The sequence below is a fragment of the Orcinus orca genome, chromosome 8, assembly GCF_937001465.1.
Source record: "Orcinus orca chromosome 8, mOrcOrc1.1, whole genome shotgun sequence".
Lineage (NCBI taxonomy): Eukaryota > Metazoa > Chordata > Mammalia > Artiodactyla > Delphinidae > Orcinus > Orcinus orca.
This window is the reverse complement of record NC_064566.1, coordinates 90,711,025-90,783,113: the sequence shown is the minus strand read 5'-3', so window position 1 is coordinate 90,783,113 and position 72,089 is coordinate 90,711,025. Positions and strand designations below refer to the sequence as shown.

The 72,089-nt window shown below is 45.7% G+C and overlaps 1 protein-coding gene across 1 annotated transcript; it reads left to right on the top strand.

Annotated features, from left to right (window-relative positions):
* Positions 1 to 28,107: 28,107 nt before the first annotated feature.
* Positions 28,108 to 39,845, top strand: TMPRSS5 (transmembrane serine protease 5; the record flags this gene model as incomplete). Its single annotated transcript, XM_033434570.2, has 11 exons — positions 28,108 to 28,264; positions 28,740 to 28,838; positions 29,329 to 29,451; positions 30,567 to 30,702; positions 31,032 to 31,145; positions 32,635 to 32,678; positions 33,360 to 33,522; positions 34,474 to 34,652; positions 36,249 to 36,347; positions 36,812 to 36,954; positions 37,221 to 39,845. Coding segments are annotated over 11 exons (1,458 nt in total), but the record flags the coding sequence as incomplete, so codon positions are not given.
* Between the last annotated feature and the right edge of the window lie 32,244 nt (positions 39,846 to 72,089).

Sequence of the window (72,089 nt, the reverse complement as noted above, 5' to 3'; positions counted from 1 at the left end):
GTGACAACCTATCTGTCTATACTCAGCATATCCTACTATGAGAACACACAGAAAAAAGACTTGCCTGAACCAACTTCAGTTTTTTGAGAACAAAGTAGTTGTCTTTCTTGAGGGGGGAAGGGACCATTTGCACAGGTGAAGAAAATACCTGTTTTGGAAAATCCACACCATTTCAGCTAGCATTCTTTTTTCAGCAAGTGAGGGGATGGGGAACTAAGAACAGAACTGAACTAAATGCCTTGCAGGACTGTTACACACATAGCATATTTCTTTTGTTCATAGAAGCTATTCCTGTTGCTTGATGGGTAGAGCAATTGGGGGGTGGGATCTCTTGTAACTGGAAAGCACACTCCTCTCTCCTTCCCTTCCCCCATTAGCACAGAAAACTGCATCATAGTTCTTCTGAGGCCCTGTAGACTCCATCCCTCGGGACTCCTTCCTCTGATGAATAGTTTGTATGTCATGGCACACAGAGTGGGCAGACTCCATCCTTTTCCCTGGCCAAGGCAATTGACAGCTGGTGGTTAAGTGGATATTCGTTCTGGTTAGGGACGAGCCATCTGGCTTAGCAACATGGGAGTTGGGTCTGGCAGCTCTTACAGGGACCTTGAAGGTACCTATTCAGATAGGGAACTTGAGACGGAACGGGAGGGGAGCCTGCTTCCTCTAGAAAGAGCGTGCGGATTATGTGAGTAAGGGAAACTTATGAGGCTTGACTCATTCAGTGGATCTGTAGGCCAACGGAAAGAAACCTCTTCCCAAATTGCACCCAGAACTATACAAATGACTGGGAAATGAAATTCCAGAAAGGGTCCCCAAGATATTAGTAAAAAGGAAAGTTTTTGTTAAAAAGAACCTAAATCCATTAGGTGACTTGATAGTGGCTGCTGTTACATTGTGGATCCTGAATTGTTGGAGACCCATTCATGGTCAGCTTTGCACTGGATTTCTCTCTGAAATGGGGATCCTCCAGAGGGCATCTTTCCTCAGGCCTGGGAGCAGCACAAGGCATCTAGGCCTAGTTTGTGGAAATGGAAGCAGGGAGCCTGTCCATTTTACCCTGGGCTTACATTCTGGCCTTGATCAGCCCAGGAGGTTCCTCCAGGCTCTGCATGCATCTGTATTATAAACGGTGACATATCACTGAACAATCACTTGTGAATAGATCAAACAGTATTTTCTTTGATTAATAACATTGTTAAAAAGGATACGGATAATCCTCTTCCCATGCCTGCAAATACTCATGCTATCACTTAAGGCAACGCCTCCCAGCCTTTTGTGGGGTTTCATTCTGTTGTTTATTTGATTTCCGAAGATTATGCCTATCTTCTGAAAGTTCTGAGAGGTACACACACATCCTCTGTGGGTGTTTTTGTTATCAGAAAACTGGCCCAAAGGAGTAGTTTGCCCTAGCTCCACAGCTAGTTTGTGCCACGGAGAAATGAAGGCATGTATAGGAGTGACTTCTTAGTGAAGGAGGTAGCTGTAAATTCAGGAAGGAATAAGGCTTTTGGAAATTGCCTCCCATATAAAAAGTCTTGGCACAAAGTAGCCTTTTTAAATTGGGTTTTGATGCCCACATTCTTCCTAATCATGGAACTGATTTTGAACATTGGTTTTGTGATAACTTCCTCCTAAAAATAGGCATTTAGCTAAAGCCTAAAGTTTCCTGAAAGTTACAAAGCCCCAATTTTGAGAAGTTTTTCAATTATACGGTTTAGACAGAAATTCCTCTCCTTGTCATGAGGAGTTTGGTTGAGAAGTTTGTGATGTCACGTGACATAACTGGAGCTAGGCTTAGATGTCTCAAAACCATGTTATGAAATCTCTGCCTCAAGTTTGGGGAGGAGGGCAATGATTCTGAGGAGCTATGTATAAGTTCTGCACTCCTCAGCAATCGGGTGCCCCAGATTTCTTGCGTAGTGCGAGAGAGCGAGGCGCGAGTGGATGGGTCTTAGCTACTCCTGCTGTTGAAGTAGGCACTAGTACCAGGGCCGAAGACACCTTCTCCCTCCCTTGTCTCAGCTTTGTAAGTGGTTCTAAAACTTCCTACGTTTATTCTACTTACATTTACTGGGTGCCAGGCATTGTTCCAGTCACTCAACAACCCCCCCGCAAAAAAAACCCACAAAAATTATTTTTCTCTGGTGATTTAAATTCTGGTGCTAAAGACAGATAATAAACATGAAGTAAGTAAATTAGATAGTATGTCTGAAGATTTTAAGTGTATGGAAAAATAAACATAGGGTGATAAATCTGAACTCCTCTGGAATTCCAGGGCTGGAGGAAAGGGGAGTGAGCTGACATTCTGAATGGGATGGTCAGAGGACACCTCCTCGAGACAGTGGGTAAGCCATGTGGATGTCTGGGTGCAGACAACTCTGAGCAGAGAGACCAGCCCTTGCAAAGCGCTAAGGTGGGAGGAGTGTGTCTGGTGAAGGAATAGCAGAGAATGAGGGAGAGAGGAGGAGGAAAGGTGGTGAGAGATATAACAGGAGAGGAGGGGGCAAGATTGTGTAGGCCATTAGAAGGATTTGGGTTTTTTTTTACTCTGAGTCAGATGGGAAACTAGTAGCTTAGAAAAAAAAAAAAGGAAATGTATAAAAGAAGAGAAAATAGCGTGGTGAACCCCTAGGTACCCACCACCCATCTTCAGCAATTGTGGTCATACAGCCAATCTTGTTTCATCTGTGCCCCCCGGTCACCCCCACCCCATTGCTCCTGAAAACACACACTGAATTGTTGAAGCAAATGCCAGACAGCATATCATTTTAAACCCAGGGCTCATTCCTCTGAAAAGTGTGAATGTTGTTTCTTGCGAAGCTTTCTCTTTTTCCATCTCTCTTTCAGCCCCTGTCATCCCCCCTCTCCTCTGCCGGCAGGAGTTGTCCTCTAGCTGCCCGCCTCCCTCCCTTTTCCCCCAACCTCAGTTCCCCACTCAGGCTCAGCCTGTATCCACTCCACTCGCATCCCCTGAACACTGGGTATCAAATAACAAACATCTTAAATGCAGTTGACAGCTGACTCACTACCACTTTCCCTTTGCATCCTCCTTCCCTCTGCTCAGCCACTTGCTCCAGCTAACCCAATCCCATGGTTTCTGGGTGTTCATAAGTTGCCCAGGGGGCTTCCCCGGTGGCGCAGTGGTTGAGAATCTGCCTGCCAATGCAGGGGACATGGGTTCGAGCCCTGGTCTGGTGGGATCCCACATGCCGCAGAGCAACTAGGCCCGTGAGCCACAACTACTGAGCCTGTGCGTCTGGAGCCTGTGCTCCGCAACAAGAGAGGCTGCGATAGTCAGAGGCCCGCGCACCGCGATGAAGAGTGGCCCCCGCTCACCGCAACTAGAGAAAGCCCTCACACAGAAACGAAGACCCAACACAGCAAAAATAAATAAATTACTAAACTACTACCCCCAACATCTTCTTTAAAAAAAAAAAAAAAAGTTGCCCAGGAAAGGATTCCTCTTACTGATTATTTCATCAGAAAGGATATCTCCTGCCCCCTTAGAATCAGATTCTCCTGGGTTCCTCTCACAGAGAATCCCAGTAGACATGGCGACCCAGCTCCAGCTATTGGGTGTTGGCTGGAGTCCGGGACTGCCTTGGTTTAAGGCAGAGCAACTGCCTTCCCTAAGGGGTGTCTGGGTGGAGTGGCGTCGGGAGTGGAGCAGCTGCTGGCTGGCTTCTGTCTCCCAACCCCACTCTCTGACTTTAGAAATGCTGCCTCAAAAGAATATTAATTATTTTAATGTGCATGAAGGGCTCCATTTATGCTTGATTACCATGCAGCATGATAAAAATTATGCATAGCATTAAGTATGTCAGGTTAACTTTGTTATAAATTTCACTTAATTTCCGTACTAAGTTCTGTCCCTAAATGCATACTCTAGTTTGTTTGCCATATCCATATCTACATTATTATTATTCAAAACTAAAAAATTAGGACTTCTTGTTCACCCTCTATCTATTTAGTAATCTTTTCTTTTGTAATATTAACTTTAATCGCATTGGTCTGAAGTAGTGGTAGGTCTTTTGCCCCCTTTTTGAAAACTGGGACACTTGCTCATCTCAAGGACTATGTAACTTGGATTTGTGATTACATCTGAAGTTTCTAAGTCCCATGAGATATAATTCCCCTGAGTGTAGAACTGTGAACTCATTTAAAATCCAGGTTTTCTTTTTCTATCTTTTCACCTATCTTAGCTTTCATTTTCCTCTCAAATGTTTGTTCCAGCCTTTCCGGGTGGAAGATAATTCTCCTTGATAGGAACAGGGAAGCAAAATAGTGTTTGAGTTGTTCAGTTCTCTTTGTGTCATTTTTTTTAACATCACATTATCAACTTCGAGTATAGCCAAATCCTTTTTGTTCCTTTTCTTTCACTGACCATCCTCTTTCCCTGTGCCCCTAAATTCCTTGAGATAATGTTTTTCATAAACTTCATCATATTCTGGGCTTTGATCTTCCTGACACTTTTTTCATGTCCAGGCCATTCTTATATTTTTGCTTATGAAGGGCCTGTTTTTGTTGAACCCATCACTTGTTTTCATTTGCAGCCACACTCCTGTTTTTTTAATTGTGTTGTCATATTTATTATATAGTCAGATTTTCAGTTTTGAAATACACCCCTCCTCTTTCATGCATAGTATGATGTCTTTTTTTTTTTTTTTTTTTTTTGCGGTACGCGGGCCTCTCACTGTTGTGGCCTCTCCCGTTGCGGAGCACAGGCTCTGGACGTGCAGGCTCAGCGGCCATGGCTCACGGGTCCAGCCGCTCCGCGGCATGTGGGATCTTCCCGGACCAGGGCACGAACCCATGTCCCCTGCATCGGCAGGCGGACTGACAACCACTGCGCCACCAGGGAAGCCCGTATAGTATGATGTCTTTTTATTTTATTTATTAAGCTCTAGTTGATATACAATATTGTGTTTGTTTCAGGTGTACAGCTTCAGATTCTTTTCCATTATGGGTTATTATAAGATATTTAATTTAGTTCCCTGTGCTATACAGTAAATCCCTGTTGTTTATCTGTTTTACATATAGTGGTGTGTATCTATTAATCCCATACTCCTAATTTAATCCCTCCCCTTCCCTTTTCCTCTTTGGTAACCGTATGTTTGTTTTCTATGTCTGTGAGTTTGTTTCTGTTTTGTAAATAAGTTGATTTGTATTATAGTTTTAGATTCCACATATAAGTGCTAGATGATGTCTTTCTTTTAGAGTCTGTGGCCGTGAGATTATTTCTGGCATTTTTTTGGTGCTCTTTGAAATATGCTTTCCTAAAGCCAGGGCCTTTGCCTAGGCCAAATCATTTCTTCCTCGCCTGTTGTGAAATTTGCAGTCATTCTCTAACTGATGTTTTGGATAAAAAGTTCCCCTCTTTGCTTCTTTGGCTTTCTGAAAAGCGATTATTAACAAGGCAATTAAAAAACTCATGGGACATTCTGGTTTTTAGCAGAGTGGGACCTCTAGTAGACTTATGGAAAGCTGAAATCCCCTATATCCCTGTGTCATCTTCTTATTCATTAAAAAAAATTATCAGCCACCTCTTCCATCTGGATGGGTGGTGCCATGGTGCGTGCACGTGGAGTATTATTTCTAATTTTCTGTTTCTCTTTACTCCAAGTGCCTGGTTGTTTAGCATTCACTTTATTAACCTATGAGAATTGAACTTGGCATTCCCTGAGAACTCAATGAAATCTTTCTGGTTTTGTTTTTTGTTAATTTCTGCCCGCAAATCAGTAAGAAGCAAAGGGTAGCTCATTTAGAGGAGAAGCAGACCTATATGACAACTAATTTTTTTATAAAGTCACGGTCTCATTAAGAAAGTAATGTTATTCTTCCATGAAGCAAAAACAGTAAAAACCTTTTTTGATTTGCACTGAAGTATATTTCCCCTTGGAGTTTGCTTCAGAGTATAAGAAAGGGGCTCCTGAGAAGCCCCTAATCTTGGTTCTCTGCTTTTTTGTTTTGCTTTTCTGGGAAAAGAGTAGTAGGAGCTATGGGTGAGTATGTGGGGATGAAAAGGGAAGGGAAGGAAGAGCTCTGATCGTTTGGAGGATCTTTGTGGCAGCCAGCTGGTCGACCGAGACTTGGATAAGAGGAAGGGCAGAGGAGGCAGGGTTGGGGGGTGAAGAGCCAGCGTGGGATGTGGAGTCACACAGACCTGGGATTCATATCCAAGTCCACATTTACTTAGTTCTGTGACATAATTTATGTAAAACACATAGCATAGGGCCTGGCACAGAGGAATGATCTGTGTTAACATGTTAACGCTAGTGTCTAGCGCTTCAAGCTCAGTGCACTCAATTTAGAGTTTAATTATGTATGTGGTTCTCTAACTAAATTGCAGCTTTTTGAGGGTAGGAATGGTGTCGAATGCTTTTCTTGGACAGAGTAAACTTAATCAATAATTATGGATTGGTTTGAATTCAGCCCTACACAATGTGTGACAATGTGGCCCAAATGAAGAGAGAAGTGGGGCATCTTTGTGGCGTGAGCTGGAGTGTCCTTGTAAGGAGCCCATGAGATCTCTAACATTGGAAATGTTTGATTTTGGTCCCAGGAGAGCTTCTTCCCTTGGCTGTGCGTGGATATTTGTATTTTTGTACATGTATAAAAGCCTGTTTGCTTAGAATTTATACCACCTGGAGATACAGTTCTTGTTATCAGGACTCTTCAGCACTAACTGAAGGCCTGACAGTGTCCCTGAAACACTGCCAAATTCTGCAAGGCTTCTGAAACAGGAAAGAGCCAACCATCCCAGTGCACTTGGAATTTAGCATATTTGATTTACATTCTAATTCTCTGGAAGTTGGTCTTCAGCTGTGACAGGATAACTTTTATTTTTTTATTATTTTTTAAATTTAATTTTATTTATTTTTTTATACAGCAGGTTCTTATTAGTCATCAATTTTATACACATCAGTGTATACATGTCAATCCCAATCACCCAATTCATCACACACACACCCACCCGCCGCCGCTTTCCCCGCTTGGTGTCCACACGTTTTTTCTCTACATCTGTGTCTCTATTTCTGCCCTGCAAACTGGTTAATGTGTACCATTTTTCTACGTTCCACATATATGCGTTAATATACGATATTTGTTTTTCTCTTTCTGACTTACTTCACTCTGTATGACAGACTCTAGATCCAACCACGTCTCAACAAATGACCCATTTTCTTTCCGTTTTATGGCTGGGTAATATTCCACTGTATATATGTACCACATCTCCTTTATCCATTCGTCTCTCTATGGGCATTTAGGTTGCTTCCATGACCTGGCTATTGCAAATAGTGCTGCAATGAACATTGGGGTGCATGTGTCTTTTTGAATCATGATTTTCTCTGGGTATAAGCCCAGTAGTGGAATTGCTGGGTCGTATGGTAGTTCTATTTTTAGTTTTTTAAGGAACCTCCATACTGTTCTCCATAGTGCCTGTATCAATTTACATTCCCACCAACAGTGCAAGAGGGTTCCCTTTTCTCTGCACGCTCTCCAGCATTTGCTGTTTGTAGATTTTCTGATGATGCCCATTCTAACTGGTATGAGCTGATACCTCATTGTAGTTTTGATTTGCATTTCTCTAATAATTAGTGATGTTGAGAAGCTTTTCATGTGCTTCTTGGTCATCTGTATGTCTTCTTTGGAGAAACATCTATTGAGGTCTTCTGCCCATGTTTTGGTTAGGTTGTTTGTTTTTTTAATATTGAGCTGCATGAGTTGCTTTTATATTTTGGAGATTAATCCTTTGTCCGTTAATTCGTTTGCAAATATTTTCTCCCATTCTGAGGGCTGTCTTTTTGTCTTGTTTATGGTTTCCTTTGCTGTGCAAAAGTTTTGAAGTTTCATTAAGTCCCATTTGTTTATTTTTGTTTGTATTTTCATTACTCTCGGAGGTGGATCAAAAAAGATCTTGCTGTGATTTATGTCAAAGAGTGATCTTCCTGTTTTCCTCTAAGAGTTTTTTAGTGTCTGGTCTTACATTTAGGTCTCGAATCCATTTTGAGTTTATTTTTGTGTATTGTGTTAGGGAGTGTTCTAATTTCATTCTTTTACATGTAGCTGTCCAGTTTTCCCAGCACCACTTATTGAAGAGACTGTCTTTTCTCCATTGTATATGCTTGCCTCCTTTGTCATTGATTAGTTGACCATAGGTGCGTGGGTTTATCTCTGGGCTTTCTATCTTGTTCCATTGATCTATGTTTCTGTTTTTGTGCCAGTACCATATTGTCTTGATTACTGTAGCTTTATAATACAGTCTGAAGTCAGGGAGTCTGATTCCTCCAGCTCCGTTTTTTTCCCTCAAGACTGCTTTGGCTATTCTGGGTCTTTTGTGTCTCCATACAAATTTTAAGATTTTTTTGTTCTAGCTCCACAAAAAATGCCATTGGTAATTTGATAGGGATTGCATTGAATCTGTAGATTGCTTTGGGTAGTATAGTCATTTTCACAATATTTATTCTTCCAATCCAAGTACATGGTATATCTCTCCATCTGTTGGTATCATCTTTAATTTCTTTCATCAGTGTCACAGTTTTCTGCATACAGGTCTTTTGTCTCCCTAGGTAGGTTTATTCCTAGGTATTTTATTCATTTTGTTGCAATGGTAAATGGGAGTGTTTCCGTAATTTCTCTTTCAGATTTTTCATCATTAGTGTATAGGAATGCAAGAGATTTCTGTGCATTAATTTTGTATCCTGCTACTTTACCAGATTCATTGATTAGCTCTCGTAGTTTTCTGGTAGCATCTTTAGGATTCTCTATGTAGAGTATCATGTCATCTGCAAACAGTGACAGTTTTACTTTTTCTTTTCCGATTTGTATTCCTTGTATTTCTTTTTCTTCTCTGATTGCTGTGGCTAAAACTTCCAAAACTATGTTGAATAATAGTGGTGAGAGTGGACATCCTGTCTTCTTCCTGTTCTTAGAGGAAATGCTTTCACTTTTTCACCATTGAGAATGATGTTTTCTGTGGGTTTGTTGTATATGGCCTTTATTATTTTGAGGTAGGTTCCCTCTATGCCCACTTTCTGGAGAGTTTTTATCATAAATGGGTGTTGAATGTTGTCAAAAGCTTTTTCTGCATCTATTGAGATGATCATATGGTTTTTATTCTTCAATTTGTTAATATGGTGTATCACATTTATTGATTTGTGTATATTGAAGAATCCTTGCATCCCTGGGATAAATCCCACTTGATCATGGTGTGTGATCCTTTTAATGTGTTGTTGGATTCTGTTTGCTAGTATTTTGTTGAGGATTTTTGCATTTATATTCATCAGTGATATTGGTCTGTAATTTTCTTTTTTTGTAGTATCTTTGTCTTATTTTGGTATCAGGGTGATGGTGGCCTCATAAATAAGTTTGGGAGTGTTCCTTCCTCCACAATTTTTTGGAAGAGTTTGAGAAGGATGGGTGTTAGCTCTTCTCTAAATGTTTGATTGAATTCACCTGTGAAGCCATCTGGTCCTGGACTTTTGTTTGTTGGAAGATTTTTAATCACAGTTTCAATTTCATTCCTTGTGATTGGTCTGTTCATATTTTCTATTTCTTCCTGGTTCAGTATTGGAAGGTTATACCTTTCTAAGAATTTGTCCATTTCTTCCAGCTTGTCCATTTTATTGGCATAGAGTTTCTTGTAGTAGTCTCTTAGGATGCTTTGTATTTCTGCGGTGTCTGTTGTAACTTCTCCTTTTTCACTTCTAATTTTATTGATTTGAGTCCTCTCCCTCTTTTTCTTGATGAGTCTGGCTAATGGTTTGTCAATTTTGTTTATTTTCTCAAAGAACCAGCTTTTAGTTTTATTAATCTTTGCTATTGTTTTCTTTGATTCTATTTCATTTATTTCTCCTCTGATCTTTATGATTTCTTTTCTTCTGCTAACTTTGGGTTTTGTTTGTTTTTCTTTCTCTAGTTCCTTCAGGTATAAGGTTGGATTGGTTATTTGAGATTTTCCTTGTTTCTTGAGGTAGGCTTGTATAGCTATAAACGTCCCTCTTAGAACTGCTTTTGCTGCATCCCATAGGTTTTGGATCATCATGTTTTCATTGTCATTTTTCTCTAGGTATTTTTTGATTTCCTCTTTGATTTCTTCAGTGATCTCTTGGTTATTTAGTAACGTATCGTTTAGCCTCCATGTGTTTGTGTTTTTTACGTTTTTTCCCCTGCAATTGATTTCTAATTCCATAGCATTGTGGTCAGAAAAGATGCTTGATATGATTTCAATTTTCTTGACTTTACTGAGGCTTGATTTGTGACCCAAGATGTGATCTATCCTGGAGAATGTTCCATGCGCACTTGAGAAGAAAGTGTAATCTGCTATTTTTGCATGGAATATCCTATAAATATCAATTAAATCTATCTGGTCTATTGTGTCATTTAAAGCTTCTGTTTCCTTATTTATTTTCATTTTGGATGATCTGTTCATTGGTGTAAGTGAGGTGTTAAATTCCCCACTATTATTGTGTTACTGTCGATTTCCTCTTTTATAGCTGTTAGCAGTTGCCTTATGTATTGAGGTGCTCCTATGTTGAGTGCATATATATTTGTAATTGTTATATTTTCTTCTTGGATTGATCCCCTGATCATTATGTACTGTCCTTCCTTGTCTCCTGTAACATTCTTTATTTTAAAGTCTATTTTATCTGATATGAGTATTGCTACTCCAGCTTTCTTTTGATTTCCCTTTGCATGGAATATCTTTCCATCCCCTCACTTTCAGTCTGAATGTGTCCCTAGGTCTGAAATGGGTCTGTAGACAGCATATATATGGGTCTTGTTTTTGTATACATTCAGCAAGCCTGTGTCTTTTGGTTGGAGCATTTAATCCATTTACATTTAAGGTAATTATCAATATGTATGTTCCTATGACTATTTTCTTAATTGTTTTGGGTTTGTTTTTGTTGGTCCTTTTCTCCTCTTGTGTTTCCCACTTAGAGAAGTTTCTTTAGCATTTGCTGTAGAGCTGGTTTGATGGTGCTGAATTCTCTTAGCTTTTGCTTGTCTGTAAAGCTTTTGATTTCTCCATCAAATCTGAATCAGATCCTTGGCGGGTAGAGTAATCTTGGTCGTAGGTTCTTCCCTTTCATCACTTTAAGAATATCATGCCACTCCCTTCTGGCTTGTAGAATTTCTGCTGAGCAATCAGCTGTTAACCTTATGGGAGTTCCCTTGTATGTTATTTGTTGTTTTTCCCTTGCTGTTTTTAATAATTTTTCTTTGTCTTTAATTTTTGCCAATTTGGTTACTATGCATCTTGGCATGTTTCTCCTTGGGTTTATCCTGTATGGGACTCTCTGTGCTTCCTGTACTTGGGTGGCTATTTCCTTTCCCATGTTAGGGAAGTTTCTGACTATAATCTCTTCAAATATTTTCTCTGGTCCTTTCTCTCTCTCTTCTCCTTCTGGGACCCCTATAATGCGAATGTTGTTGTGTTTAATGTTGTCCCAGAGGTCTCTTAGGCTGTCTACATTTCTTTTCATTCTTTTTTCTTTATTCTGTTCAGCAGCAGTGAATTCCACCATTCTGTCTTCAGGTCACTTATCCGTTCTTCTGCCTCAGTTATTCTGCTATTGATTCCGTCTAGTGTAATTTTCATTTCAGTTATTGTATTGTTCATCTCTGTTTGTTTGTTCTTTAATTCTTCTAGGTCTTTGTTAAACATTTCTTGCATCTTCTCGATCTTTGCCTCCATTCTTTTTCCGAGGTCCTGCATCATCTTCACTATCATTATTCTGAATTCTTCTTCTGGAAGGTTGCCTATCTCCACTTCATTTAGTTGTTTTTTGGGGGTTTATCTTGTCCCTTCATCTGGTACATAGCCCTCTGCCTTTTCATCTTGTCTATCTTTCTGTGAATGTGGTTTTTATTCCACAGGCTGCAGTATTGTAGTTCTTCTTGTTTCTGCTGTCTGCCCTCTCCAGGATAACTTTTAAATAGAATGGGCAGTTAACCAAAACAGCCAATCTCCCAAGAAATCTGGACAAATAGGGCTTTACTACTATATGACCTTATTGTTACTGGAAGTTGTTTTCCATTTGGTTTTGTTATGATGATTATTATTTTGGGGTGGAGGTGGAAGGGTTTAAGTAACAAGCTTTTTATTTTTTCTAAAACCAGGCAACCGAAAAGGCAAATCAAAATGCATTCTTTTTCTCAAAATCTATTGGCTGTCTGCAGGAGTGAGCTCAAGAGTGAAGTGGTGAGAGGCAGGCCCTGGGGGCTGCTGAATGAACTCTCTCCTCTGGCCCAAGTCTGGCAGGAGAAGAGAAGGAGAGGGACTTCTGAGCATAAATCTGAAGTCTCCAGTCAGAGAGAGAGGGAGAAAGAGCAAGTGTGTGATAAATATAGTGGGGCAGAAAAAACAGAGAAGGGAAGCATTCATCATAATGTTCACAGAATCGCATAGAGGGTGTGGTGATATCAGGCTCTTGTCCACTTTGTAGTTATCTTATACAAGTGACTCACATCCATTATCATCTTTGTTGTTAGCTGGTCAGAATTTATGCTGGTGACTGCACCTAGTTGCTGAGGGGCCATGTGTGACCTAGATCTGTAGAGGCCAAAGACTACGTTTTCACATTTAATCCTAAGAAGACTCCTTTGAGAAAGATACTACTGTCCTGATTTTACAGATGAGGAATCAAGGCACAGAGAGGTTAAGTGTCATGCCCAAGGACACACAGTGGGTAATACAAAGTCAGGGTTCCAACACGAGTTTGTTTGATTCCAGAGCTGATGCTCTTTTCATTGTTCTCATGCAACTTCCTTCTCACCCAGAGGTCTTTCTGGCTCTCATATGTCCCCAGATATATTAGTTGGTGAGGGCTGCTATAACAAAGCACCAGAAATTTGGTGGCTTAAATAACAGAAATGTATCATCTCATAGTTCTGGAGGCAAGAAATCTAAAATCAAGGTGTTGGCAGCATTGCTACCTTCTGAGGGCTTTGAGGGAAAGGTCTGTTCCAGGTCTCTCTCCTTGGCCATCTTCTCTCCATGTCTCTCATATTGTCGTCCCTCTGTCCAAGATTCCCCCAGTTTTACGGACACCAGTCATATTGGATCAGGGCCCATCCTAATGACCTTATTTTAACTTGGTTACCTGTATAAAGACACTGTCTCCAAATAAGGTCACGGTCTGAGGCACTGGGGTTAGGATTTCAACATTTGAAGTATTTTTATTTGCAGGTGGGGGGTGTACAATTCAACCCATAACATCAGATAAATCACCTCCAGGTCACACTATAGCTGCTGCATTTTAGATGCTTTGTTTACAGTGAGGTGACTTTTCCTATCACTCTTTATTGTCTGTGACCATTCTATTTAATCTGTTAACCAACAGCCATGAACATCGTCACCTTCCAAGTGGGTCTGCTCACTGGAGTGAGCTTGAGGTCAATAAAGCATTCAGCAGGCTCTAATTTAATTAGCCAAGTTAGTGGGACAGCTGCTTCATAACTCTGGCTCATGAACTGGCAGAAATCAGAGATGAGACTGGCAGAGCTCGTTGTTGATCCCAGGCATCCCTGATGCAGCTCCAAGCCCTAAGAACTTCGCTCCTAAGCCCTAAGAACTTCGCAGGAAAAGAGAGGGAAGATGAACTGGCATTTGGAATTTCCTACCCTGGATGTATCTTTTAAAAGTATACAGGAACCACAGTCAAAGTCAAGGCCCTGCATTTTCATCTGCCTCTTTCCTCATCTTGCCACATAGCAAGTCCGTTCTCTTCCATAATTTAAAAGGTTTCTGAAAATCCCCTTCAACTGGATTTGTCAGCTGCTTCCACCCTGCCTGTCCAAGCTGGCCAAGTTCTTCAAGCCTCTTCCTGTCTCCTCCACCTAAACCCCAGCCCTAGACCTGCCTCTTACTCCAAGGGCACTGATGTTGTCAGTCTCTCTGTGGTCTTTCCAGGTCTGTGGGAGGCAGCCCTGGAGAGGGGGGAGAGAGCTCTGGATCTAAAGTCATAAGATTCTGGCTTACCTGTTGCCCCCGTCACTTGGCCCACCAGCGTGACCTTGAAATGGTCAGAATGGCCATAATCAAAAAAATCTACAAACAATAAATGCTGGAGAGGGTGTGGAGAAAAGGGAACCTTCTTGCACTGTTGGTGGGAATGTAAATTGATGCAGATACTATGGAGAACAGTATGGAAGTTCCTTAAAAAACTGAAAATAGAATTACCATATGACCCAGCAATCCCACTACTGGGCATATACCCTGAGAAAATCATAATTCAAAAAGAGTCATGTACCACAATGTTCACTGCAACACTATTTACAATAGCCAGGACATGGAAGCAACCTAAGTGTCCATCGACAGATGAATGTCTAAAGAAGATGTGTCACATATATACAATGGAATATTACTCAGCCATAAAAAGGAACGAAATTGGGTCATTTGTAGAGACGTGGATGGACCTAGAGACTGTCATACAGAGTGAAGTAAGTCAGAAAAAGAAAAGCAAATATCGTATATTAACACATATATGAGGAATCTAGAAAAATGGTATAGATGATCTTATTAGCAAAGCAGAAATAGAGACACAGACATAGAGAACAAAGATATGGATAGCGAGGGGGAAAGTAGGGGGACATGAATTGGGAGATTGGGATTGACATATATACATTATTGACACTATGTATAAAATAGATAACTAATGAGAACATACTGTATAGTGCAGGGAACTCTACTCGATGCTCTGTGGTGACCTAAATGGGAAGGAAAACCAAAGAAGGGGGGGATATGTGTATACAGATAGCTGATTCACTTTGCTGTATAGTAGAAACTAACACAACGTTGTAAATCAACTATACTCCAATAAAAATTACTTAAAAATATAACAACAAAAAAAATGGAGATAGAAGTCCCTTCTTAGCTTACCTCCCAGGGTGGTCATGTAAACAAAATAAACTTCAAAGGAGCTGTCTCCACACACGATGATGTAAAAACAAAGAAAAATCTGATTTTGCAGATGTACAATATGACATATTACTGGGGCCATTTTGTTGACTCTGTTCTGCATGTGCGTGTCTGCGCTGGACTGTGAATTCCAAGAGAGCAGAGAACTTTGCTCAGCGCCCCACCCCCATTGCATGCAGTCAGCCATTGATGGACTTTGGATAATTGATGAAAGCCAGTCTTGGAGAAGAAAAGACCAGTGGGTGCCAAAGTGGGTATCAAAGAAAGTTGCACACGGAGAGAGTGACTTATTTTCTCTGCACGAGATTTTACAGTCATGTCAGTCATTAAACATTGATTTAAAGTGTTAGTTATTGCTGACCTGGAGCAGATGTTTAGGAAAGTACTTTTAATCAACCACATAATTGATATTTTTTGCTACTCCTTTGTGTCTTAATTAAAGCAGATGAAAAATGCCCTTTGTGTCCAATAGTGACAGCACTGACTCACCATGTGGGGAATTCTTCTCACAGTCCATATTCAGCTGAGCATATAGGTTTAGTTTAGGTCTTCAGATATAAATTTGAACAGCTCCCAAAGTAAATGGCTTTTTTTTTTAATGGCTTTTAAACAAAGTGAAAAAGAAGTCTTTGCTAAACAAAATGAGCAATTTGGGGGGTGTCACTTTTATTTATAGTGTGTAAATTACAAACTTGGTATTTTATTTCTGAGCTTGAGAAATCGTTCAGAAACAATGGATGGTTCTTTGTAGACTTCGAAATCATTTCCTAGAATATGGGTTGGGTCATTTTCTTTTTGTCTGAAGATTTGAACAAGGGTGGCTTTGTTTCTCTTTCCTCCTAGGAATGCAGGATCCCACATGGGGAGAGAGAGCTGCTTTCCTGTCCTTCCCACTCTTCAGGGCTGCCTTAGTGGCTGATGAGGGAGAGTGCAGAGCAGGGACAGAATGGGACTGTGATGTGTTGGTTACTGGGCCTGGTGCTAGGAATAACTATATTTATACAAAAAAGAAGCCATTCATTTTGGATTTGGGGGATGAGAGGAGAAGCTTTGTGATAGGTTAGCAGTTGAGCTATATCTTAAAGCACCAGCAGTTTTCCAATTATGAAAACATGAGGGAAGCACAGCCTAAGCAGAGACATGGGGGTGGGAGTGGAGGTCTGCTTAAGGAGTATTCTAGGATTTTGATTGTAGTTGGAATATAGGGTCCAGGGAAGGGAGGATGCAATGAAACATGAGGCCCGAAAGATTAGTTTCAGATTAGATCATGAAGTGCATTGAATAGTTAGCCTAAAGAATTTGAATTTGATCCTGCAGTCAATGGGGAGTCAGTGAAGGCTTATGCAAGGAGCAGAGTGGTCTGGTCTGACCTTTGTTTAGGAAGGAAACCTGGTAGCCACTTGGAGGATGGATTGTGAGGGGGAAAGAAGGGAGGCAGGGAGATTGCTTAGGAGGCGAGGGATCGTAGGAGTCTGAACTAAGGCAGTCGGGTAGAACCTTCCTGGCTGGGCAGGACGGTGGAGGGGAGGAAATAAAATTGGCAACTACACATGTTGATTGGTTGATTGCCGCAACAAGTCTTTACTGAGTACTTACCATGTGCTAGACACGTGTGCAGCTGTGAGGACAAAGATGAAGAGGACAGGGTCCCTGATGTTGAGGACTTGCCACTGAGTAACCCTCACATGTCACATGTGCGTGTCGTGCATGGGCTGCTAGAGGGGCGATCCAGGGTGGGGACTGTCTGGGGTGTTGGGAAGCTAGAGGGACATCTGACTTGGATCTTAAAGGATGGTGGCAAGCTGATCATGTCCCTGGGCTGCTTTTTAGAAATGATTGCCATTGCTCTGGGGATAAGGACCGATCTTTACCTTGGCTCTAAAGGCTCTGCCTAATCTGGCCTACCCACCGCTCCAGCCTCTGCTCATCTCTTCTCTTCACTCACCCACTCTGGCTTCTTTCAGTCCCTTGAGGGCACCTCACTGTCTCCTGCCACAGGGAATTTGCCTGTTGCCTTTGCTTGGAGCCCTCTCGCCACCCCCAGATCCCAGCCCAATCGCCCCTTCCTTGGAGAAGTCTTTGCTGAGTCTTCAGACTCAGTCATACGTCTGTTACCTGCTCTCATTAGCACCTTGTACCTCTCATAGCACTTCTTCAGAGCTGTAACTGTGCACTTTCTGTGGTCCTTTGATTCATGTGGGTCTCCTCCCACTAACCGGCAAACTCCAACCAGGCAGGGATCGTGTCTGGTTTTGCTCAGCATTGCATCTTTGGTGTTTGCACAGTGCCTGGCACATAGTACATTCTCAATAAATATACATTGGCTGACTGATGGACTAAAATAATTAATTAGTAAAAGGGGGAAGGGTATTTCAGGAATAGGGGACCGCATGAACACAGGTGCTGTGGTTTAGTCTAAGAAGGACTAGTGATTGGCTTAAGGGGAGGAAAAAGATGAGGCTAGAAAAGCATGTTGGGTAAACTTGGAAAGAACCCTCAGTGCCATGCTAAGGACACCCTGGGTGCAAGTTAGGTGCTCCCACCACACCCTGTTCTTCCCCATCAGAGACTGCACTCTCATTGTTGGCTTGACGGAGCTAGACTATAAATTCCTTGAGGGCAGGGGCTCTGCCTGACTCATTCATTAATGTAACTCCAGAATCTAGAACAGTGCCTGGCACTTGGTAGGACCAACAAACACTTGCTGAATTAATGAATGAGTAAATGAATGAATGCTTTTATCATGGGAGCTTGGGGAGCCATGGAATGTTTTTCATCTATTTAGACTTGCTCTAGGAGATGTTACTTTGGCAGCACGGTAGAAAAAGAAGGGTCCATTTTCATTTAGTTTATCCTTCCATATTGATACTTGAGCATCTGGATAGGCCGAAAAGAAGTAAAGGTACAGACTGATTAGAATGGAATAGACTGGAGGCAGGAGATCAACTGGGTGGCTGTTACAGTCATTCTGGGGAAGATCCTGGTGGCGGGTCATGCAGGGGGCTGTGGGTCTGGGAGAGGGGTAGATTTGAGAGATGACCAGTTTGAATGACTGATGGAAGGTGAAGAGTTGGGAGCAGGCAAAGATGAGCCCAAGATATTCCAGATTTCTACTTGCCAAGAAAAATTCAAACTTCTTGCCAGTGGGGTCTTGCTGGAGAGGGGAGGGGGCAGTGAGGGGAGAAGACTGAGTAGGTGTCACCTCCAGGCCCTTTAGGACCCTTCTGAGGGGCTGCCCTCCACACTTCCTTGGGCATCCCCTATTCTAGACTTCAGTCAGAATAACAAGACAGAAGAGAGTGCTCAGAGACAGTATGCTAATGAGTAAGCAGCTGATTACCATATGAGACCACAGAGATTTCTTTTCCTTCTAAATACACTTTTATCCATTTCTTTGTATCCAAAGCAAGCGATATGGCAACAGACACTTGGGGTTTCTTCACTGCTTATCGATATGCAGTAATGGTCTGGAATAAGGTAACTGGATCTAGCGTTTTCCCAATTTTCACTCATTAAAGCTTCCCTCTTATTAGACTTAGGAGTCATTCATTTCTTCATTGAGAAAACCACTCTCCAGAGGGCTGGATGGAAAGGGTATGAGCCTGGGCCTCATTAGGCTGTTGGGATGGCAGTAGAGGGTCTGTTGCTTGAACTAACCTCAGTGGGATGACCCAAACTGAACTTGAAGGAGGTGGGGGCTGTTTGAGGGGATCCAGGGGTACCGTGCATACATGCTACAGATAGACTGGATGAAGATGGGGGATGTATTGTTGGTAGACAAAGCCAAAGAAGGGAGTAGGATGGCACTGAGGGGGATGTACAGAGTGTTCCAGAATCTCTAGACTGCATCTTACATCATGCATGCTTTCCACCTGGAGCACTAACATTTCCCTCTCCAGAGGATAAAGAGAGAGTGATTATGGAGGCTGTTTAAGCAAGTCTGAAAACCATATGGGAGGCAGTCAGAGAAGATCACAGGCAGGCTTAAATCCACAAACAAGGATTGAAGCTGTCATTCACTGGCAGACACGAAGGGGAGATCATGATCACGATGGAACTCCATAGGCACTGGCCGGAGCTGTGGTCCACAGGTGGAATTTCTTCTCTCTAAGCCTGCCTGCTTAGTGAAAAAGTGGCTTGTGGGGCATGTATGGGAGTGGGGAAGACCCTGGACCAGGTGTCAGGAGACTTGGGCTTGGATGGCCTCCAATATGCTGTGGCTTGTTCACCTTTCAGAGCATCAGTTTTCTCCTCTGATAGGAGAGATGGTAGATTCAGTGGTCTCTTTAAAAGAACTTTATAGAGTCATTTTCACAATGTTGATTCTTCCAATCCAAGAACATGGTATCTCTCTCCATCTGTTTGTATCATCTTTAATTTCTTTCATCAGTGTCATAATTTTCTGCATACAGGTCTTTTGTCTCCTTAGGTAGGTTTATTCCTAGATATTTTATTCTTTTTGTTGCAATGGTAAATGGGAGTGTTTTCTTAATTTCACTTTCAGATTTTTCATCATTAGTGCATAGGAATGCCAGAGATTTCTGTGCATTAATTTTGTATCCTGCTACTTTACCAGATTCATTGATTAGCTCTCGTAGTTTCTGATAGCATCTTTAGGATTCTCTATGTAGAGTATCATGTCATCTGCAAACAGTTACAGCTTTACTTCTTCTTTTCCGATTTGGATTCCTTTTATTTCTTTTTCTTCTCTGATTGCTGTGGCTAAAACTTCCAAAACTATGTTGAATAATAGTGGTGAGAGTGGGCAATGCAAACCCTATCAAACTACCACTGGCATTTTTCACAGAACTAGAACAAAAAAATTTCACAATTTGTATGGAAACACAAAAGACCCCAAATAGCCAAAGCAATCTTGAGAACGAAAAATGGAGCTGGAGGAATCAGGCTCCCTGACTTCAGAGTATACTACAAAGCTACAGTAATCAAGACAGTATGGTACTGGCACAAAAACAGAAAGATAGATCAATGGAACACGATAGAAAGCCCAGAGATAAACCCATACACATAGGGTCACCTTATCTTTGATAAAGGAGGCAAGAATATACAGTGGAGAAAAGACAGCCTCTTCAATGGGAAAACTGGACAACTACATGTAAAAGTGTGAAATTAGAACACTCCCTAACACCATACACAAAAATGAACTCAAAATGGATTAAAGACCTAAATTAAGGCCAGACACTATAAAACTCTTAGAGGAAAACATAGGCAGAACACTCTATGACATTAATCACAGCAAGATCCTTTTTGACCCACCTCCTAGAGAAATGGAAATAAAAACAAAAATAAACAAATGGGACCTACTGAAACTTAAAAGCTTTTGCACAGCAAAGGAAACCATAAACAAGACAAAAGACAACCCTCAGAATGGGAGAAAATATTTTCAAATGAAGCAACTGACAAAGGATTAATCTCCAAGATTTACAAGCAGCTCATGCAGCTCAATAACAAAGAAAGAGACAACCCAATCCAAAAATGGGTAGAAGACCTAAATAGACATTTCTCCAAAGAAGATATACAGATTGACAAGAAACACATGAAAGAATGCTCAGCATCATTAATCATTAGAGAAATGCAGATCAAAACTACAATGAGGTATCACCTTACACCAGTCAGAATGGCCATCATCAAAAAATCTAGAAACAATAAATGCTGTAGAGCATGTGGAGAAAAGGGAAACCTGTTGCACTGTTGGTGGGAATGTAAATTGATACAGCCACTATGGAGAACAGTATGGAGGTTCCTTAAAAACCTAAAAATAGAACTACCATACGACCCAGCAATCCCACTACTGGGCATATACCTTGAGAAAACCATAATTCAAAAAGAGTCATGTACCAAAATGTTCATTGCAGCTCTATTTACAATAGCCAGGACATGGAAGCAACATAAGTGTCCGTCGACAGATGAATGGATAAAGAAGATGTGGAACATATATACAATGGAATATTACTCAGCCATAAAAAGAAACGAAATTGAGATATTTGTAGTGAGGTGGATGGACCTAGAGTCTGTCATACAGAGTGAAGTAAGTCAGAAAGAGAAAAACAAATACCGTATACTAACACATATATATGGAATCTAAGAAAAAAAAAAAGGTCATGAAGAACCTAGGGGTAAGACGGGAATAAAGACACAGAACTACTAGAGAAGGGACTTGAGGATATGGGGAGGGGAAATGATAAGCTGTGACAAAGTAAGAGAGTGGCATGGACATATATACACTACCAAACGTAAAACAGATAGCTAGTGGGAAGCAGCCGCATAGCACAGGGAGATCAGCTCGGTGGTTTGTGACCACCTAGAGGGGTGGGATAGGGAGGGTGGGAGGGAGGGAGATGCAAGAGGGAAGACATATGGGAACATATGTATATGTATAACTGATTCACTTTGTTATAAAGCAGAAACTAACACACCATTGTAAAGCAATTATACTCCATTAAAGATGTTAAAGAAAAAAAGAATTTTATAGGTCTGAGAATTCTGTATAACTTGCACGTGGGTCTTTCCATTTGGGTGGAGGAGAAAGATCACAGTGTTATCTGTCTGGAGGTGTCAGAGCACAGCTGAAGGGCAGTTGCAAATGGCCCTTGTTGTTTTTGAGAGTAGTGGCTGAAGAAGGAGAGAAAGCAAGGGTCTCAAGGCTCAGGAGTCGAGGCTCATCCGTAGAGACAGTATGGGGAGTCAGGGAGTATCAGTGGGGAGGAGGCCAGGGAGCAGGGACAGGACTAAGGTGAGACTGCATCTGAATTACCAGGGGAAGAACACAGAGGGGTTCTGCTTCAGCTGGTTTCCGATAAGGCACACTAGGGCACATGATTTAAGAAGGCATCACTCTTAAGTTAATCAAGGGCTGACAGTCCATTTGCTAGTGAGTGCCTCCTTAAATTTCGAACCCTAGGCTCCTGCTACCTCACTCTAGAGGTGGATATTCTGTCCAAACCAGGGAAAGGGCCAGGGCAACCCAGAATGGCTCATCTTGGATGGAAGGAGTATCAGAGAGATAAATAAAAGAGACTTCTTGGACAGCCAGGCAGAGACAACAGCCAGGAAGAGGCTAACCTCAGTTTAATCTAGAATCACTCTTTTAAAAAATGTCTTATTAAGGTACAATTGTCCAATAAAATTGTAAGATATTTGAAGTGTACCTCATGATTTGCTATCTGTATCTTCCATCTAGTTCATTAATACATCTATCACCTCATATATTTACCTTTTCATTTTTGGTGAGAACATTTAAGTTCTATTGTCTCAGCCAATTTCAGTTATATATTACATCGTTATAAGCTATAGTCATCCATGTTATAACTTACATTAATTATAAGAGGAATAAGATGCTCAGATCTTATTCATGGTATAACAGAAATTTTGTACACTTTTACTAAACTCTCCCTATTTCTCCCACCCCCAGACTGGAATCACTTTTCTACTCTGTTTCTGTGAGTTTGACTTTTTATTTAGATCCCACATGTAAGCGATACCATGCAGTGTTTGTCTTTCTCTGTCTGGCTTATGTCGCTTAGCGTAATGCCCTCAAGGTCCATTCCTGTTGTTGCAAATGTCAGGATTTCCTTCTGTCTCATGGCTGAGTAATATTCCATTTTATATACAGACCACATCTTCAGTATCCATTCATCCATTGATGAACACAGGTTTCTCCACATCTTGGCTACTGTGACTAATGCTGCAATGAACATGGGAGTGCAGACATGTCTTCCATATCCTGTTTTCATTTCCTTTGGGTATATAACCAAAAGCAGGACTGCTGGATCATACGGTAGTTCTATTTTCAATTTTTTGAGAAACCTCCATACCGTTTTCCATAGTGGCTGCACCAATTTGCATTTTTACCAACAGTGCACAAGTGTTCCATTTTCTCCACATCCTCGCCAACACTTGTTATCTCTTGTCTTTTTGATGCCTGCCATTCTAACAGGTGTGAGGTAATATCTTAGTGTGGTTTTGATTTGTAGTTCCCTGATGATTAGTGATGTGGAACACATTTTCATGTACCTGTTGGCCATCTATATGTCTTCTTTGGGAAAATGCCTATTCAGTTCCTCTTCCCACTTTAAAATTGGATTTTTTTTTTCTTGGCCATTGAGTTGTATGAGTTCTTGTATATTTTGCACATTAACCTCCTATTAAATATATGATTTTCAAATTTTTCTCCCATTCTACATGTTGCCTTTTCATTTTATTGATAGTTTCTTTTGCTGTGCAGAGCCTTTTAATTTTCTGTAGTTCCACTTGTTTATTTTTGCTTTTGTTGCCTTTACTTTTGGTGTCAAATCCAAAAAATCATTGCCAAGACCAGTGTCAAGGAGCTCACTCCCTGTGTTTTCTTCTAGGAGTTTTACAGTATCATGTCTTAAATATAAGTCTATAATAAATTTTGAGTTGATTTTCCTGTATGGTGTAAGATAAAGGTCTGGTTTCATTCTTTTACATGTAGCTGTTCAGTTTTCCCAACACTATTTATTGAAGAGACTACCCTTCCTCATTGTATATCCTTGCCTCCTTTGTCACAAATGAATCAACCATGGGTTTATTGCTGGGCTTTCTATTCCGTTCCACTGATCAATGTGTCTGTTTTTATGCCAGTGCTATACTGTTTTGATTACTATAGCTTTGTAATATAGTTTGAAATCCAGTTTCGTTCTTTCTGAAGATTGCTTTGATTATTTGAGAGTCTTTTGTAGTTCTGTACAAATTTTAGGATTGTTTGCTATATTTCTGTGAAAAATACCATTGGAATTTTGATAGGGATTGTGTTGACTCTGTAGATTGCTTTGGGTAGTATGGACATTTTAACAATGTTAATTCTTCCTATCCATGAGCACAAAATATCTTTCCATTTATTTGTGTCTTCTACAATTTCTTGTATCAATGTCTTATGGTTTTCAGTGTACAGGTCTTTCACCTCCTTGGTTAAATTTATTCCTAGGCATGTTATTCTTTTTGATGCAATTGTAAATGGGATCATTTTCCTAATTTCTCTTTCTGATAGCTATTAGTCTATGGAAACACAACAGATTTTTGTTTATTGATTTTGTATCCTGAAACTTTACTGAATTCATTTATTTTAACAGCTTTTTGATGGAATCTTTAGAGCTTTCTAGATATAATATGTCATCTTCAAATAATGACAGTTTTTACTTCTTCCTTTCCAAGTTGGATGCCTTTAATTATTTTTTTGCTTGCCCAGTTTGACTTGACTTGACTTCCAATATTATGTTGAATAAAAGTGGCAATAGTGGGCATCCTTGCCTTGTTCCTTATCTTCAAGGAAAAGTTTATAGCTTTACACCATTGAGTATGATGTTAGCTGTGGTCTGTCATTTTTCTCTAATAAACTCTTCCCATATTGTTATAAGCCTTTGGTTAATTTCCAGAGTTCTAAAAAAGTTAATTCTGACAATTTTTTTGCAGTTTTCTCATTGCTATGGAGGAGACAATTTGGGGGGGACTTTGCCCATTTTCACTGACATCTCTGCACTATATTTGAAATGCCCTTCTATGTGATTGCCTTCTCATTTCTCAAAACTGAGCTCAAATGTCTCCTCCATTGTGAAGGCTTCTCTGGGTCCTCTGAGCAAAGGAGTCAGCTATTCCTTTATTCTCCTATACCTCTGTGTTCAAGCTTCTGTTATTTCACTTTTTACAGAACAAAAAACAAAAAACAACAGTTCTTTATATCTGTTCCTGTCTCTCCTCCAGCCTGCAAGCTCCTAGCCTGTGACTTATTCATTCCCCATGCCCAGGCTAGTTCATGACACACCGTAAGTATACAGATTTGTAGGCTGAAGAGTATTGTCCTAGGAGACCTCAGCACTTAGCCAAGAGCTTCTCAGCTCCAGCCACCATGTTCTCCTCCTGCTTCTATGACTCATAGCTGACCTCTGTCCCTTCATTGTGAGTGAGGTTCAACAGTAATCGTTAATAATAATAGCAGCTAATATTTACTGAATAGAGTCTGTGCTAGAGACTAGCTATAAAGCTAAGAATTTTATATTCAATAGCTCATTTAATTCTAGCATAAACCCTATGAGGTAGGTAATATTATCATAACTTTACAGGTAAGACTGAGTAAGGGAAGTGGCAGAACTGGGGTTGGATGAAGGCCTGACTCTAAAGCCCCTGTTCTTAACTGTCTCATCTGAGGGATCTATGAGAGGCATTTGGAGGAAGGAGAGCCACACCAGTCTTTCCCTTCCTTGGGACCTCTTCTTCCTCCTTGACTAAAGAGATATGGCTCCCAGGTGTGTTCAGCCCATCCCGGGCTCAGCTGGGCCACCTTGTGCTTTGAAGCAACATAGCACTGAGGTCTCCTATAGGAACTGGTCCCCAGGGCAGTGGGGTGGAGAGGCCCCATTTCCCTGGCATTGGAGAGAGCGGTGTAGCCCTGAGGAGACAGGTCACAAAGATCCCTCATCAACATCCCAATTTCAACATGGTGATAGCCCCAGACTGCTGGAAAAGCCAACCCACACAGAACTGAGTTATCGTCCAGAGGACTCAAACATTTGAACAAATGCTAATATCAGTCTCTTGAATACAGCCCTGTCAACAGGAAGTGGGGGGATTGTGCCAGCATGCATGGGGCACACTTTTTGGCACAAGGGATCTTGTTGCTAAGCAACAGTAGCTGGCTTCCCCTCCTCCTCCTAACCTTTTTCTCGGCTTCTAAGCATCCAGTTAGCTGATGGGAGGGGCTGGGGCTGCCCAGCCCAGGCTAGCCCTTGACTCCCTTTCCTGCGACAAGGGATCTATTCATGGTTTCTGAGCAGAGTTCATTGTCTCTCTGGTGTGTGTGTGTGTGTGTGTGTGTGTAGGACGGTGAAGGGAGAAGCCATGTGTGAGCTAGGGAGCCCACATCTTCTAACCAAGCTGGCCGGGCTATTTAATCAATGCTGATCCAAGAACAGGAGCAGAACGTTACCTAGCAGACCTTGAGGTTTTGCATTGGTGCCACGGACCCATATGGTAAGGCCATACCCTGCTCTGCCCTCTCTTTCTTTCTACTCCCACCCTTGACCCCACCCTTGGAATTCTAGGCTCTTGGAAGGAATCTCCTCTGGCAGCTCTGGTGCAGAGGAGAGGGGGCTCTAGAGGGGACCCGTGTGGTCAACCTCCTGGTTTGATTTTCCCCAGGTGTGGCTTTTATTTCCCACTCTTGTCCCCCATATGCCTAGCCAGGTACTTTGCCTGTAGGCAGCACTTAGCAAATCATTATTACATGAACTCCTCCTCAAAAAAAGGACGAAGAAGTCCTGTACCATTAAAGACCATTTTTGCAGGCTACCACATGGCCTTGGACAGGTGAGTGTTGAGGTGGGGCAGCTCCCAAGGTGAGGCCAGTTTGTTCAGAGGCTGAACTTCAAGCCAGGCTGCGTTGATACTGAGACAGGAAGAAAGGCTGAGCACGCTCTGGAATTCTCTCTAGACCAGGCTGTGTTGACAGGGGAAGGTGGTCTGCAGGGGAGACAGGACTTACTTCAACTTTAAGGGACTCTTTCTACTTTACTGGATTATAAGTTCATTAAAGAAAGGACCCATAGTTTATATGTATTTCTTATTAATACATTATTTATTATACTTAATATTTGTGTTGTACTTTATAAAACCCTTTCAGCCACATAATCTGTTTTCTTCCTCCCTCCCTCCCTCCCTCCCTCCCTCCCCTCCTTCCTTCCTTCCTTCCTTTTATTCAGTGTGCATTAACTGAATTCCCACTTTGTTCTAGGCCTTGAGCTAGACTCTGGGTTGCCTAGACCAGAGAGGAAGGAGAGAGAGAGAGAAGTAAATGAGCATAATAGAGGGTCACAATAGGTGCTACCTGGGTTGAAGAAAGCTTCCTGGAAAAATGACACTTAAGCTGAATCTTGCAAGGTCATAGGAGACAGTCTGCGGGGAAGGGGACAGCAGGTGCCACGCCTCCGTGGTGTGAGTGTGTGAGGATGCTGAGGACAGGCACGTGTGTTAGTATCACCCTGAGTTACGCTGTGGAGGAGTTAGTGCTGCTAGGTGAGGATGGAGAGGTGAGGAGGGGCGAGGTCACAGAGGATGCTGTGAGATATGCAAGGGAGATTTGGATTTACCCTGAAGGCTACCAAGATCATTAGATACTCTAAAGACAGTGTTAACTTGCTAATGTTTGCACTTTAGAAAGATTGCTCTGGCGTGGAGAAGGAATGGAGACAAAGCTAGATGGGGGAGACTCCTCAATGGGCAGCAGGGGTTATCAGTCTTATTTCATAAAGGAGAAAGTTGAAATTTGGAGGGCTGATGAGTTACCAAGTTCATATAGTAGGCTGTAGACTTAGCTTTGAAGTGCTGGTCCAGTGTTTTTGCCGAGATCTTACTTTCCATTACTCTTCTTCATGGCACATGAATTTTAGGCAAACGTCTGACCTACCCCACTCTATGCTTTCTTACTCCCATTCCTTTGCCTCCTCAACACCTTTTTCCTGGAACACCCAATGACCATATATGTCAGTTCAAACCCTATTCATCTGTGAGGGCCTGTCTCAGAGGCTGCCTCTTCCAGGAAGCCTTTCTTGATCTCCCCAACAAGAAGTAAGCTCTCCTTTGGAATTCCAATGTTAGTTAAACTGAACTTCTCTTCTGTCACTGAACTGTGCTGCTTTGTTTAATGACTTATCTTCAGGACTCACAAGTAGGTTCTTTGAGGCGGTGGTTGTGGAGGTCCATGTTAATTTACCTTGAACTTACAGTATCCCCCACCATGCACTGTCCTCTTGGGCTGAATACTATTTACTGGGTGAATTAATGCATGGTTCGTAGGGGAGGGGCAGTTTTTCCTCCTAGATAGGAGGGAATGAGGAAGGATGGGATCTTAGGATCTGAGGAGGGATGTTCAGGGATTCAGTGGATGTCTTCCATGCCACCATGTCACCACTTCCAAGGGGATGGTGAAGAGTGCGGGCGTTGGAGTTGGCCCAATCTGGGCTCAGGTCTCTGCTCTGACACTTACTGGCTGTGTGAGAGAAAGGAGCTAGGGGCTCCAGAAGAGCAGGGAGGCCCGAGGGGCATCTATGGGAACACACATGGAGTCCCCAAGATGAAAAAAGGCTCACAAGCGGCAACGAGGGCCCGGCTGGAGTTAGAGAGTGGGGACTTCTTGTGGTCGGTGGTGATTTCTCTCCTTGGTGAGTGACGGACAGCTATTTCCCCAGAGCCTGATGCTGGATGGCCAAGCCCCCATGGAGGCTCAGTATGCAGAGGAGAGTCCAGGATCCTGGATCTTCAGAGCAGAGCCAGGAGACCCACTGCGGAGGCCCGAGGCCCAGCAGCAACCCAGTAGGCCAGACTGGGCCATCGGGGAATGACGGGGTGGGGGCAGTGAAGGGACAATCTTCCTACATCCTCCAGATTCTTTTTCCCCAGATCTTCCCAGGTCCGCCTTAAATGACTGATGGTGAGAGGCTGTCTCACTATTTATCCCAGACCTGCTTTTGCTGTTTCCCATCTGGGGGCTTGAGTGGGCTCCGAGGCGCCAGTGATCAGACCTCTGCCCCCTACCCACCCCAGGATGAGGGGGCCGGGGGAGGCGGGCAGGTGCAGTGGGGCAAACTACCGCTGCGAGTCGGTGGCTGCCTGGTCCCGGGGTGGTGCCTCGGGGTGAAGTGCGGCTGGCAGGCGGAGGCAGGGTCCCCAGATGCTCCTCTGCCCTCCTCCCCCACAGTCTCTTGGGCAGGGCGCTGGCGCACAGGGCGGCACGGCTGGCAGGCGGAGGCAGGGTCCCCAGATGCTCCTCTGCCCTCCTGCCCCACAGTCTCTTGGGCAGGGCGCTGGTGCACAGGGCGGCGCGGCTGGGCGGCGTTCGGAGCCCTGGCGTTGCTGGCTGGTGCAAGCATTGGCTCCTGGCTTCTAGGTCAGTGCTGGGACCTTCAGTGGCAGGGGAAGGACAACGAACAGGATCTGGGGGATGCTGGGAGAGTGGAGCAGATGCTGAGCAGGTGTTCAAGGCAGGTGGGATGAGCGTCTTTTCCGTCTAGTCTGAGTAGACAGCACGTAGAAACGGGGTGAAGGGCCAGCAGGAGGGACTCGGGCTCTCCGTAAAGAACATTTCAGTCCTACAGTGAGAAATGTGCTCGAGTGGATGATCCAGGGAGGCCCTTGTCAAACTTCTCCAAGAGATCTTTCCCAGTCAGAGGGAGAGACAGAGACAGAGACAGAGACGTTGAGAGCGCAATGGCTCTCTTCTGCACGTTGCGGGGGGTCTGCCTCGGGCAGGGCGGTGAGGAGCCCCCCGGAGGCTGCCTTTGCCTCCCTCTGCTGCAGGTCCCTTGCTCTGCTCCTTGGCCCCCTCCTAGGGGAATCCCTTCCTTCCCCCAGCCTCTCCTTGTCTTTGTCCTCTGAAGCGCTGTATCTGTGGCCGGCTGCCCCTCAGCCTGTTCCTGGGACCCTGCAGGATGAGGATATGAGCTTAAACTGCTCGGAGGCCAGCGGTGAGGAAGCCCTGCTCCCCTCGCTTCCCAGAGCAGGTGGGCCGCGCCCCAAGGTCGCAGGAGTCCCACCTGGGCCCCGGGTCCCTGCACAGCTGTGGGATCCTCCCTTCTGGCTCGGGGCAAGAGGACCAAACTGAAGGGCCACGGGTTCGCTGCCACCCACCTGTGTTTCCCGTACTGTGAGGGTGGAGCCACGGCCCAGCCTTGTAGAGCTGATCTCTGATTTAGGGCTTTCAGCACTCCTGGGGGACGGTCTTGATCTCTAGCGGGGGCATGGCCAAGAGCCCAGGCTGCCAGGAGAGATGGCGACTCGCCCTTTGGGCAGCGTGAGGCTGCGGTGTGGGGAAGAGAAGCCAGATGTGGGGGGTGGGGGCCAGCGCGGGGCCGGCAAGGGTCTGGGTCCAGAGGCAAAGAACACACAGAGGGCTGGGAACGTCTCGCCACATTGTCTCCACATCCCGCACCCAAACCTTGTCCCCTCGCCTCCAGGTAAGAGTTGAGGGTCAGCAGATACGGTGCTGCTAAGGCTGCGGGTAGAATCAGTTACAGAGGTTAGTTAGGGTCAGGTTGGAGCCTGCTTTTGCTAGCTGTGTGCGCCTTTGGTTCCATTACTGCTTTGAGCTTCCGTTTCCTTCTCCATGAAGTGGAGATGAAAATAGTTACCGCATGAAGTTGGAAGCATAATAAGAGCATAAAATAAAAGGGCTTAGCACAGAGCGTGGAAAAAGCAGATGCTCAACAAACAGGAACCATCGCTAGTATTTTCATGAGATTTGAAATCAGAAGACCTGGATCCATCCCTTGCAGATCCTGTGACCTAGGATGGGTCGCTTAACCTCCATGCCTTACTTCCCTCTGCAGAATGTGGAGGATGGGAATTCTCACCCCACAGGGTTGCTGTGACACTTAGTGATGGAGCACGTTTAAAAGCACTTGGTTAAAACACAAACCTAAAAGGCTGTGCAAAGAGGGGTTATTTTGCTCTCAGAACCGGCTGGCTCCCTGGGGAACAGGGAGCTTGATACGGGGTGACCCAGATGCTATCGTGAAGGCCTCTTTAGGTCCCGTGGTGGCCAGGTCCGGTTCGCCCTGCCCATGCCGCCCCTCCATCCCGCAGCAGGTGGGATGTGGCTTTCATGCTGTGGTTTCAGTGTCTTTCAGAATAAACACCGAGGACTTCTTGCTGGAAGTGCATGTGAGGGCCCGGCCAGACTGGCTCCTGGTCTGCCATGAGGGCTGGAGCTCTGCCCTGGGGGTACGGATCTGCCAGAGCCTTGGGCATCTCAGGTAGCTGGGGCCAGAAGTGGGGCCTGGGGAGGGTGGAGAGCTGGTGGGTGGGGGAGGAGCATTGAAGACCTCTATCTGTCTGTCACCATCAAAGTACTCAGGAGGTCATTTTGGTCATCTCCTGGCCTCTAGGCATGATGGTGCCCCAGTCTGTTTCTCTCCTTTGAACATCCTTGATTTTTAACAAATATAAATCCCAGAAGAGGTCATTGTCAAAGTCTTGTTCACTGGTATAGTATCACATTCCGGTTATACTTAACCCCCATCTCTTGTGCTGATCGTCGGTTTAAAGCTGATTTCCTCCCGTTTTATTCCCTTCTCCTGCCAAGGCTCACAGACCACAAGGCAGTGAACCTGTCTGACATCAGGCTCAACAGCTCCAGGCAGTTTGCTCAGCTCTCTCCTAGACTGGGAGGCCTCCCGGAGGAGGTGTGGCAGCCCAGGTAGGGCTTCTCAGGGGGCTGAGTGATGCCCCTCACTTCCTGGTGAACAATGCAGCAAAAATATTCCTATCATGAGAGCCTGGTGGCGAGGACACTGGAGGTGTAAGACAGGACAACAAAGAGGAATATTTCCCAATTAGAAACTGCTGACTCACCTCACAGGAGCCCTGCCCACCAAAGTTTCACATACGTCATCTTCGGCAGGATTGGGTGTTATTGTCAGAGGATTTGAAATGGTACTCCTATTCCCATTTTACAGGTGGGGAAACTGAGACTCAATGAAGTAAAGGGCCTTGTGCAAGGTCACAGAACTGATAAGCAGCTAAACCAAGTCTTGAAACGAGGTTCCTGTCTCCAAACTAGTCCCTCTCCCCCTGCCGCACTTTATGTGGATAATTCTGCTATCTCAGGAGAGGGATGGTTAACTGTCTGGACCCTGGAGACCCTCCAGAGAAGAGAGGGCTCTGGGATGGCCCCTTCCCCAAATCCTGGGGGTGGGTGCAAGCTGAGCGGGTTTTCACCCTGCCTGGGTGGCCTCCAGCTTTCCAGCAGCCTCCTCCTGTCCCTGCTCTAAAGCCTTCTCACCCCTTCACCACTATTCCCGTCTGAATCTCAGAACCCTCCTGTCCAGCTCCTGTCCCCTGTGGGCCGATCAGGGGAACGTGGGGTCCCTGTCTTAGATACCTTGATGGGCAAAGGGAAGTAGGGGTGGGACTGACTCTGCCAGGAGAGCCGGGGGGCCGTGGATTTGGGAAACTAGTAGAATCCAGGCATTAGAATGCTGGGGGCAAGAGAGAAGTCAAGAAAGAGGGCTTTGCTCCAAAAGGAGTTGATGTTTTTTCCTTTTTAACAGTGTGTTTTTAAATTGTATTTATTTATATTAGGCCGCACTATGTGGCTTGTGGGATCTTAGCTCCCCAACCAGGGGCTGAACCTGGGCCCTCAGCAGTGAAAGCGTCTAGTCCTAACCCCTGGACCACCAGGGAACTCCCAGGAGTTGAGGTTTATGCTAAGTAAGAGGAGGGGAAAGAGGAGAGCAGGCATATGAGTACACAGGGCCGGGCAAAGGGCTTGGGAGAGAGTGGAGTCATCTGAGGCCGCAGCACGGGGCGAAGAACTGAGTCCATTCACTCACTCTTACCCACTCATCCGCTGAGTACACATTACTCATGGGCCTTAGTGGGAACAGCCGGATTTTCACATTTACGAACGCTCCATTTGTAACTTTGGGTCCTGCCCAGATCCAACTGGAGGACCACGAAGTCCTGTGTGCCCGGGACGACTGGGCAGAGCACAGCTGCTGTCCCAGAGACCTGCTACAAGCAGGGGCCTGGGGGCTTGGGTGGGGTCAGGAAGCAGGTGGCTGTGGCTACAGAGAGGCCCCCACTGCTTCCCCCAACAACAACCCCCTCCCCCAGGCCCTCGGGTGGGTGTGCAGCCTGGGGTGGGCCCCGCCCAGCTTCCTGCTGGCACTGCCTCTGTTTTGCAGGGGCAGCTGTACTTCTGGTCAAATTGTTTCCCTCAGATGCTCTGGTGAGTCCTGTCCTAGGTCCGGGAAGGAGGCGGTGGGAGGAGGGCATCTCCCCCGTGCCCTCAGGGTGGGACATCCCCACTGGGAAGCTCAGCTGGGTCTGGGGTAGGGGTCCTTGCCCACCTGCCTGCAGGGCCCCTTCTTGCAGACAGAGTTCTGCCCAAACAGAGCCCCGTCTACACCTCTGTCCCATTCGCCACCAGCCACTGGTTTGGGTGGATGACCTCCTTGCCTCACTCCCCGCCCTGGCCTCCCACGTTCCCTGGCCCCTGGGGAAAGGGGAAACAGCAGCTTCTGGAGACTAAGGATGGTGGGGAAGAGGGGCCAAGTGAGAGACAGTTTGCAGAGTGCCTTTCACCCGCCTTCCCGGTCGTCTAGCCATCTCTTCATGTGTCCTTGCACGTGTCTGTCCACATGCCACCATTTGACCCCTCCTATGCGAGGGGTTTTCTTAGATCCTGGGCCTCCATAGATGGTGCAGGCATCACCCCTGCTCTCAGCGAGCGCACCGCCTGATGGGGCAGGTGGATGTGTAAGCAACCTTTCCAGCTTCCCGCCCCATGCTTAGGGCCAGGAATGATAAATGGGAGCCGTCCACGCTGCACCACAGGCCTCGACAGTCAGCACAGTGCTGACACCCACCCCGCGTTCTTTCCATCTCACCCGTGCTTGTCTGTTTGCAGAATGTGGGACCAGGCCCCTGGCTTCCCAGATAGTGGGCGGGCAGGCGGTGGCTCCGGGGCGCTGGCCCTGGCAGGCCAGCGTGGCCCTGGGTGCCCGGCACACGTGCGGGGGCTCCGTGCTGGCCCCGCACTGGGTGGTGACCGCGGCGCACTGTGTGCACAGGCAAGGCTGGGGGCTGCCGGGGGGAGGGTTCCCCCTAGCATTTTCTCTTTGGCCGTGGGTGTGTCCTGCATACTATGTCCAACTGTCCGCCTCCCGTGTCTGCTGAGAGTGGGCCCGGGCGGTGTTTGTGAAATTCTCCCTGTTCAGTGCCAAGAACAGCTCTGCCTAAATAGCAGTCATCATACAAATGTTGGTTCTTTAGTTTTGTTCGGTCTTTACGTTTTTAAAATGCTTTCGCACTCACAGCCCTCCATGCTTCTTGACGTTTATCACCACTGTAATTAAATCAATTTCCATGTAATTATTTGTTTAATGTCTTTCTTCCCCTCTACACTGGGAGCTCCATGGGGGCAGGGAAGAGTCTTGTTTACCACTGAATCCCTTTGTTGATTTTTCCCTTGCCTTGTCCCCGTGGCCTGGAATATAGCAGGTGCTTAATAAACGCTGGTTGGAAGGAATGAGTGAGCTCTTCGGCCCTCTTCTCTTGATGGCGGGCAAGGCAGGTGATGTAATCCTCATCTTATAGTGAGGAAACCGAGGCTGGGAGAGCCGAAGTGCCTCCCCAGCCATCACACTTAGGAAGTGGGGAGACAGCACTGAGGAAAGCTTTGCTGACTCGCTTAGAGCTACGATAATCACACAAGGCCCTTCCATGTTTGCTGTAAAACTTGAAGGGGGTTATGCCGGAGAGTGCAGGGGTGGTGGCCAATGATCACAGTGTCTCACTTCTCTCTCCATCAGTGCCTGAGCATTTATTAAGCACCTACTGCATGCCCAGTGTCTTGCCAGCTGCTGGGGGATTCTAAGAGGCCTGGGTTCTGGGAGCTTGCAGCCTGGTGATGGGGCCCCCACTAACAGCCGTGCTTGTTGGCTTCCTCCCCCCACCAACTCATTTATGTCAACGTCTCCGGCCCCTTCCTCCCCCAGGCTCAGCTCAGCTCCCTTGTGCAGTTTCAGGCTGTCCCGCCGGTCCAGCTGGCGGGTCCACGCGGGGCTGGTCAGCCACAGCACAGTCAGGCCGCACCCGGGGGCTGTGGTGGAGCGGATCATCGCCCACCCTCTGTACAGTGCCCAGAGCCACGACTACGACGTGGCCCTCCTGCAGCTCCGGACCCCGCTCCACTTCTCAGGTGAGGCTGTGGTGAGAGGGGTGGCACAGGGAGTGCGAGAGCCCCGTGGGTTCCTAAGACCCCCTTGTGCTGTGAACCCAACGTTCACTTCATTTGGTGACCGTTGTGGACTCTGGCATCACCTGGACCTGGGGTGGTGCCAACTCTTCTACACACTCTTTTGGGGACAAAGGTTCTGGCCCTTTTCCCATCTGGGCTGCAGGCGGGATTTGCCTCGAGGTCCCAAGAAGAGCTTCTCAGTGGCTCCATCTCCCAACAGGCTGCTGGTGCCAGGTCCCAGCTGGGCTATAGTGAATAATAGTTAACTATGTACTGACAGTTAATAGGATAAGAGTTAATAACTAGCACCATGTTACGGTTAATAAGATTTACCTTACCAAATATTCTTTCACCCCATCCTCAGAACAAACCTGACGGGGAGCTGAGGCTGGTGTATGTAGATAAGGATGTTGACCTTTAGAGAGCGAATTGACTCTCTTCAAGTTCACGAGGCAAACAATTCCCGGGGCAGAGCGTCTCCTCCACAGCATCTGCCCTTGAAGGGCAGCTCTTCCACACGCACGTGCCAAGTGCACTCACCTACAGACACACATGCTCACACATACACACACACACGTGTGCATGCCCTCACACGCTCACATACTCATGCAAGGCTCACATAAGTGTGCACACCTACTCTCACACCACACACACACACACACACACACACACACACACACACACACTCAGCACTCCTCCCTCCCATTGCTACCTGGAGCCTTGGGTTTCCCCAGCAACAGTGGTTGCTCTATGCCGTTCACAAATTCTATCGTATATGGGTGCTCTCTGCACCGTTGTTCAACAGTTAATGCTTCTAAATTGACATGAATATATTTAAAGGGAAATGTTAGGTTACTACCTAATTGGAGAATCCATATGACTTATATTAAATAGATAATAACCACAAAAATGCACAGAGTGAAAACAAAACAGTGCTTAGGTCCCAGCTAGGCGCTGTGCTCTGCGGAACTGCCGCATCAGGCCGCTCTCTCTGTGCTTGGGAGGAGTGGGCAGGCGTGAAGAGAGGCACAGACTAGCACCAGACAGACGCTTTCTCCTTGGTGCAGAAGAGGGGCTGAAAGAGAACCGAAGAGGAAATACTTTCTCCCAGCGAAGTGGCGTTTATCTAACGGCAGGTCTACGCATTACGTAAAATCAGGTTCAGGCTCTGCCCACAGGACAGGTCACACACTTTTGGAAACCATGTCCCAAGAGGGTCCACACACCCTGGGGAAAATCCAAAATGGGTCCTCATTAGGAGATGTTAGGTACAAACACCCAGCAGGAGTTTCCATCCCCCCTCAGCTCTAGGTGGGGATGCACCGTGTGTATACCGCCCGGCCTAGGGCACCAGGCACACTGCAGTTTCCACACTGTCCTCTGCGTGAATGGTGGCTCCCAGCGGGGGCAGTACCTGACCCGCACAGCTGTACGGGAGGCCGGAGCCAGGACTGTTTGAGAAGGGGGCGTGGAGGACGCGCCCGCCCTGGTCCTTCCCAGGCTCGCGGGCAGGGAGGCCGAGCCGGAGTGGGACCCGGGACCACTGCCTCTCCACAGACACCGTGGGCGCTGTGTGCCTGCCGGCTGAAGAGCAGGATTTTCCAAGGGGCTCGCAGTGCTGGGTGTCTGGCTGGGGCCACACTGACCCCAGCCACAGTGAGTCAGCTCCCAGGGCCCGGAGTGCACAGGGGTGTGGGTGTCGGGGAGGCATCCTTTCCCAAGGTGAGGCACCTCCTCCTTCCCTGGCCACAGGGCAGCACCAGCCCCCTTCTCCTCTGGCATCACCCTTGGCCAGACCCAGGGGCCCCAGTCTCCCCTGCCTGGGTCTTTCTGGGAGAACAACCTGGTGTTTTCCCCTAAACCCAGGCCCCTTCCTCCCCCTCCCCTTCTCCCAGGAGGGCCACGGCCTCAGCATCAGGGTGTATGTGTGGGGTCTACTCCTCTTTGATCCCAGCCCCCAAGTCTGACGGACCCCTGCCTCCTCGCCCAGAGTCCACAGCTCCCATCCTGGGCTCCGCTCTTTGGGCCTCCGCGCCTCCGGGGCCTCTAAGGCCCTCTTCCTGCCCTGCTTTCCCGGGCCTCGCTCTGCGCCCCTCCATCTCCGCATCTGCCTCCCGCAGCCCACAGGTCGGACACGCTCCGGGACACGGTGGTGCCCCTGCTCAGCACCCAGCTCTGCAACAGCTCTTGCGTGTACAGCGGGGCCCTGACGCCCCGCATGCTGTGTGCCGGCTACCTGGACCAGAGGGCCGACGCGTGCCAGGTGCGGGCGGGCGGGGGCCCGGTGTGGGGTGGGCGGGGCCTGCGGCCGGGCACCCGGCTGACATCCTCTCCGCGAGCGGGGTGCCCAGGCAAGTGGGCAGCGTGCTGGGGGTTGAAGGGGGGCGCGAGGCAAGACGGGATCGTCCTGGAAGCAGGACCGCCTGTGTTCCCAGCCCCGGGGTCGGCGGTTGGGGAGTGGTCTGCCGCCACTCCACCAGGAAGGACTAACTGCCTGTTACTCTGTGTCCCGGTGCCTGGATGCCGCAGGGGGACAGCGGGGGTCCCCTGGTGTGCCTGGACAAGGGCACGTGGCGCCTGGTGGGGGTGGTCAGCTGGGGCCGCGGCTGCGCAGAGCCCAACCACCCCGGCGTCTACGCCAAGGTTGCCGAATTCCTGGACTGGATCCAGGACACGGCGCAGGTGAGTCGGGGGGCAGGTGGGGCAGACCTTTTTGTGAAGGACCAGTAACCCTCGGAAACCGTGACCCTCATCCCTCGGGCCTGGGCCCTGCTGGGAGCTGGGGAATATTCCCAGACTGGGAGAAGGAAGAAGTGATGCTTATAACGTTGAATCCATTCTATTAATTTAAGCATTCACTAAGGAAGAGTTAACCTGAATTTGTAGCCCAGATTTTCCATTTCCTGTGTGGCCTGTGGCAAATTCCTACAGGAATTTGGTAAACCTCAGTGTCCTGGTAGTAACCATCGTGGCTACTGTATATGCCGTCATATGTGACGATGACATGAGTTAAGGCCTGCCCAGCGCCAGGCTTAGAGTGAGTGATCCAGGTGTTATTATGTACTTACTTATGACCATTACTCATCCCTGGTCGTGCCTGCTCTCCCTGCCCTAGGGAGAGAGCTCAGCATCTAGCAGTTTGAGTTCAGCCACTGATTCATTCTGTGTGATCCTGGGCCGGCCACTCCACTTCATCCGTTCAGGGGAAGAGCCAAGTGAGAGAATGTGTATAAAAGCACGTGATCTGTATAAAGTACTTTACAAATGCAGGGTGTGATCGTGGGAAGCATCCTTCTGCAAGGTTGGGCTCAGGGCAGGTGGTAGATAATAAACTGTAGAGTTTACAGGTGGCCTAGGCATCCACCTTCTCATTCAAACCTTACAAAAAACCTAGAGAAGCAGATATGTTAGCCCCATTGGATAGAAGTGGAAATGAAGGTTCTGAGTGGTTAAGTGATTTATTAAAATGCTAGTTACTCGGCTAACCGAGGGTGGAGCCGCTCTGTAGATCAGCTCCTTTCTCTTTCAGCCCAGGACTCCCTCCCCTGGTCCTGTTGTTTCCTCAGTCTCATTGCATACCAGCCTCATGTTTCCTGGGGTCTCTGGCAGGTCCACTAGATGGAGGAGAAGCAGCAGCCCCGGATGCAGAAGGTGTGGATCTCTTATCACTGCACAAGAGACAGTCACCACCCACCGGCCAGCCTCCAGGCCACAGGGCCTCTCCCCTCCAGCCCTGGTTTCCAGCCCCTCTATCTCACCAGAGAGCCTCAATGACAGGAGAGAAGCTGGAGTTGGGTTGGGAAGGTCGGGGAGCCGGGAGGTGGGGAGGGAGCAGCTGGAGAGGAAGAGGGTGCTGGCGGCCGGGAGCCTGCCCTTCTGCCCCCACCCCCACCCCAGCGCGCATCTTTTGGGAGGATGCTCAGGGATGCCCTGGGCCTGCCTTCTCCCTGTGCTCTCAGGTGGGGGAAGTGCCTCCCTACAGACCCAGGCTGGGAAGCTCCTGGGCAGATGGGGTCAAGGCTGGACCAGCCCAGGTGAAGCCCATGGAGTCAGGATCCGCCCCACTCTTCTGTCGATCTCACCTACTTCCTGCTCTCACTTGGCTCTGACTGGCCCTGCTGGGGCGGGGGCACTGTAAGACCCCTCTGCTTGGTGTTGGAACAGGGTGTAGGTTTTAAATGACAGTTCTGTGAACTGGTCCAGGTCTTCTGGTATTAAAGTGAAATGATGTATGGCCTTGGTCCCGTCCTCCCCCCACCCCCCTTCTCTCTCTTTCTCTCACACCCACATTAAGGGGTAGTAGAATTACAATTTTCCTCCCATACATGTTTCTTAAAGCTCTGGAACTGACTCCTGCTCATATAATTCTGTACATTTGTTAAATCTACATGTCATGATTGACAATAGAAAGCCCCAGCCTTCCAGGTGCTCTGATGCTGCAAGTCTGAGTGCCACTGAGTCAGTGCTCCCTCCGGGAGGGTCTGGCTTCCCCATGAGACCCATCTCTCCTCAGCTCTTGTTTCAGGACTGGGCCTTCTGGCTCGGGAGATGTCTTTCTGAGTTTCTGCCCAGTTAGCATTTTCCTGGTTAAGCTTCTCCCCCACTCTCTCCTCTCCAGCGATTAAAATGCAATTGGTATCTTATTTCTAAAAACTGCAATGAATTTTTTATGGTGCTTACCCAAGGAAATGCAATTAGCGTTTAGCAATAACACAACTTTTCGGGAGTTTATCAGCATTTTTTTGAGGGGTAGTACAAATGAATATTCATTCCTGGAGGGTCTGCTTCCTTTGCAAAGAAGTGCATTAGAAAAAAAAGGGCCACAATTTACTGTCGTTTAAAAACAGCTGGGGAAGTGGCTGCTGGGAGTCTGCTGCCCAACTGCAGAAGCAACGTGGGTGAGGCCCTGGCAGGTGGTGGGTAGTCTGACCCTGTGTTCTGAGAGCCCCAACCTCCAGCCTCCATCCCAAGATCAGCACTTACTACCCGACTCTGGTGGGTCCCCACTTCAAGAGGCGGTTTCAGGGCTGCCGATCTCCCTGGGCAGGGAAGAGTTACCAGCAAATCCATCAGCGATGATCTTTTTTGTGTTTCTGTTGTTGCCCATAGGCGTTTGCTTATTTAAAGGGAGCTTTTTATTTACCACAGTCATTATGATCTTAGAATGGGAAGGTTGGTTTAGTCACCTGCCTACAGTAAGGCATTGCCATCCCTCTTTTTTATAGGTGAGGTAACCAAAACCTGGGAAGAGGCTCCTGCCAGAGACCCTTCCTGGGCAACGTTCTTACAGATTTCCAGTTCTGCATGGTCTGACTTAAAATGTTACAAATGAGTATTTTCCACAGGAGGACGATAAAGACAATCCTAATTAGAGAATTTGCTAATAACGATTCCCCGTTTACCTATGGAAGGTCCTGGTGTCTTTCACCAGGCTACGAGTCAGATCTACAGACTCAGAGGCTCTCACCCACCCTTCCTGTATTGGCAGCTGCCAATCCAGCCCTTAGGAAAGTGAGGAAAAGTGGGTGCCCTGGGCCGGCTGCTGGAGGGCAGGGCTGGAGATGGGAGCAAAGAAGGGTGACAAGATTCAGGTCCGGAAGGATTTTAATGAGGACCAGCTGGGTGCCCAGCTGTGTGACGCTCTGCAGGGAATTCAGAGGCAGAGAAGCGGCTGCCTTATTGGAGCCATGAGACGTATTTGCAATAAATTATTAGCGGCCAGCCAGGCACGAGGCTGAGTGGTGCGGCAGTAATTGCTAAGGGAGCTCCAAGGGCCTCTTGTTGACTAAGTCAGGGCATTTCTGTGTGCAGGAAACCTGTCTCTCTCCCCAGGGATTCAGTATCCCACCTGCCTGGGCAGAGCTTGCCAGCCTCCTGAGACTTCCCAGGAAGGTGGCTCCTGGCTGCCAGGCCCAGGGTAGAGCCCTTCTCTCATCTACTCCTTCTCTGTGCTTTGGGGGTCTGGAGGGTACAGCGGGGTGCAGGCTCTCTCTCCTTGTTAGACTTTCCGTGGAGTCCTGCTTCTCCTAGGAGAGTTGCTGTGAACGAGGGGGCAGCTCTGTCATTCCTCAGAAACATTTCTCGGGCTGTTTCCTGCATTTTATTTTTGGAAGTGTTGGGTTCACCCACAATAGGACGAAACTGGAAATGCTGTAAATGCTAGAGGGCGGTACAGTAGCTGTCAGGAGATGGTTTTCCTGAGTCTCCCCACTGTTTTTCTCTCTTCTTCCTTCTCTGCCCTCTCCTGGCCATGTACTTAGGACCCTCCTGGTTGCTCAGAAGAGAACCCACCTACACCTGCTCCCACTCTTGCGCCTCCCTCGTCATCCTGGGTCTGGATCCCTCCCCACCTCCCTACTAGACACACCAGAATGTATCTTTGTGTTTGCGTCACTGGGGCTCTGCTTCCTGCTAAACTCATTGGAGCCCAGTACGCTTAATGGCCCTTTAAACCGTGTCTTAAATACCTCCACCTCCAGGAAGGCTCCTTATCGTAGGTAGGGAGCAGCTTCCTACTGAGAGGTGAAGCTGGTCTTTCTTACACATTCTGAGGCCAGGAAAGGGAGAGGCAGAGCCTGCAGTCACCCTCTGCAGATTTCCTGTGACCCGGAGCCCCAGGGCCGAGCAGTGCAGGGAAATCTGCTGGTGGGTTTTCTCCTGGGCTTGGTGCTGGGCTGGACCATGCTGGGGACTCAACAGAATGGAGAGAGGAGTCCTGGCTCCAGAAGGCGTGATCTGTCACTAATGTGACAGGAAGGCGGGGGCTTTCACAGGCCTGGGCTTATCTTCTGTGCATCCTCCCTTCCAAGGAATCTCTGGCTGTGGCATCTGATGGTGGACAGTCCCGTCTGGGTCTTTAACCACTGGAGAGTGTGCTGCCCTAAGCTAGTGACTCAGCCTTCTTGGAGTTTGGTCTCCCATCTATCAAATAAGGGGTCTGGGTGAGGGCGTCTCCGTGGGATCTGCCTTATCAGGCCGCCTTTAACACAAACCTCTGCTGCCTCTGGAGACATCTATCTGCAACCCCCAACATCCAGTCGGGACACCCATGGAGAAGAGCTTGTTCCCTGGGACAGATCTAAAGGAACAAGCTTGCTCTGCTGTGTCAGGCCCTCTCCAGGACAGCGCTCTGACTGCCCTCTGGGTCCTGGGAGGATGAGGCACCAGGCAGAAGATTTTAAAGCCATCTTTCCCCATGTCCCATGTACACTGGTGAAGGGTTCAAGGACAGGTTTTCTCAGGGGCTCCCCAGCTCACTTCCCAACACCCCAGGCTTTGGGTGGGGCCCCATGGGTGCCAGCTCCCTAGAGACAGTGAGGGAATTTCCTCCCTGCCCTGAAGTCCACAGACACTTTTCTTCTGCCTACTTTCCCTTGACAGCTCCTGAGCTGCCCACAGGACCCCCTGCTCTCCAGCCTTTCCTCCTGCACATGGCCCAGTAGTGAAGAAAGTTTTCCGCCCGCAGAACCATTACCAGGCAGCTTGCGTCCAAGCTGTCCTCTGTCCCGAGCCATGTGTCAGGCTCACAGAGGGTGGAGCCTTTCCCATGGCCCCTCAGTTAGGGGAACCCCACCTTCCCAGATTGCCCAGGACTGTCCCAGTTGTAACACCAAAAGTCCCGTGTCCCCAGAAACCCTGCAGTCCTGGGCAAACAAGACAGTGGGTCATGCTAAGTCCATCGCCTCTCTTCTGTATAAAAGGCAAAATCCAGCTCCCCTTGGCCCCCTCCAGTCCCCCTTTGGTCTGATTGAGCTTAAAAGCAGCTTTCCCTGGTGGCCCAGAGTTGCAGGAGGAGAGGCTCCCAGGAATTCTCAAGATCTGGACTCTTTTTCAGAGATGCTGCCTTGGTCCAGAGGCTGTTGGAGCGAGAGTCCCTCCTTCCACAGGGGCCGCAGCTGACCTGGCTGCCCATCCTTCCCCTCGGTGGCTCCTCAGACGGCACCCAGGGCAGCCGCAACTCATCTTGCCATATGTTTTGAGCAAGCTTCTCCTGGAAGCCAGGAATACTGACTGCCTGGTTTCCCCAGGTCTCACTGATTTCTGCTCCCCAGAGCGTGGTACAGGGCTCAGCATGTGACAGGTGCTCGCTGAGCTCCCTCAGGAGGAGGGGATGGCGGCGGGGGGCGGGGGGAGCTGCCACCCGCATCAGAGCTGGGTCGGTCTCTTCTCCTGGCCTCTGCCTCCTGGAGGGGATCAGAGAGGAGCAAAGAAGAGGCTGCCAGACTGCTAGAGTCCGTGGGGATTTGGTGGGGTTTGTTTTTCCTCGGCACTGTCTGCAGACGCGAGGGCATGAATAAAAGAGTGAGGAAGATTTACTGTTCCCACAGCTTGGCAGTAGCCCTGTATTTGTACAGCGGATCCGGGGGAGGAGAGGCGGGAGCAGGTGGGGATGCTGTGGGGCTCGGAGAAAGTCAGACCCTTGTCAGTCTTTTTGCAAAGGCTGTGGGATGCAAGTGAAGGTGAGGCTGGGAGGGGTCTACTTAGGCCAACTCTCCAACTACCAGGGGCCGGAGTGCCCCCTCCCCCCACTCTCCTGCCTTCCCCCTGCAGGAACCAACAGCAGGCAGCTTGGGTCCTTGAATCTCTAACCCCAGGGGCACATACGTGCTGGGCCTGACAGGCAGTCCTGCCAGTGGGGACCCCGAAAGAAAGGGCCCCAGGCTGGGCTCGGCTGTCACTCGTGGCCCTGGTAATGGACACAGTCAGCAAATGACTTTTATCACAGCCTAGCCTGGCCTGGGGCTGGGATCCAGAACCTTTTAGCTGAAAGTAGCTGTGGACAGGATCCAGTGTCGCCTCTGCACGTGTGTCCAAGGCTACACCACCCACCTCTCTCTTGATGACATCGTACTTCTCTCGGGGCCACCAAAAATGGGCCACTTTTTGTACAAAGTCAGTTTTAATGGGTCTGGTGGTGGGAGAGAGAAGAGAGGAAGGTCTGAGAGACGGGGGGTGGCCCCTGGGAGGGGATGTCATCCATACTGTGTGTGTATGGATGCCTGTGTGCCTGTGTGTTTCTGTGTCTGTGTGTGTCTGGGTATACGTCTGTGTATTTGTATGTGTCTGTGTGTGTGTCTGGGTGTATGTTTGTGTGAGTGCCTGTGTATTTGTGTGTGTGTGTGTGTGCGTTTTGTGGGAAACCTGAGGGGCCTGAGGGGAGAGGAGGGAGGAGGAGAAATGTGAGGAGTCTGGGGAAGGCTCTGCAGAATTTGTCCCCTAACCCTCAAGACTCTGGCCAGTTTCCACATACAGGGCCCCTACCACCTTTACTGCCCCCTCCATGGTCAATGTCAGGGGAGTTCTCACGCAGACTACGATGCTTCTTTCTCACCAAAAAGTCCTCATCCTTCAGGGTGACCATGCTAACCCCACACCCCTCAACACGCTAACCTGGCAGACCTAGTCATAAATTACCAGAATCAACCACAGTGGTCATACACCAGAAATACAGACTTGTAGTAGCGTGTGTGTGAGTGCATGTGTGTGTGTGGGGGGAGGGAAGGGTGCGGTCATTTCCCCACAGGGGCTTCTGAATCTTTTTTTTTTTTTAAATAAATTCATTTATTTTATTTATTTATTTTTGGCTGCATTGGGTCTTCGTTGCTACACGCGGGCTTTCTCTAGTTGAGGTGAGTGGGGGCTACTCTTCATTGCAGTGCACGAGCTTCTCATTGTGGTGGCCTGTCTTGCTGCGGAGCACAGACTCTAGGCACGCGGGCTCAGTAGTTGTGGCTCGCGGGCTTAGCTGCTCCGCGGCATGTGGGATCTTCCCAGACCAGGGATCGAACCCGTGTCCCCTGCATGGCAGGCGGATTCTTAACCACTGCGCCACCTGGGAAATCCAAGGGCTTCTGAATCTTGTCACCCTCTCCAGACTGCTTCCCTCAGGCCCACTTTACCATTTGTGTGGGTAGAAGGCCAAACACCATATAGCTAAATAGTTAAAAGTGACATCAAACTAAAAAATTGTTAAATTAAAAATGTTCTCTCCTAGAAATTCCCTGGCGGTGCAGTGGTTAGGACTCCATGCTGTCACTGCCGAGGGCCCAGGTTCAACTCCTGGTCGGGAAACTAAGATCCCACAAGCCATGGGATACGGCCAAAAAAAAAAAAAAGGAAAGAAAGTTCTCTCCTCTTGCCATGACAAATATACTTTCTTAAGGATGTGAAAGGCCAGATGTGAATTTAGAATCCTTGAGTCTTTGGATTCTGTCCCAGAGCATGGTGGCGTCGGGAGAGCTGGTCCTACCCAGGGTCTTGTGGGAGCCACGTGAGGCACTAATCCTGCTTTGAGGAGGGCGCCCACCAGTGGGGTCTGCCCTCAGAGACAGAGGCCTGTGCAGTCTCAGGGCCACTTGAATCCCAGGGTCTAGAAGGGGGCACATGGGCTCTGGGTGGGCATATTAGCTCAGCCCTGTGAGCTTCTCCCCTCAGGGAGAGTCTGGTCAAAAGGGGCCAGGACAGGATGAGGCAAGTGAGGCACGGGTCTCAACAACCCAAAGGGCAAGCTGGCTCCTGCCTCACCCTGGTCTTGGCCCTACAGGACAGAGTCCTATAAAGTAAGCATCCCAGAGCAGGGAGGGCTTCTCTTGTCTGGTCTCCATGGGAGTTGAAATTTATTCTGGTATGTCAAGTGAGACAGAGGTAAGATGCCAGAAGGAGATGGTCTCTTCTGAGCACTCTCTCTCCTCTGAAGAACTGGCCACATTTCAGGGAGCCCCACTTCCATCAGCCCTGCCCCCATGATGGTCCCTGGGCTCATGCCCAGTGGCAAAATGCCCAGAGTGATTCTTTATGATTCCCATTCACGAGGTCTCTCAGAAATTAATTCAGATAGGTGGGCGGAGTCAAGATGGCTACTAGGACGCGGAATTCGCGTCTCCTCACAACTAGGGCATCTACCAGGCACCAGTGGGGGACCACGCACACCTAAGGGTATGGGAGGAACCCCCAGTGACCAGGTAGAACGTGGGGCATGGGGGGAATAAAGGGGGGAGAAGTGGAGGTGGGCCGGGACTGGCGCCCCTGAGGGGCGGCTGGGGGAGGGGAAGGGATCCCACGCCCAAAGGGGGAAATTGGGGAACCCCTGGCAGGGCAGAGGATCAAAAGGGAGCGTGGCCAGGTTTCCCCTGCCCACTTGGGCCTCTAGGAGAACCTACTGAGGTTCTGGGTCTCTGCCCACCGAGGCCCCCTCCAGCTATGTGGGTCCTGAGGGAGGGGGAGGGAGGGAAGGGGGAGCAAAAGTAAAGGCAGGATCTCTGGGACCAGCACCCCTGAGGGGCGGCTGGGGGAGGGGAGGAGTTCCTACACCCAGCGGGACCCACCCATGGTTAGGGGTCCAGCGGCAACAGGGGGGAGGGGCGCGAAGGAACGGAAGGGAATGCTGCCAGTGCTTTCCCCGTCCACTTAGGCATCAGGAAGCCTGTTGGGCTCCCGGGCCTGATCCTCTGTCCTCGGAGCCTCCCTCCTGTCGTGCAGAGCCCAAGCCCTGCCCCTACACCCCCACCCGGGGCCCCACCTCTACACTCGGACACCCCTTCTGAGACCCCCTCCAACATGCTGGGCATAAACCCCACACACACACCCTCACCCAGGGCCCTACCTCCAAATTCCAGAACCCCACACTCCAGACGCCCTCCTTTCCACAAGCCGCCTCTCCCCTTCCCCTGCAGGTCCTAATCAGAGACACCGCCACACGCTTGAACGTCACCCCCCACCCACCTAGGTCCCGCCCGACCCTAAACCCCACCCCTGCCTAAGTTGCACCCGCCCCCGCCTAAACTCCGCCCCCACAGCCAAGGGTTTTTTATTTTTCTTTCCTCCTCTTTTAGACTGGGGTTCTGTTTTACCTTGTTGATTCATTGTTGTGGATTCTTTTATATTTTTATTTTTCCTAATAAATCTTTTATTTTATTCTTTATACTTTATTATTGTTCTCTCCTTTTGGCTTGTTCTCCCCCCTCCTCTTTTTTCTTTTTTCTGTTGTGGTTTTTTTTTACCTTGTCTCAGTTGTTTCAATTATAGTTTTATTTTTCTTAATATCTTTTTTATCTTTCTAATTTTATTTTGTTTTTTATTCTTTGATATTGTACTCCTCCTTTTTTTTCTTTTTTCCTTCCTTTTCTTTATTTTACTTTTACCATGCCACGAAGCTTGCTGGATCTTGGTTCCCAGGCTGGAGGTCCAGCCGAGCTCCTGTGGTGGGAGCTCTGAGTCCAAACCACTGGACTAACAGAGAACCTCAGACCCCAGGGAATGTCAGTTGGAGTGAGGCCTCCCAGAGGTCCTCATCTCAGCACCAAGACCCAGCTGTATCCAACTGCCTGCAAACTCCAGTGCTGGACGCCTCAGGCCAAACAACCAGTAAGACAGCACCACCCACCAAAAAAAAAAAAAAAAAAAAAAAAAAAAAAAAAATGAAACGACAAAAAAATATGTTACAGATGAAGGAGCAAGGTAAGACGAAATATGTAACAGATGAAGGAGCAATGAAGACGAAATAGGCAACCTACCTGAAAAAGAATTCAGAGTAATGATAGTAAAGATGATCCAAAATCTCAGAAACAGAATGGAGAAAATACAAGAAACATTTAACAAGGATCTAGAAGAACTAAAGAGCAAACAAACAGTGATGAACAGCCCAATTACTGAAATTAAAAATACTCTAGAAGGAATCAATAACAGAATGAGTCAGAAAAACGGATAAGTGAGCTGGAAGATAAAATGATGGAAATAACTGCCAGGGAGCAGAATAAAGAAAAAAGAATGAAAAGAATGGAGGACGGTCTCAGAGACCTCTGGGACAACATTAAATGCATCAACATTTGAATTAGAGGGGTCTCAGAAGAAGGAGAGAAAAAGAAAGGGTTTAAGAAAGTATTTGAAGATATTATAGTCAAAAACTTCCCTAACATGGGAAAGGAAATAGTTAATCAAGTCCAGGAAACACAGAGAGTCCCATACAGGATAAATCCAAAGAGAAACATGCTGAGGCACATATTAATGAAACTATCAAGAATTAAATACAGAGAAAAAATATTAAAAGCAACAAGGCAAAAGCAACAAATAACATACAATGGAATCCCCATAAGGTTAACAGCTGATTTTTCAGCAGAAACTCTGCAAGCCAGAAGGGAGTGGCAGGTCATATTTAAAGTGATGACGGGAAAACCCTACAGCCAAGATTATTCTACCCAGCAAGGGTCTCATTCAGATTCGACAGAGAAATTAAAACCTTTACAGATAAGCAAGTGTTAAGAGAATTCAGCACAACCAAACCAGCTTTACAACAAATGCTAAAGGAACTTCTCTAGGCAGGAAACACAAGAGAAGGAAAAGACCTACAAAAACAAACACAAAACCATTAAGAAAATGGTAATAAGAACATACGTATCGATAATTACCTTAAATGTAAAAGGATTAAATGCTCCAACCAAAAGACATAGATTGGCTGAATGGATACAAAAACAAGACCCGTATATATGCTTTCTACAAGAAGCCCACTTCAGACCTAGGGACACATACAGACTGAAAATGAGGGGATAGAAAAAGATATTTCATGCAAATGGAAATCAAAAGAAAGCTGGAGCAGCAATTCTCATATCAGACAAAATAGACTGTGAAATAAAGACTATTACAAGAGACAAAGAAGGACACTACATAATGATCAAGGGATCAATCCAAGAAGAAGATATAACAATTGTAAATATTTATGCACCCAACATAGGAACACCTCAATACATAAGGCAAATGCTAACAGCCATAAAAGGGGAAATCAACAGTAACACAATCATAGTAGGGGACTTTAACACCCCACTTTCACCAATGGACAGATCATCCAAAATGAAAATAAATAAGGAAACACAAGCTTTAAATGATCCATTAAACAAGATTGACTTAACTGATATTTATAGGACATCCCATCCAAAAACAACAGAATACACTTTCTTCTCAAGTGCCCATGGAACATTCTCCAGTATAGATCATATCTTGTGTCACAAATCAAACCTCGGTAAATTTAAGAAAACTGAAATTGTATCAAGTATCTTCTCCGACCACAATGCTATAAGACTAGATATCAATTACAGGAAAAAAAACTGTAAAAAATACAAACACATGGAGGCTAAACAATATGCTATTAAATAACCAAAGATCACTGAAGAAATCAAAGAGGAAATCAAAAAATACCTAGAAACAAATGACAAAGAAAACACAATGACCCAAAACCTATGGGATGTGGCAAAAGCAGTTCTAAGAGGGAAGTGTATAGCAATACAATCCTATCTCAAGAAACAAGAAAAATCTCAAATAAACAACCTACCCTTAAACCTAAAGCAATTAGAGAAAGAAGAACAAAAAAACCCCCAAAGTTAGCAGAAGGAAAGAAATCATAAAGATCAGATCAGAAATAAATGAAAAAGAAATGAAGGAAACAAGAGCAAAGATCAATAAAATGAAAACCTGGTTCTTTGAGAAGATAAACAAAATTGATAAACCATTAGCCAGACTCATCAAGAAAAAATGGGAGAAGACTCAAATTAATAAAATTAGAAATGAAAAAGGAGAATAACAACTGACACTGCAGAAATACAAAGGATCATGAGATATTACTACAAAAAACTATATGCCAATAAAATGGAAAACGTGGAAGAAATGGACAAATGCTTAGATGAGCACAACCTTCTGAGACTGAAGCAGGAAGAAATAGAAAATATAAACAAACAAATCACAAGGACTGAAATTGAAACTGATTAAAAATCTTCCAACAAACAAAAGCCCAGGACCAGATGGCTTCACAGGTGAATTCTATCAAACATTTAGAGAAGAGTTAACACCTATCCTTCTCAAACTCTTCCAAAATATAGCAGATGGAGGAACACTCCCAACCTCATTCTACGAGGCCACCATTACCCTGATACCAAAATCAGACAAAGAGGTCACACAAAAAGAAAACTATAAGCCAATATCTCTGATGAACATAGATGCAAAAATCCTTAACAAAATACTAGCAAACAGAATCCAACAGCACATTAAAAGGACCATACACCATGATCAAGTGGGGTTTATCCCGGGAATGCAAGGATTCTTCAATATATACACAAATCAGTCAATGTGATACACCATATTAACAAATATGATAATCTCAAGAGATGCAGAAAAAGCTTTTGACAAAATTCAATGCCCATTTATGATAAAAACTCTCCAGTAAGTAGGCATAGAGGGAACCTACCTCAACATAATAAAAGCCATATATGACAAACCCACAGCAAACATCGTTCTCAATGGTGAAAAACTGAAACCATTTCCTCTAAGATCCAGAACAAGACAAGGTTCTCCACTCTCGCCACTGTTATTCAACATAGTTTTGGAAGTTTTAGCCACAGCAGTCAGAGAAGAAAAAGAAATAAAAGGAATCCAAATTGGAAAAGAAGAAATAAAACTGTCACTGTTTGCAGATGACATGATACTATACATAGAGAATCCTAAAGATCCTAACAGAAAACTACTAGAGCTAATCAATGAATTTGGTAAAGTTGCAGGATACAAAATTAATGCATAGAAATCTCTTGCATTTCTATACACTAATGATGCAATATCTGAAAGAGAAATTAAGGAAACACTCCCATTTACCATTGCAACAAAAAGAATAAAATACCTAGGAATAAACCTACCTAGGGAGACAAAAGACCTGTATGCAGAAAACTATAAGACACTGATGAAAGAAATTAAAGATGATACAAACAGATGGAGAGAGATACCATGTTCTTGGATTGGAAGAATTAAAATTGTGAAAATGACTCTACTACCCAATGCAATCTACAGATTCAATGCAATCTGTATCAAACTACCAATGGCATTTTTCACAAAATGAAAAATTTCAAATTTGTATGGAAACACAAAAGACCCCGAATAGCTAAACCAATCTTGAGAAAGAAAAACAGAGCTAGAGGATTCAGGGTCCCTGAGTTCAGACTATACTACAAAGCTACAGTAATCAAGACAGTATGGTACTGGCACAAAAACAGAAATATAGATCAATGGAACAGGATAGAAAGCCCAGAGATAAACCCACACACATATGGTCACCTTATCTTTGATAAAGGAGGCAAGAATATACAATGGAGAAAAGACAGCCTCTTCAATAAGTGGTGCTGGGAAAACTGGATGGCTACATATAAAAGAATGAAATTAGAACACTTCCTAATGCCATACACAAAATTAACTGAAAATGGATTAAAGACCTCAATGTAAGGCCAAATACTATAAAACTCTTAGAGGAAAATATAGGCAGAACACTCTATGACATAAATCATAGTAAGATCCTTTTTGACCCACCTCCTAGAGAAATGGAAATAAAACAAAAATAAACAAATGGGACCTAATGAAACTTAAAAGCTTTTGCACAGCAAAGGAAACCATAAACAAGACAAAAAGACAACCCTCAGAATGGGAGAAAATATTTTCAAATGAAGCAACTGAGAAAGGATTAATCTCCAAAATATACAAGCAGCTCATGCAGCTCAATATCAAAAAAACAAACAACCCAATCCAAAAATGGGTAGAAGACCTAAACAGACATTTCTCCAAAGAAGATACACAGGTTGCCAACAAACACATGAAAAGATGCTCAACATCACTAATCATTAGAGATTTGCAAATCAAAACTACAATGAGGTAGCACCTCACACCAGACAGAATGGCCATATCAAAAAATCTACAAACAATAAATGCTGTAGAGCGTGTGGAGAAAAAGGAACCCTGTTGCACTGTTGGTGGGAATGTAAATTGATACAGCCACTATGAAGAACAGTATGGAGGTTCCTTAAAAAAATAAAAATAGAACTACCATTTGACTCAGAAACCCCACTACTGGGCATATACCCTGAGAAAACCACAATGCAAAAAGAGTCATGTACCACAATGTTCATTGCAGCACTATTTACAATAGCCAGGACATGGAAGCAACCTAAGTATCCATCAACAGTTGAATGGATAAAGAAGATGTGGCACATATATACAATGGAATATTACTCAGCCATAAAAAGAAATGAAATTGAGATATTTGTAATGAGGTGAATGGACCTAGAGACTGTCATACAGAGTGAAGTAAGTCAGAAAGAGAAAAACAAATACTGTATGCTAATACATATATATGGAATCTAAAATTAAAAAAATGGTTCTGGTGAACTTGGCGGCAGAGCAGAAATAATGACACAGACATAGAGAATGGTCTTGAGGACACGGGGAGGGAGAAGGGTAAGCTGGGATGAAGTGAGAGAGGGACATAGACACATATACACTACCAAAAGTAAAACAGATAGCTAATGGGAAGCAGCTGCATAGCACAGGGAGATCAGCTCGGTGCTTTATGACCACCTAGAGGGGTGGGATAGGGAAGGTGGGAGGGAGATGCAAGAGGGAGGAGATATGTGGATATATGTATGCATATAGCTGATTCACTTCGTTATACATCAGAAACTAACACAACACTGTTAAGCAATTATACTCCAATAAAGATGTTAAAAAAAAGAAATTAATTCAGATAAACATGGAGAAAAATGCTAGCGTAGAAATAGATTGTACCTCCAAAGCCTCTCACAGAATTCAATAAAAACTAAAGAGAGTCAAAGCTAATTAGGAAAAAGGATGTATAGGTTTGTGTATAATAGATGTATATTGTGTCTTCCCCCACCCCCGCCCCATCCCCACTTCCCTGCTCCCAATGCATATGTTGAAGTCCTGACCCTCAATGTGACTGTATTTGGAGTAGGGCCTTTAGGGAGGTAATTTAGGTTCAATGAGGTCTTAAGGGTGCAGCCCTAATCCCATAGGAATGCTGTCCTTATAAGAAGAGGAACAGACACCAGAGCTCTCTCTCCTTCCTCATTCACATGGAGAAGAGGCCATGTAAGGACACGGTGAGAAGGTGGCCATCTGGCAGCGGGGAGGGTAGTTCTTACCAGAAACCCATTGTGATGGCACCTTGATCTTGGACTTCCAGGCTCCAGAACTGTGAGAAATAGATTTGTTCTTTAAGCCACCCAGTCTGTGGTTTTCTGTTACAGCACCCCTAGCATTTTAATAGAAAACTAAACCACTGTAAAATACACTCATAAAACAGTAGAATCAACACAAGAGCAGCCCAGGGTGTTCCAGTCTCATATGGAGCCTGTGGCTCAGTTATTCTTTTTACCACGTGTGGGACGCATTTAGAGGAGGCTGGGTGGGAGGAGAGAAGAGTGCTGGCCCCAGAGCCCTGAAGTCTGGGTCCTAATCTGTCTTCTATCGCTTGTTAACTGAGCCCAGCTGTCACTGGACTTTGCTGAGTTTCTATTTTCTCCTCTATGTAATGGGACTAATAATATATGTCCTGTGCAACTCACAGAGCAGATGGGAATACCAGTAAAATTAAGTAATGAGAAGGCTTTTCAGATTGCATAGAGCTAGGCAAATGTGAAAGGTTATTGTTTCCAACCTGTAGGGGCAAATCTGCCAGATGTCATATCTATTCAGTCAAACCCCATTTATTGAATGTCTTCTTGGTACCACGACCCCTCTAAGGCTTCAGCACCCAGAACTGAATAAAATAGCACTACCTTCGAAGGGTTTATGATCTAGTTGGAGACAGACACTAAGAATGGGTTATATTTATTATTTGCTAAACAGCACAAATATGGAATATTTTGAAAGAGTTTGCTACAACTACTTTACTACCATTTACAGACAGATGCTTGCTGCCAAGAAAGAATTGATGTGGTAAATGTAGAAATTTCCCACCTACTCTATTAGCATGTAAGGTTTTAAGAAAGCCAATGGAGGCAACAATGTTTTGATCATAATCGCAGAAGTGTGGTTTCCATATCAACATATTTGTGAGAATGAAAAGCCCAAGACAAAATGCTGACTCAAATTCGCAATATGGCTAGCCTTGATTGAATCATGTTTTTTAATAGAAAAGATGAACTCCCTTCCCTTCCTGAAGCGCCCCTCCCCCAGGACTGCCAGTGCCTGGCCAAAGTGTTCATGCTCCTGTACACGTACACACAAACACAATGGTGGGTAAACGGGGGCCCTCAGAGGGGTCAGATCAGGGTCTTCTTGGAATCCTGGGTCCAAACCTTGGCCCATCACTTTATGTCCTTGGGTCTTGGTTTCCTAATCTATATAATAGGAGTAATACTACCTCATAAGGTTTATTGTCTTGAGACTGAAATGATATCAAAGGTATTATTATCTTGAAAGAGTAACAGAGTAGTCGTTCGGGTAGTCCAGAACATAGCTCATTCCGGAAGGACTTTTCCCATGCTTGTAGGAGGTGGGCCAGCAAGACATGAGAGGCTGCCTTTAGTTCTGTGCCTGCCTTGTCAGTACCGTCACCATGGAGGACCCAGTCCTGCCGGATCTCCCCTGCTGGCCTTGGACCATCCCTTCCTCTCTCCTACCTCTCCTCCCTTCTCACCTCTTCCCTTTCCTCTTCCCTCCCTCCTCCCTGCCTCTCTTTCCTTCACTGTTACTGAATACCTGTTGTGTGCGGATGTAAAGATAAATATCTCACTATTTCAGTAGAAGCTCACAGTCACGTGGGAACTTGGACCAACCATTTCAGGACAGGGGCAGGAATAAGGTGCTGCAGGAGCACGGATAAGGCATGGAGCTGGGTAAGGAGATTCCACTTGAGTTGGACCTTGACTGATGAGTGTCAACTGTGTTGGGGCAGGGGTGGGGCAGATGTGGCTGCGAGGGGAAGAAAGAACGAGGGCGTTTTGGGTCAAGGGAACAGTGTGAAATACCTGACATTTCTGGGAAATGCCAGGTAGTTCTGTGCAAGTGGTCCTACGATTATGGACCGGGAGCAGGTCTGATGCCAGTGAACAACATGTGGGCATGAACCAAGGAGTCCTCACTTTATTCTATGGGAAATGGGGAGGAGTCACTGAAAGCGTTCAAGGCGGAGAGAGTCACAGTCAGATCTTATGCGAACCTGTGCATATATAATGGAGAGGCTCCTCTGGGAGAGGCACGCATGTGGGCGCAGGCACCCATCATAACCGATAGAGTCAGATTTCTAACTTATTTTAAAAATAAAATCTTTGTTTGGAACCCTTAAATAGATGAGACAGAAACAATGTTTTGTTAGTATGCGTTTAGCTTACAGTTCCAAACTGGTGATACCTACTTAGTATGAAACCAATGTGAGCAATAATGTCGTTTGGACGAGCATAGGAATTTGAAGTCAGGGGCCGTGCATCAAATTGCAGAGTTATATCAGTTTCTGGACCCAGTTCACGTCCAGGTTTTGGTTTGGTTGCAAAGCACCAGGAAATCTTGACTTATACAGCTAAGTAATTGCTAATAGCGATGGGTTTTTCATGGCTGGACTTTTAGTCTCAGGACACTCTTTAATCAAAAGGGGAAAACTTCATTCAGAAGCCTGCATAAAAATGTGTTAATTTCGTATTCTAAGTCAATGTGCTAAGGGTCTCCAATGTACCCAAAATGGTAAAACATGTTTTCGTTATGATTTAGTTTGTTGAAATATCTTAACTTTGGCTACCATAACAAAATACTATAGACTAGCTGGCTTAAATGACATAAATTTATTTTCTCACAGTTCTGGATGGAAAGTCCCAAGACTGAGGTCTAGAAGGGTTTGGTTTCTCGTGAGTCCTCTCTTCCTGGCTTGTAGACAGTGCGCTTCTCACTATGTCCTCACCTAATGGAGAGAGAGAGAGTTCTGGTTTCTCTTCCTATAAGGACACCAATTCTATCATGGGGGCCCTACCCTTGTTACCTCGTCTGAACCTAATTACCTCCCAAATGCCCCACCCCCAAATACCATCACATTGGAGGTTAGGGCTTCAACATGTGAATTTTGGGGGAACACAAACATTTAGTCCAGAACAGTCGTATAGCACCAAGAAATCCTGATTTTCACAGTTAAGCAGTTGTAAATAGCAGTAGGTTTTTCACAGCTTGACTTTTAGTCTCAGGACAGTCTCTAATTAAGGGAAAACTTAACTCAGAGGCCTGTGTAGCAATGAGATATTTTGGCATCCTAAGTAAGTGGGCTGGTGTTCTCCATGTACCCAGCTTGGGCATATCACATTTTCATTGTGCTTTAGATGGTTTTTAATATATTTTAAATGAAATTTAAATCAAATATTTGAGAAATCCCGAGCCACATATGGAAATTGAAGATACACGAGATTATTCCTACCCTGAGATTAAAGGGTATTATGTGGCTTGTGTGTGTTGGTCATTCCCTGGGGGACAGAAGTTGGCCCTCACCATGGCCGAAGTTGGACAGTTAGAGTTGCACTAATACCTACTTCTCCATTGTGGGTGTTGAGAGGCACTTCTCTCAAAACTGGCAGGATATGTGTGTGTGTGTGTGTGTGTGTGTGTGTGTGGTGGCTACACAGGGTTAGTCTTTCCCATGAACAGCATGTGGCATTTGTGTAATCTTGGTACCTGTCTGATCTATGATCTTCGGGCTTTAGGAGAATCCCAGCAAACTGTCAGGCTATTGAGAGACCTCACATCCATCTGGAAAATTCTACCTGCATACACTTATGGAGATTCCATGGACTACAAAAGCCCACCAACAAGAAGCTGGTAACAGCTCCATTTACTGAGTACCTACTATATGCTGGGCACTGTTTTATGCACTTTGTATGCACCAACCTATGGGATGATTGCTCTTATTATCTCCATTTTACAGATGATGATATTGAGGTACCAGGAGGTTAAGCATCTTCTTGCCCAAAGTCACACAGCTAGTAAGTGGCAGAGCTGGGATTTGAACTCACGGTCTGGCTCTAGAGCCTGTATGCCTAACCACCATGCTCTCTGGTGCCTGTTGAAGGTAAGAATTCACATTAGACCTCTGAGGTCAAATATCTTATCACTGGGAATGAGCATTGCATTTGTTCATAATTTTTCCCAATAATGCCCTCAGTGCTAGTCATAGAAGGTAGGTCCTTATGATGATATTCAGGATGGGGTTTCAGTAGTAACTGTGCCACATGCAATACAGTTGGGGAGGGCGACTTACATATGTGTGAACTTTTTGGAAATGTGCTCTTCGGAGCTGTGCTTGAGCCCTCCCTGGTCTGGATTCATGATACTATCATGAAGTATCAGGTATCATGAAGTCAGTAAACTGTCCTAGTGGGTCTATGAGCCAGGAAGCCTCTGTTTCTCTTTTAATTGCAGGATCCAAGATACCAAGAGGGTGGGACAGACCCGGTGCAGAAAGCTGGTGGGATCCTGAGGCTGTGGGTGTGATGTGGTCCTGGCTCCTGAATCCACCTCAGACCTACTATTTTTCTGGCCTTGGTCCTTCCAAGTAAAGAGAAAGAGCCCATTAAGCTTCCACCGAAGGTAGGGGGTTGAAAAGCGTAAGAGGAGACTGGAATGAAAGGGAATAGGAAAAGCAGCTGAATTGATAGGAAACAGCAGAGTGTGTGCGTGGAGGGGGGGGGGCAGACATTGCAAACCCAGTCTATTAAGGGAAGGTCCCAAGAGGCCAGGCGGGCTGTTCTCTACAGCGAACAGATTGAGTAAATGAAGTCAGTCAGAGCCGCACAGGTTGACAGGACCAGCACCCTCTAGAATCAGGTCAAGGGGTGGCAGCTGACCCGTCTGTCAAGGTTTCAAAGCAGTCACCACACCTTGAAGTTGGAAAGAGTTTATTTCAGGACTAACAAAAGGAATCTCCTGCTGGGAGCAATTTTATGGGGCTTGTTATCTCTGGTGTTCTCGCCAGAGGGGGAGAATAGCATCAAGGAAGGATTTAATGAATTCTTGGGGAGCGGGAGGGAAAGGGCTATTAAGGGGAGTCAGCGAGGTGCAGGGAAGCTGCCTGTGTTCATGGGATCTTCACGGTGAAGCTCAGCAGCCCGCCCCTCCCCTGGCCCCCTGGTGCCATTGCGCACCCAAGTGGACACAAGTCACTGATGCCTAGTGACCCTCGAGGGCTTCTCAGCTTCCGGCGTGCGGTACCCATTCCTGGGCTTAGTCTGAGCATCGTGCTCAGAGATTGCATACCGCTGACGCATAGCCCAGAAACCTCAAGGGGTCAGCTTCCCAGGTCATGCCAAGCTCAGGCTTCTGCAAGAGCGAGGAACTGGTTCCAACCTAACCATGGCTCTGAGAATTGAGTGTGTGGCTCCTTTTCTTGTGGCCAAACCACTGCCCCTGGCTCAGAACAGGTAGGGAACCAGTGCTTCTGGGGACACCTCATTTGTATCAGGTACTTGAGCCAGGCATGTTAACTATGCTGGTTCACTGAATCTTTACAAAAACCCTGCCGGGGGCAGCCTGTTCTTTTTTGTGTAAATGGGGAAACCAAGGCTCATAGAGGCTAAGTAACACGCCCCAGATCACACAACTGGTGAGGGTTAGAGACAGCGTTCAACTACACATTTTTGGGGGGTTCCCAAAGCCCCCAATGCAATGTGTTCTTTGCATTACCCCTGCCTACTGAGGAGAAGGCAAGAAGCTCACCTCTTTTCCTGAACCCCGGGAGCAGGTGGTGCAGTGCCTCCCAGCAGGGCCAGGGCCAGAATGCTCCCCTCAGGACTCAGATGCTCTCAGTCCTTGCCCTGACCTTGGACAAGTTATTTGACTGTTTTGAGCTTCAGTTTCCAACATGGGTAACATGGGAATAATACACTCCCTTTCCCCTTTGCCAGGCCGTGAATATCAGAGAAAAGCAAATGTGCAGAAGCCCTTTGTCACCGTCAGGGACATGTTTACACACGGAGCTTCTTGGTGACAGAATTATCAGTATTAAACTGCCCAGTGCATTCACTCCCCTCTTCCAGAACATGCATCCCTGGGGATCTCGGGGAGAACGTTGATCCCCAAAATGGGCTTGAAAGATGCGATGAAGATCTCACTATTCGGCCAAGAGAAAAGTCGTTTATAATTCCTTTCAGGGCTGGTCTGGTCCTGGTGGGGGAGAGTGGGGAAATATCCATCTAAGAGGCAAAACTTTCTTTGTGCCAGCACAAGAAAGAAAGAAATTTTTGGATTCAGGGCTTGGGCAGCCTGCCGAGTCCAGGGAACAACGGAAGGTGCCTGGGCTCCAGGTGAGGGCAGGCCCCGGGATGAGGACCGCAGCTCTAGCCAGAATCCTAGACATTGGATAGGGGAGGGAGGATGGTGTTGGTAATTATGCAGAAGGAGATGATGGGTCCATGTGGACCCCTGGGAAGGCCCTGTGGGGCTCCACTCAGTGGGGCTTGGCTCAAGGCTGCAGTGAAGGAGGCCATGGGCTTTGGAGCCCTCCTGAATCCCCAGATGTTCTATTTATTTCCTAGTGGTGGGGTCCCACTGAAACTGCCTCTCTCTTTTTTTAAAAAAAAATTATTTAATTAATTAATTAATTTATTTTTGGCTGCATTGGGTCTTCGTTGTCGCACGCGGGCTTTCTCTAGTTGTGGCAAGCGGGGGCTACCCTTCATTGCGGTGCGTGGGCTTCTCACTGCGGTGGCTTCTCTTGTTGAGGAGCATGGGCTGTAGGCGCACGGGCTTCAGTAGTTGTGGCACACAGGCTTAGTAGTTGTGGCTCGCGGGCTCTAGAGCGCAGGCCCAGTAGTTGTGGCGCACGGGCTTAGTTGCTCCGCGGCATGTGGGATCTTCCCGGACCAGGGCTCGAACCCGTGTCCCCTGCATTGGCAGGTGGATTCTTAACCACTGTGTCACCAGGGAAGCCCTGCCCCTCTCTTAAAACACTTTGTGCTCTAAAGAGCCTTCATCCCTCCCAGAACACCCCTTTCCTGCCACCTGTCCCTCAGCCTATTCTTTCTGGCCTGCTGGGGACAGAACACAATCCGATTCCCGCCCTTGGTCCTCCAGACCCATAACAGTTTTTCCTGTGCTGCTTTTCTTCATCTTCTGCAAGCATCCACTGAACAGCTGCTCTGTGCCAGGCACACAGGACAGGGATAAATAAACTGACACTTGTATTAATCATACCTTTTCATTTTCTGATGCTTTGACCTCTGGGCCTCGCTGACCCTGGGGGGGTTGCCCCTCCCAGGGCTGGCCGGTTCCTAGAGAGTGTAAAGAACACCCCTGTAAGTGCACCTTTCACATGCAACCCAGCTACTCCAGAGCCCACGCCGCAAACAGCTCCATTACTGGGCTCTTACACCCTGGACCACTAACCACCCAGGTCTGGGCACCAGACAACAAAGGGCGGTCCCTACACGCGGCCCAGCCAATGGAATCATCCTCCGTCCTCCATCCTCCAGTGTCCAAGCCAGAAACCTGGGGTTATCCTGACTCTTCCCTCCCTTCCTCCTCCAATCATCAGAGTCCTCCGAATCCCTCCTTGATGGTCCTTGAGCTGGAGCCTTCTTCTTTCTCACAGCTCCTTAGCTCGGGCTCTCTTCATCTCCCCTTATGCTTTTGGCTTCAGCCCCCTCACTGGTCTCCCTGATTTACCTGGCCCTCACTCTACACCACCACCAGATTGATTTTCCTAAAACCTACATTGGATTGAGCCATTCCTCTGTCTCAAGTCTGTCCATAGCTCTCTCCAGTGTCCTCAGGGTAATGTCAGAACTCCTGAACCAAGTACACAGACTCCTGCAAAATCTGGTCCTCCTACTTCTCTGGTGCCGTTTCCCTCACTCCGTCTCTTGAACTTCACCTGCTGCCCTTTGTGTGCTCTCAGAGTTGCCTCCCCACACCTGCCCTGACAGTGTCACACTCTCCTCCCTTTGCCAGGCCACCTCCTACCGATCCTTCAAACTCGTCAATGATTACTTCCTCCGTGAAGCTTTCCCTGACTCCTACTTCTCCCTCGCCCGGGACACCTTCATCTTTGGTGTCCTGGCACCTCTGCTCACACGATTCTGATACTGCATGGGTGTCACGGTGGTCGCCTCTGAGGGGAGGTTGTTGGCCTCCCCTCCCATCCTGAGTGCTCTCTGAAGGCAAGGACTTTGCCTTGGTGGACTCTGTCTTCCCAGCTAGCTGTGGAAAGGACCAAGTTGGTTCTTGGTAAGTGTTTGTTGGATGAGCATGGAAGGTCTGGAGGACATGTAGGGAAGGGACCAGGGCTGTGCCTTGCACTGGTGTCTTCGTTTCATCGCCTTCAGCTGAGAGCTGAGTGTGTCCAGTCAGCTTCCTAGGAAATGGAGACCCTTGCCTGTGCTCCTGCGATGGCGATGTGGGTTTTCACCATTAAGTGCCTGCTGAAAATGACCTTTCTCTATGCCTAAGAGCACATCTCATGTTCTGACATGAAGCCATTCTCCAACTGGGGAGAGAGGGGGGAAGGAAAGCCCAAGAGAGGCATGAGAGGAGAAGGTGCCCACTCTTGGGGCCAGTCCCCTGGCTGACCTGTTAGAGACTAGTAAGCTGCAGGTGCCCTTCCTTTAGAGGAATTGCCCTTTAGAGACTTGTGGGGAATCAAATGGCTTGGGACAGCTTTGGATCGGAGTAAAGAGTACTCTGAGCCTTGCACCTAAGGTGCCCCTCCTGAGGCCCGGGAGAGTTGCTAAGGGGATGAGGAAGTCCCCAGTGGATGGTATTACCTATTAACAGAAACTCTGAGATGCTGGAGTCACACTGGAACCCTGTGAGCTGTGACACACTGGGTTGTCTGGTCTGCAATCCCCCTGTGGGCAGCAGACCAGGATAGACAGATAGGACAGGAAGAAGGACAGGGTCTGTTCAAAAAGTTGCATGTGTGTGTGTTGGAAGGAAATGGGGAAGTAGGAGGAGAGAAGCAGGGAGGGGCAGCAACCATGTCCATGTGGAAGCCAGACTCGGGGGGATGGGGGTGGTGGGGCTGTACACACACTCTTGCTCCTTGGGGGACTCGTCACTCCCCAGACATTGTCACCTGTGATGACCCCCTGGCAGGGGTGAGGCGTGATGCTGACAGGGCAGTAGAGTGGTGGTTGAAAGCAGGGCCGCTGAGGTCACACTGACCTGGAATCTCAGCTCCGACACTCGCTGTGAACTTGGGCAGACTACTTATCCTTCCTGAATCCCATATGTAACAATGGGGATAATACCTCCATTAAAGACTCGTTGTGAGAATAAACTAAGATGATGTATGCAAAGAATTCAGCACATTGCAGGCACATCCACACTCAGGGTCTGTCCCCACTGCTTGGATCGTTCTTCCCCCAGATGGCCACAGGGTCCCCTCCTCAGGTCTTCGCCGTTCTAAAAAGAGCAAACCCTCTCTAGCCCTGGGGATACCTGATTCCTTTTTCTGCTTTATTTTTACCCATAGTACTTATCACCATCTAACATAGTATATATTTTCATAGGCTCCATGAAGGTAGGAGTTTTTGTCTGTTTTATTTGCTGCTGTATCGCCAATGTCCGGCACATGTAATAGACATTTATGGAGTGATTGCCTCATGAAGGATATCATTAAACTGTAATTACAGTAAGTCCCTTATATGCAAAGGAGTTCTGTTCTGAGAGTGAATTCGTAAGTCCAACTTGTTCGTTAAGTCCAGCAAAGTTAGCCTAGTTACCCAAATAACACACCATATAGTACTGTCCTGTAATAGGTTTATAGTACTTTCCACACAAATAATACATAAAAAACAAACACAAAAAATAAAGAAAACATTTTTAATCTTACAGTATAGTACCTTGAAAAGTACAGTAGTACAGTACAACAGCTGGCATCCAGGGGCTGGCATCGAGTGAAGAGGCAAGAAGAGTTACTGACTGCAGGAGGGAGGAGGGGTGGGAGATGGTAGAGCTGAAGGATCGTCAGCAATAGGAGACGGAGGGCAAGCTTCAATTTCACTCACCTCCGATGTTGATGCAACGCACGTTCGCGTCTTTGAAAGTTCGCAACTTGAAGGTTTGTGTGTAGGGGACTTCCTGTATATATATTAATTACTGGACATTTTTGCTATGTCATGGCCTGCAGAATAACCAGGTCTCATGGACCGCCTTGCCAAGGATCTAGGTCCCAAAGTCAAAGGGGATCTTCCTTCTCTTAAGCACCAGAGACGAGGGAAGGAATATGGAATTCATACAGAAACTTTAATCATCAGTGGTTCTCTACCCTGGTTGCATGTTAGAATCACCTTGGCAATTACCTTAAAAATACCAATGCCGGACCTGATGCCGAAAACTTGGCTTCTGCGCACTAGTGCCGAATCAAATCTCAGAGACAGAGTTTTGGGTGAAGTAGAAAATAACAGCTTTATTTCTTTGCCTGGCAAAGGCGGACTAGTGGGCTCCTGACCCCAAAAACTGTATGTCCCAACCCAAGGGGATCTGATGAGGAGTTTTATACAATGGTTCAAGGGTGGGGTTGCTGATAAGGATAAGAGTGTGTGCAGGGTCTGCACTCCTTTAATCTGGTCTCAGGTGTCTCCTAATCTTGATGAGCTCCTCTGGTTCCTTTAATCTGGCCTCAGGTGGTTTCCTGGCTGCTCCTCCCTTGTCTCTGCATCCCCTCCCTTCCCTGATTAGCAATTGTTCGAATCTGCCCTTTGGAACTCAGGGAAGGTCATGGAGGCTGGAGTCTGTTCCCTACAAAAAACAGGGAACAGAAAGGCTTCCATGCCCAGGAGCCCCACAGGGTCCTGCTCGGTTTCAGGCCTGCTTCCAGAAATTCTGATTTAATTGCTCTGGGATGGGGTTCAGATTTAAAATTTATTGGTAAGCTTCCCTATTGATTCTGATGTTGGTGGTCAATAAACTACATGATCAAAGCTGCTGAAGGCTGGAGAGTGAGCTGGTCTTGCACAGAGGCTGACCGTTGAGGTTGGAAGAGGGGTGGAACCATCTCAGGATAGGCCAAGGCTGCAGGAGGGTCGAGCATCCCAGCTCCTGATTAAGGGGAAAAGAGACATAGCCTGGGGGAGGAGGACTTGCGTCCTGCATCTATAATCTTGAGTTTATGTTGAAATCAGCAGAGTACACCTGCAATCAGGTGGAACGCTAAGGTGCGAACTTACAATAAAGTGACGATGAGCCTGGACCCCTCTACTCACTGAGGTGGCCTGAGGTCACTGCCCTTACCCCACGCAATGCTTCCTTCTCTGTCTCCTTCCTCCACATTTCCACACTTAGCCAGTGATAGAGATGCACAGACTCCTGTGACCTGGAGTGAGGCTTCTTCAGTCCCAGTCACACTCCAGTGGGCTCCACAGAGGGCGAATGTTATCACCTTCCCAAGCTCTGTGCATGTGTATCTCCTTCATTCTGCCTGGACTTCTGTCCATTAGATCCAAGCAGAAGCCTGCACGTACAGACCCATGGTTCTTTAGCATGCACCAGAATCACCTGGAGGGATTATTAAAATGCAGACTGCTGGACACGCCCCCCCCACCCCCTCCTCCCTGCCAGAGTTTCTGATTTTGTAGGATTAGGGTGGGCCTTGAGAATTTGCGTTTCTAATGAGTTCCCAGGTGGCACTGGTGCTGCTGGTCTGGGCAGCACACTTTGAGAATTTCTGCTTTAAAAAACAAGGTCCTTTCAGTCTGGATTTTCTGGATGTTAACCCCATATAGGGTGTCAATAAAAAATTAATCAGGGAACTTCCCTGGTGGTGCAGTGGTTAAGAATCTGCCTGCCAATACAGGGGACATGGGTACGATCCCTGGTCTGGGAAGATCCCACATGCCGCAGAGCAACTAAGGCTGTGTGCCACAACTATTGAGCCCACGTGCCACAACTACTGAAGCCCATGTGCCTAGAGCCCATGCTCTGCAGCAAGAGAAGCCACTGCAAAGGAGAAGGCCACACACCAGAACAAAGAGTAGCCCCACTTTCTGCGACTAAAGAAAGCCTGCGTGCAGTAACGATAACCCAAGGCAGCCAAAAAAAAAAAGAAAGAAAGAAAGAAAAATTAATCAGTCTATCTAAGAAAGAGATGGAAAATTTTATTCGAGCCTAATTGAAGATTACAACCCAGGAAAAGCATCTCAGAAAGCTCTGAGGACAATTCCATCCATTAGAAGTCAAAGCACAGTTATGTAGGTTTTTTGAGAGAGACCTTTGAGACAAAGGTCTCTCTCTCTCTCTCTCTCTCTCTCTCTCTATATATATATATTTTTTTTTTAACAACTTTATTGGAGTATAATTGCTTTACAATGGTGTGTTAGTTTCTACTTTATAACAAAGTGAATCAGCTATACATATACATATGTCCCCATATCTCCTCCCTTTTGCATCTCCCTCCCACCCTCCCTATCCCACCCCTCTAGGTGGTCACAAAGCACCGAGCTGATTTCCCTGTGCTACGTGGCTGCTTCCCACTAGCTATCTATTTTACATTTGGTAGTGTGTTTATGTCCATGCCTCTCTCTCACTTCGTCCCAGCTTACCCTTCCTCCTCCCCATGTCCTCAAGTCCATTCTCTATGTCTGTGTCTTTAAAGGTCTGTATATTAAATGATGTATTATTGACAGTTTACACAATTCAGACCTGCAAGTACAAAGTGGTGGGTCATCATGACCCCTTACAAAAGCAAGAAGGAATGTTTTCTTTTAAGGAGTCGTCTTGTTGGTACTGGGAGAATGTTGCTCTTTATGGTTCAGCAGGTATTTCTGCCAATGGGAGAGGTTTGGTCGATGCATAATGCAGATGCACAGTGCACAGCAGAGGGGAGAAAGGAGGCCAAAGGGCTGAGAAAATTTTTTTATGTTTAAATTTTTCTTGTCTTGCCATAAAATGTGAATTTTATTTCACAAGGGAGAGTCAAACCCTGACACACTCCTGGAAACCCAGGATATAAAACTGTGCACCTTGTCCTCTCTTCACAGAAACTACATGAGAAAACTCTTGTTAGCCTCCATCAGCATCTCCTCTAAGCACTGAAAAATACAATCCTTTCCTTTCTACTTTTTTTCTTCTGTTTCTCAGCCCTTTCCTCTTTTCTGGCCCTCATTTTTCATCTTTTAAAACATTCTAAGCTATTCTATCACTCGGCTGTTTCGTTGCACATGCTGAACTCGGTGCCTGGAATTCACTTTCTTTTTCTCTGTCTGGCTGATTTATTTACCTCTTTGGGTTTGAAGGAACAGGCAGTCACTCAAATTACTTTATTTTACAGGGATTTTATTTTAAAGACCCTGACGAGAGGCTGAACAGGTTTCAAAAGGAGAAAAAACAGTTGGGTGGTTCTGATTTCAGACTGGCTGAAGTGACAGCAGCAGCAGAAAGTTGTGTGTCTTTCTTCTAATGTTTGGCCACTAAGTGACTCTGTGACTCTCTGTAATGTACTCCTTGCTCTACTGTCTACCAAGTAACTTATGCTTCCCCAATAGTCTATTTTTCATCCTCTCTATAGCTTCTGCTTCCTTTCCCTCATGTTATTCACAGTTTGTGCTTCCTCATAACTTTGGCTTGCCATGGCTCAAGTTCTACCTCACTGATGTTCTTTCAGATTAGCGTGGATGGATTTATAAAGGCTGTTTCAATGGATTTATAATTTGTATGACAGTAAAAGTACAGGAAGTGGTCAAGGAATAGAGCTATATTGGAGCAGTTTTTGTAATCTATTGAAATTTAGTTAGTATTTGTCCAACATAGATTGTTTTAAGTTAGGATGTTAATTGTAATCACCAAGGCAAGCACTAGGAAAATAACTCAAAAAACAGAATAAAAGAAACAAAGGAATTAAAGTGGCCTACTAGGAAATATCTTTTTAGTGCAAAGAAGACAGTAATGGAGGAATAGAGGAATAGAAAACAAACAGCAAAATGCAGATGTAAACCCTACATTAGCAGTAATTACATTAAGTGTAAATGGACTAGACACTACAATCAAAAGGCAGAGATTGGCAAAATGACAAAGACAGAGAATGGCAAGAGAAAAGGATGCCCACTCTTGCCACTTTTATTCACCATAGTATTGGAATCCCTAGCCAGAGCAATTAGGCAAGAAAAATAAATAAACAGAATCCAAATCAGAGAGGACAAAGTAAAACTGTCACTATTTGCAGATGACATGATATTATATATATTGTAGAAAACCCTAAAGACTCCGTCAAAAAAGTGTTAGAACTAATAAATGAATTCAGTAAAGTTGCATGATACAAAATCAATACACAAAAATCTGTTGCATTTCTATACAATAACAAACTATCAGAAAGAGAAATTTAAAAAGTAATTCCATTTACAACCTCATCAAAAATAATGAAATACCTAAGAATAATTTAATGAAGGAGGTGAAAGTCCTGTATATTGACAGGAAAGGAAACAACCAACAAAATGAAAAGACAACCTACTAGACAGGAGAAAATATTTTCAAATCATATATCTGATAAGGGACTAATGTCCAAACAAAACAAAACCAAAAAAAAAAACCTTCTACATCTCAGTAGCAAAACTCAAACACTCCAATTAAAAAATACATAGAAAATCTGAATTGACATTTTTCAAAGAAGTCATATACATGAGCAAGTACATGAAAAGACACTCAATATCACTAATTATCAAGGAAATGCAAATCAAAACCACAATGAGATATCACCTCACTCCTGTTAGAATGGCTATTATCAGAAAGACAAGAAATAACAAGTATTGGCAAGGATGTGGAGAAAAGGGAATGCTCATGCACTGTTGGTGTAACCACAATGGGAAACAGTATGGAGGTTCCTCAAAAAATTAAAAATAGAAGTACCATATAATCCAACAATTTCACTTCTGGGTATTTATTTGAAGAAAACAAAAACACTAACTTGAAAAGATATATACACCCCTGTGTTCATTGCAGCATTATTTACAATAGCCAAGATGGAAACAACCTAAGTGTCCATTGATTGATGAATGGATACAGAAATTATAACATATAGATATGGATCTATATATAAAATTCAGATATGAGTTATAAAAAAAGAGTGAAATCTTGCCATTTGCAACAACAATGGTGGACCTTGAGGGCATTATGCTAAGTGAAATAAGTCAGACAGAGGAAGACTAATAGGTCGAATGTAAAAGGATGGAAAAAGACATTCTATGCAAAAAGAAATCAAAATAGAGCTGGAGTGACTATATTAATATCAGATAAAATAGACTTTAAGACAAAAATATTTATTAGACAAAGAAAGAAACTTTATACTGAAAAGGTTCAATTCCTCAGGGAGACATAACAATTATAAACATACATGTACCTAACAAGAGAGCTCTAAAATACACGAAGTAAAAACTGGCAGAATTGAAGGGAAAATAGACAATTCAACAATAATTGTTGGAGACTTCAATACCCACTTTCAATAATGTATAGAACAGCTCAACAGAAAATCAATAAGGAAATAGTGAAAACACTATAAATGAACTAGACCTAACAGACATCTATAGAACCCTCCACCAATTATAGACTATACTTTCTTCACAAGTTCATGTGAAACATTCTCCAGGATAGACCATATATTAATCCACAAAACAAGTTGTAAAAAAAAATAGACAATAATAAGTTTTGGTGAGGATGTAGAAAAACTGGAACTCTCATAAATTGCTGGTGGGAATGTAAAATGGTGCAACCACTTTGGCAAACAGTTTGACAGTTTCTCAAAAGGCTAAAATATAGAGTCAACATATGACCCAGCAATTCCACTCACAGGTACATAAAATATATGCCCACATAAGCACCTATACATGAATATTCATAGCAGCATGATTTGTAGTAGCCAAAAAGCAGAAATAATCCAAATGTCCAACAAATGATGAATGGGTAAATAAAATGTGATATAAACACACAATGGAATATTATTTGTCAAAAAAAAGTAATGAGGTACTGATACATCTTATACGATGGGTGAACCATGAAAACATTGTGCTAAGTGAAAGAACCCAGAAACTAAAAACTGCATATTGTGTAATTTCATTTATATGAAATGTCCAGAATAGGCAAATTTACAGAGGCAGAAAGGAGATGAATGTTTGCCAGGGTTTGGGAGTGAAAGGATGGGGACAAGATTTCTTTGCGGTGATAAAAAGTCATATAATTAGATAGTTCTCATGGTTGCACATCTCTGTGAATACACTAAAAACAACTGAATTGTGTACTCTAAAAGGATGAATTTTAATGTCATATGAATTACATTTTAATAAAGCTATTGTAAAAATGTATTATAAAATTCATGGGCCCATATGAGGTATAGTAATTTATCAGTGAATATTTAGAATAATGGGAAAAGGAGAGGTACTTATGAATTTGTTTATTGTCCAGTCTGGGCACGTGAAGAGTCTTCATAATCAACTCTTCCTCTTCAGGCCCAGGAGCCATCTCTTTGTGTTCTATATTGTAAAATTTGCAGCTCCTGGTTAATTTTGTATCTCCTACTGAGAAAAAGGAAACTTTGATATTTTTATGCACAATTCCATGGAACTTGTTTTCATTGAAACAATGTAATTGTCTTGCCTCTGGAACTCCCTAATACCACGTAGTTAAGGTTGGTTTGCATCATTACTCATGACCCTGCATCATCTATCATACCACCTGTGAGTACTGGCTTCTAATGACTCTTTCAAAGAGTGTTACTGTGCTTTGTTGATGATGACCACAAATGCAAGTCTTACCCAGAGTCTTCAAGAGATTGTGAACAATACTTTGTATTACGTACGTTAAATTCATCCTTTGAAATTTTATACCATAAACTTTAAACAGCACATTTTACAAACATACCTTCTTTTGACTTTGCTTGGCACTTTAGAATATGATTTCTTTCAATATTGACTTCACTCCTATTCCATACAATGCCACCTGCAGGGAGGATAGATGAGGGACCCGTGAGTGGAAGAGGAAGGGCAGTCCTTTGTCTGGGATGGCTTAAGACCAACCTGGAGAAATATCCATCAGAATCAAGAGAGGACATCGCTAGGAAAAGCCTATTGGCAATACGGAGCAGTGATCCCTAAAACCTTTGGAGGAGATGGGTCAGCCACCCCCCAGAGGACTGCCTGATATGAAGCATGGAATCTGTGGGAGTGGGGTGGGGTGGGGTGGTGTGCTACTGGTAGGGGAACTTGGGTGCCCCATTGCCCTTGGGTATTGTAGACTGAAGGCAGCACCATGGATGGAATACAGATGGGTGAGAGCTGTTGCATACCCCCCCAGCCCCCTTCAGGCCCAAGGACTGGTGGTGGATTTTTGGTGCTATAGAGTTCTGAGCTCATCTTGTGTCTGACATGAGTGAGAGTCACCCAAAGAAATATGACGGTATCATTCTGTCCACCTAATTTTGTACAATCCCATGGAATAAATACCACATTGGCCAGTAGAAGCAATGCTTTTGCCAGGCTGCCCTCCTGGAGCCTGGGCCTGCCTAGGAAACCTGGGACAACCACATTGGTGCAAGACCTCTAGCTTTCAGGATATCTGGTCAATCTCACATATAGGAGGCTCTAGAGCACCCTGAAGGAAAGAAACAGGGAGCAGAGCCTGTGAAAACCCTAGTCCAGGCTTGGGGTGCCCCAGCTGGATGATATTGCTAGCCCCCAAAGGTCTCAAGCATCCGAGAGGAAGCCTGAGGTGTGGGGCCTGGGATAGGGGCCCTGCTGGCTCTGATATAAGGGTGCTGCTGTTCTCAAGTTCACTTCTCACTATCAACTACCTTATTGGCCCAGTATTTCTTGGTTTAAAAATTCCAGAGAGGGAATCTGGTTGTCCTAGGTAATTATTTTTGCTCTGGGCTGGTGGTATTCAAAGCATGGCCTATGGAGCCCCTGGGGTCTGAGACATTTTCAGGGGTTCTATATGGTTAAAACCATTTTCATGATGATACTAGTTTCATTTGCCTTTTCCATAGTGGTGGTACTTGCAGTGATGGCACAAAAACATCGTGGGTAAAACTGCTGGCACCTTGGCACAGATCAACACAATGCCACCAAACCATTCTAGTAGTCGTATTTTTCGCCACCATGCACTCACAGGAAAAAGAAAAAGCTAGTTTCACTAAAGTATGTCTTTGATGAAGCAGGAAAGAGTATTGATTTGGTTATATCTCGACCCTTGAGAACATCTTTTTTAAGTCTGTGTGAAGGACGCATATAGTGCTTCTCTTACACGCTGAAGTCCAGTGGTCATCTCCAGGAAAAGCACTGTGTGACTGAGTTCCAAGCTGAACTCACCACTTTTTTCATAGAACGTCATTTTACTTGTGAGATTTATGGACAGAAAAACTATGGTTATTCAGATTTGATATTTTGTAGATATTTTCTTGAAAGTAGATGAAGCAAGCCTGCCACTTCAAGAAAATAACTGGTGGTGTTGACAATGATGACATTTGAAGTTTCGAGGAAACATTAGGGTTTTGGAAAACTTGTATCCACCATGAACTGGATAGCTTCCCAATACTTAAAGACTTTTCTGATTGGTGGTGATATTGATGAATGTGACTTTTTGGATATAGCTTAATAAAATGTGTCATTTGAAAAAATCTACATAAGTCAATAAACCAGTATTTTCCAAATGACCAAGACAGGATGTTACACAATCATGCCCGGGTAAAAAGATCCAGTTAAAGTACTGGAGAGACCAATAGATTTGAATGTAACAGAGTGTGAAAAGTTCACTGATGCGGTTTCAGGTTCTACAACACAACAAACCTTTGAATCGAGTTTTGATGACGTATTAAAGAAGGCTGTCCACAATAATCTGAAAAGGCTATTAACATACGCCCCTCTTTTCCAGCTGCATATCTATGTGAGGCTGGATTTTCTTTGTATGTATCAACCAAAACAAAATATCACAGCAGGTTGCGTGTAGGAACAAATATGAGAATCTGTCTTCTAGTAAACCAGACTTAGGGAGATTTGCAGAAATGTGAAACAGAGCCATTTTTTTTATTTTGGGAAATTTAGTTGTCTTTCATAAAGATATGTTATTTATGTTAGGATATGATGAGTTTATTTTTATGTTCGAGTTAATTAATGAATAAACATTTTCAGAATTAGAAAATTTGGTAAATATTAATAGATATAAGCCCGATAAATGAAAGTTCTCTGTGGTCTTCAATAATTTTTAATCATGTAAAAGTATCCCGAGACCGAAAATCTGAGCATTGCTACTCCATGCCATGCTGGAGAGCCAGGGGCGTGGTGGCCCTCTGTCAGGCGCCCATGATCATGCAATGTTAATGGTGTCGGGTAAGACAGGTCATGACTGCTCATTCAGCAGGTCATAGCTGGGCAGCTGGCCCTTAGAAGGAGCTGTAGGTGTAGTAGGCACCATGACCAAATAGCCAGCCTACTGACCGACCTCAGTTCATCCGCCGTCTCCGGGAAGCTGGAGCTCTCTTGGGCTGACTTGGCCATTCCCTAGCACCTTGTCAAAGCTCAAAGCCTTGATGCCTTAGATGTTCAATTAGAACATGCACGTGCCTTTACCATAAGAGTGTGAGTCCCCTGCAGACAGCGACCTGCTCTTATTTGTGCCCCCAAGTTAGGAATA